This window comes from Neovison vison, chromosome 12 (assembly GCF_020171115.1).
Source record: "Neovison vison isolate M4711 chromosome 12, ASM_NN_V1, whole genome shotgun sequence".
In the NCBI taxonomy this organism is placed as follows: Eukaryota; Metazoa; Chordata; class Mammalia; order Carnivora; family Mustelidae; genus Neogale; species Neogale vison.
The window spans coordinates 10,790,481-10,856,507 of record NC_058102.1 but is presented as its reverse complement, the minus strand read 5'-3'; the positions used below and the strand labels follow the sequence as shown (position 1 = coordinate 10,856,507).

Here is a 66,027-nt window from a genome sequence, read left to right as displayed (position 1 = left end):
AACAGCCCTCGGGCGGACACAGTGGGGGGCGGCCCTGTGGGCCAGGCCCTGCGCCGCCGCAGGTGCTTTGCAGGCCCTTCCATTTACTTCTTCTGTTTTTTTTTTTTTTTTTTCCTTTCCTTAAGATTTTATTCATTTATTCCACAGAGAGAGAGAGAAGAGGAGGAGGAGGAGGAACAGAAGGAGAGGGACAAGCAGTCTCCATGTTGAGCGTGGAGCCCCACGTGGGGCTCAATCCCGGAACCCTGAAAGCACAACCTGAGCCGAAACCAAGAGTCGGTCGCTCAATCAACAGGGCGCCCCTGTTCCATTTACTTCTCACAACAACATTTTTAGCCCCAATTCGCAGAGACCACAGCCCTGGTGAAAGGTACCTCCCAGCTCCTGTGCTAGACGCTGGGGACAGCGACGGTGAAGGAGACACATCTGACTTCTGCCCGACAGAGCTAGATGTTCTACGGAAGTCCTCGGCTTGAAAAGAAAATGGCTGGACAATAAACATCCCAGGCTAAATGCCCCTCCAAGTTCATAGGCGGCCATCCTGACCTCCAGCGTCTCTGGATGGGACCTTGTTTGGAATTAGGGTTGTGATGGGTTCAGATGAGTTCACAGTGGAGTAGCAGAGAGAGGGGCCACCTGATGTCCTTCTAAATAAGGGAAATGTGGAGACAGACACACACACGGTGAGTTCCGTGTACGGTGAAGGCAGAGACCAGGTGATGTGTCCCCCGGCCAGAGAGAGCCAAAGATGGCCAGCTCACCCCCAGAGAGTAGTAGGAAAGAAACATGGAACAGGGTCTTTCCCCTGGACCTCTGAAAGAACCAACAACTCGGACTTGGACTTCTGGCCTTCAGACCTGGGAGACAACGAATTTCTACCGCGGGAGTCTCTTGGTTGGTGATATTTGCCGCACAGCACCCGCCAGTGAACACGGTGCTTCATGATGTGGGGTTGGGTCAATGCCTGCTTGGGTGTGTCTCTCCCTCCCATGGTCCTGCACACAGCAGGTGCTCATGCCTGCCCACCAGTCAGGGCCATCAGGCCGTGGCACATCTTAAGCCACAGAGTGGAAATGCGGGGGCAGCGCAGGCACAGAGGTCTGTCACTGCCCCCTCTCCCACCCCTAGACCAGGAGCTCCGTGAAGACAAAGGCTTTGTCTGTCTTGACTCTGTCAGTTGCCAGCCTGGCACACGGGGCATGAGTGAACAAATGAGAGCTTCTGTCAATTCTCCCAATGACGTTACGGTCCGTCTTTCGAGCTCTGAGCGCGGAGCTGGGAACTTCACAGTGACATCTCAAGTGCAGGTGTGGGAGTGGGGATTACACGTCTCTGCTCTGCAGAGGAGGAGACCGGGGCTCTGGGAGGAGAGGTTGACTCGGCCCGAGTCCTGGCTTTCGGATAATGTTAGCAACCCTTGGCGCATCTTGCCTGGTAGAAGCATCGCACCAGTCTCTGCCACCCTCCTCACGCTGCCTCTTCCCTGTGCGTCTGGGTCTCTGTGCCCAATAGCCCTCTACTTACAAAGGACACCCTATTGGATATAGGGCCACCCTAACCCAGAATGATCTCATCTTGACCTGCTACAAATGTGCAAAGGGCTTGTGTCCAAATAAAGTCACGTTCACAAGTTCCAGGTGGACATGAATGTGGGGGGTGGGGGGGACACTATTCAGTCTGGTTCAGGAAGGAAGCGATGGTTCCACAATACTGTTCCAGTGGGGATCAGGCTTGCCTTGACCAAGCCTTCAGAAGCTGCCCAGGCGGGTCCCCAGAGGCCACCAGGGTCACCTCCCTCCAGCACTGCAACTCACAGGCTCATTTATTAAAACGCGTTGGCACCCCCATGATGCCGGCCTGGGCTGGGCTTCAAGGCCACAGACACTAACAAGACCCAGATCCTGTTCTTGAGGGACGCAGCCCAGCCCAGGGAAGACAGACAGCGGGACAGACCACAGACTATGCTCTCAGCAGCAGGCAGAGGACCAGGCCTTCAGCAGGACAGAGGGGCCTTCCTTAGTGTTTCAGAATGAGACTCAGTCAGGATGGCCTGTCACCGATTCAAGGGTGTCAACCCCCTTGTGGCCCTCCAGGGGAATCCGCAGTCCCAATGGGCTTCTGGGACCGTTATGGAGGCCCTGAGACTCTATGGCGTTATGATAAAGCTAACCAGACACAGGGCTGGCCTCACCCCCCTAATAAGAAAAATGGCCATTTGACCCCATTTTTCAGGAGAGGAAGTGGAGATTCAGAAGGCAGGTATCACTTGTGCTGATCACACGGAGCAGGGAAGTGCTGGGGTTCAAACCCAGGACCCCCCGATGTCGGAGACCTCGGATGCTCTCCCACTCAGTCTGTGTCCCTCCCTTCTTGCCGTGCCACCACGCCTGGGCCCCTCACCCCTTCTGTCCTAACCCCGGCTCCTGGCCTCTGTGGCAGGCATGGCCTTGGCTGGGCCCCTTGAGGCTTTCCCAGCCAGAGGTCAGGGGAGTGGCTTCTGATCAGGGGCTTGTGGTTTGAGCGGTGCCACCTCAAGCCACAGTCGGTTGGGGACACAGAATGGAAACTCCTCGTGCGTCACCCAGCCCGGGCTCCTCCACTGTCCCAGCAGCAGGGGTGCCCAGAACAGTGGGCGCCAGAGACGCCTGTGGGAGGAGGTCAGGCAGCAAGGCTTAACAAGGCCAGGACCTGAACCCAAACGACCTGTTCCCTGTTCTGTGCTCCTCCTCCCCAGACTCTGCCCACCCCCCAAATTTTAAGAATAAAATAAGAGGACAGCAGTGTCACTTTACAGGCAAGCCATCAGGCAAATAGACAATAAAAATTTCCAAGGCACACAGAATCCCAAGTTTCAACATGTAGGTTTGTGTTTTTTTTTCCCTTTAGTCTCAAAATGTTGTTACAGCCAAGGCTCCCCCACTCCAGACAATTCCATCTGAGGGTCCAAACCCAAGGGCGCACCATCCAAGGCTGGAGACATAGAAGGTTCTCCAAGGAGCCGCTTTTTCTGCCCTTCAGAAGAAGCATCCAGTGCTGGCTCAGGCCCCCCTAGGGCCTCTCCCCTCTGGATAACTTATGTCAACAGGGCTGCTGTGGAGGGGAGAGGTCCCAACGCCTGGGGGCTCTGTCCAGGTTCCTGAACCCTCCCTGTAGCTCTCCTGCCCTCCCTCTCTTCCTTTTTTCTTTCTTTCCTTCCTCCCTCCCTCCACCTGTTCACCAATATGCACATTCACTCAGCGAACATCCTATGGCAGGTTGCTTGGGGTGTTGGGGGGCACTGCTGTGGGGACAAGGATCTGCGAGGGTCACCATGGAACATTCTAGGCGTTTCAGGTCTTCCAGAGCTGCATTTATGGAGCCCTTCGCATGCATCAGGCTCTGTTCTAAGTACACTGTTATTAACTCACTTAATCCTTACAACAACACCACGAGGGCAAAAGGAGGTACTATTCTTACCCCCATTTTACAGATGAGAAGACTAAGGCAGAGTGGTTCAAGCCCAGGCCACACAGCTAGAACACCAGCAAGCAAGGATTTGAATCAGGAGGACTTTGGCTCCCACAAGGTCAGTCTTCTTGCTGATTTTAAAGCGTGAGCACGCCTAGTATCACACAAACTCTCAGCGATCCTGGAAAACAGGAACGACCGAGATTCTGAGTTCTGTGTCCCATGGGAGGACAGAGCTGAGCAGGGAGTTCGGGTGGGGGCACTGGAACCCTGGGCGCTCACCTCTGCCTCCTGCTGTCTCAGGACCACTGTTGCACTGGGGGGTGCGGTTTAGGGAGGCGGTTGGGTTGTTGACTAAACTTAGCTCAGTCCCAGCGCCCTAGGGCTGGGCCACTGTGACAGCCCCGGGACATCCCCTTGGCGGCCTTGCTCAGAGACATTTTCCACCACTACGGTATGACACGCTTGACGACGCTCCCATCACAGGGCTGGGGGGGCGGGGGGTGGGTGGTGAAGGGCTGTGGGAAAGCAAGGCCGGAAGTGCTGAGTGGGGAGAGAGATGGAGGTTCGGGGGAGGGGTACCCAGTCTACAATTCCAGGAAGCCAGGACGCAGAGGGAGGGGGGAGCTGGTGGGAGACCCATCACCTTCCTCTGAGCACCCGGCCTCGTGCCACGCACTGGCCACAGAATCCTCAGCTTGGAAGACACCGATAGGTCAAGGCACAACCACACCCTTCTCTGAGGAGCGCAGAGCTTTACCAGAAATACCCTGCCTGGGAGGGTTCTGAAGGGATCTCCTGAACGGGGCAGGGAGAGGGGCGTGTTACACGGGGCTTTAGCCAGAGAGGCTTGTGACCCTTATTTGGGATATATTTGCCCCAAGAGGTGGAAGGATTAGAGAGGTAGGGGGCAAGGGACAGGTGGACCCAGGAGGAGACTGAGCAGGGCTCCAAGCTCAAGGCCATGCTGCTGGGTCACAAGGGTGGGGAAGGTTTCAACTACAGTTGCGATCATGGCAAGTGAGCTGCTATGTTCATCTTTGAACTGGTTGCCAGGAAGCTTAGGATGGAATTTTGCTTATTTTTTCTCCATTCATGTAACTGTCTCCCGTGCAGCCCTGGTGTATGCAACGGGCCAAAAACTCTGTGGCCAGAGGTACGGGAGTTTGAATCCCAGTTCTAGCAACCACCAGCTGCATTTTTAAACTTCCCTGTGCCTCAGTTTCCTAATCTGCAAAATGGGGAAACATAACAGCTGCCAGGCTGGGTCTTTTCAGGTGATAAGGATAATGCTGGGGAAGTAGCTGTCCCAGTGTCTAAATTCATTTCTTGATCTTTTTTGAAGTCATCTAGGATGCTACCAGTTAAGAGATGGAAAAGGCTATTCACCCAAGGAAGGACGGTTTCCACCATAAATTGCTCGGTGACTGTGGACCTGGAAGGTGGGGGGGAAGAGGGCAGGTATACCAGATGACTGGGGAGATGATGAAACTAATAGAGTCTGAACAAATAACCCAGTCAAGAAGAAAATATAATTTTTAAAAATGAAAAGAAAAGAAAAGTGTGTCTGGGTGGCTCAGTCGGTTAAGCAGCTGCCTTCAGCTGGAGTCATGATCCCAGGGTCCTGGGGTCAAGGCCACAGCCGGCTCCCTGCTTGGCGAGAAGTCTGCATCTCCCTCTCCCACTCCCCCTGTTTGTGTTCCCTCTCTCGCTATGTCTTTCTCTATATAAATAAATAAATAAAATCTTCTTTTTTTTAAAGTGGGCAGAAGACATGAACAGACATTTCTCCAAAGAAGACACACAAATGGCCAACAAACACATGAAAAAATGTTCAACATCACTAAGCGTTAGGGAAACATCAATCAAAACCGCAATGAGATCCCACCTCACGCTGGTCAGAATGGCTGAAATTAATAATAGACATTTGCAAAATAATAGATGTTGTCGAGGATGGGGAGAAAGGGGAACCCTCTTACACTGCTGGTGGGAAAGCCTGCTGGTGCAGCCACTCTGGAAAACAGTGTGGAGGTTCCTCAGAAAGTTAAAAATAGAGCTACCCTATGACCCAGCAATCACACTACTGGGTATTTACCCAAAGGATCACAAACACGGTGATCCGAAAGGGCACGTGCACCCCAATGTTTATAGCAGCAGTGTCTACAATAGCCAAACTATGGAAGGAGCCCGGATGTCCATCAAAAGATGAACGGATAAGGAAGATGTGGTATATGTGTTATATGGTGGACTATTACTCAGCCATTAGAAAAAAAATGAAATCTTGCCATTTGCAACAATGTGGATGGAACTGGAGGGCATTATTCTAAGCGAAATAAGTCAGTCAGAGAAAGAAAAACACCCTATGATTTCACTCTTATGTAGAATTTAAGAAACAAAACAGGTGAACGTAGGGGAAAGGAAGGAAAAATAAAATGAGACAAGAACACGGAGACAAACCATAAGAGACTCTTAACTAGGGGAAACCAACTGAGGGTTGCTGGAGGGGAGGGGGCAGAGGGATGTGGTAATGGGTGACGGGCATTAAGGAGGGCACGTGATGTCATAAGCACTGGGTGTTCTGTGCAACTGATGAATCACTAAAGGCTATCCTGAAACTACTAAAACACTATATATTAATTAAAATTAACTTAAATAAAAAATTAAAAAAAAAAAAAGAAATTGGAGACCTGAGAGGTTGGAAAGCCTGGCCACCTCTTCCTCCTCCTCTCTTATCTCTCCTAAGTCTGCCCCAGCTGCCTCCTGCTTCCCACTCTGCATCTGACAGATCTTCCCTGCCCTCGGCTGCCTGGTCCCCAGCTGGTGCTGCTCCCCTCCCTGCAATCTGACCCAGGCAGGACTGTCTCCGCTTCACCCTTGCTGCCCCTCCCACCTGCTCCCTCTTTGCCCCATCTCCCAAGGCACAAACTCCATCCCACCCTGGCCATGTCACACTGTGGCTTCTGGCCCATCAGTCCGCCTGGTGTAAGGCGGCCCCTCATTCTGCTCACCACCAGCTCAAGTCTCTCGTCACACCTGGTGGGGACAGCTGGGTTCCCTGGGCGCAGCTACTCATAGGACCCCTCTCAGCTTTCCAGCCTCTAACACCTCAGCTTCAGTTTTCCCTGCCTGGAAAATCAGTCTGGGAAGATAAGACCTTCCGTTGTGGAAGGAACCCGAGGGATGATCCGGTCCAGATAGGTCACCAGGTGCCAGGTAGGATCAATTGGGACCTGCCTGCAGAATCTCAAGCTGTCCTCAAACTTTGCAGGAAGGACAGCCATGATCAATTAGCAATGTCTGCCATAAGTGGGTGAAATTGATTAGTGATGTCTGCTACAGATGCATCTTTATGAATGCCCAATATTGCCATCCATAATCTGGTCCAACTATTCAGAGTCAAAGACAAAGAAGAAAAAAATGTTATATATATATATATATATATATATATATATGCACACACATATGTATTTATACATATTTATATGCATGTAAATATATTTACATGCACACATATATAATTTGTATGATATATATTTATATATTATTTACATATATTTATATATTATTTACATATACTAAAAATTCTATATATTCTATTTGATTTATATTTATTGTGTATTCTGTTTATAGCATGTTGATTTATATTATATTAAATATATCTATCAACTATATTTTTATGATATTTTATTTTTATTTTCCCATGAGACCATATCAGATGGTGCCCAGACACAGAATAAGATAAACCTGACTCCTATTAATGAGTCAGGTTTATCAATCTTTTTGCTTTCTCACCATTTGTGGCTGGCTGGCATGTCTTCAACAGTTTCCCAACACTTGTTAACCTCCCCTTTAACCTAAGAGAGCAGACTTACAGCAGGCGAAGAATTGAGGCATTTTATTTTATTGTATTTACTTTTTACAGTCACCTTTTATTTATAGTGAATATCAGCTTTTCCATTTACAGAAGCAATACAAAGATTTTTCTTTTTAAATAAAAGTGAAAAAAAAAGTGAAGGATTTGAAGAAAAATAATGAGGTAAACAATAACAGAGTTGGCACACATAGGTCATTGAACATCCGTATGGCACAAATGCCCAAGACTTAAGAACCGGAACTGTCCCATGAACTCTTCCAAGTGGAAACTGAGTCACAGAGGGGTTTCATGGTTTGCGCTGGGACACAGAGCAAGGGTCTCCTCACCGAGCTTGGGTTTGATGCTCAGGCCGGGACTGAGGAGCCTCGTGGCCCAGAACACGTGGCATCGTATGGCAGGAGTGACCAAGTGCTCAAGCTCTTCCGTGGGAAGGATCCAAGACTCAGACAACCTCAGGAAAAGGGAGTTTATTTCGGACTTAAGGAAAATGAGAATCTTAAGTGAACCGTCGGTAGCCCCCTATCAGCAGGAGTCTCTATAGCAGAACCCAGTGCCCTCTGCTAACCAGGTTGAACTCCTCCTTCCCAGGCTTCTCCAAGAGCCTTCTGCACAGGCACCTGCTCCCAGGGACCTCCCTTCTTAAGACCCTGAGTTGAAATGCTTAAGACTGACAGAAATCTGATTGGCCAGTTCAGGCCGGGCCACCCTGACTGGGCGGAGCTTCTGTTCTAAGCCAGCTCATAGGCAGAAGCTTGTCGGCCTATGGGTGGGCTTGTGTCAGGCACCCAATCAGCTAGGAGCAGGGCCTATAAGTGCTGGCTCAGCGCGCTCGCATATCAGGGACCTGAGAAGGAATCCTTTGCTCGCCGGGGTTGCTACTGTGAGAGGAAGGTTGTGGCAGGCATCACAGGTGTGATCTGTGCCAGGGACAGAAGGAAGAGAAGTGGAGAGGTGATGGGGAGAACCGAGGAGGAAGGGGTCAGCTGTGTGAGTTTGTGTTTGTGCTGCGGGGCGTGAGTCTTGTGTTTGTGCTGCGGGGAGGACTGCGGTGAAAGGGGACGAGGCTCTTGCTGGAATGGGCATGCTGGAGCCTAGTGAGCCTGGGGCTTCGCCTCTCTGAGTCTTGACCTCAGAAGAGGACGATGGCCCCTGTGTAAAGGCAGCCGGGCACAGGGAGTCCAAGCAAGGTGGTCCCAGATAGTTCACTACAGGGAATAGGATAGGGGTGCCAAGCGAGTTGCCCTTCTGGACGCAGCATGCCAGCCCCCTGAGTTGTGGAAGAGATCTCTCCAAGAGAGGTCTAGACGCCCTGTGACAGCCTCAGAAGCAGCCACTAGGAGAGGTTTACTTCCCAGCAGCATGCCTTACCAATCCATGAAACCACAATGGAAAGATCCAGCCAGTGTCTGCTTTCCCCAGGGGATTCGCATCACAAATTGGGCCACAGTGGAAAGGACGCAGTAGCTAAGGATTCTGAGGTCACAAGAGATCCCAAGGGCGAAGTGACAGGGCCACTTTGTCTAGCCATCCCGTAATATTGAAGCTTGAAGTTCGGGTGCATTAATGGATGCAGAGTTTCTCTCCAAAGGAAGCAGAAAGGACCCTTGAGGCATAGGGGATTGGTCACCTGGATGAGGGAGGAGAGAGCACCACAGGTACAGGGAACAGCATGGGCAAATGTGTGGGGGCGTGAGGGAGCTGCTGGTGGCTCAGTAGGACCACTGGGAGGGTTCTAGAAGGGAATGTCCCAACATGATGCCGGGGGAGCAAGAGCCAGGCCAAGAAGTGGTGCGGAGGGCAGCAGGGAGCCATGGTGGGCTTTAAACAAGGGGCAGCAGAGCCATATGGTTTGTGGTTCGGAGAGAGCGCTCTGGCTGCCCTGTGGAGGATGGGCAGGAGGGGGTGGGACTGGGGCAGGAAGCCCAGTGAGGGGAACACGGTGAAGATCCCTGGAGAACCCCGAGAACTCTCCCTGAAGAGTCCTTGCAGGGCTCCAGAGGAGGGATGCTTTAGAGGCAAAAGCCATGGGACTCCGTGACAGCTAAGGGGAGTCACAGTGTCCCCACCCACTGCAATTCCTGGCTTGGGCCACAGGACCAGGGAGCAGCAGTTGCCATTTGGAAATGAATGCCTGAATGGGCAAGGCTGGGTGGGGGCCCTCAGGGCAGGGATGTCCAGGGGGCAGCGAGGCACTGGGTGACTTGGCAGCAGACAAGCCTTGAGGACAAAGAGTCCTCACCCGGGGCTGGCACAACAGTGGGCAGTGGCCTGCCTTGTCTGTCTACACCAAGTGAGCCGGGTCCTGCTCCTGCAGCTCTTGGAGAGACACATAGGCATCGGTGTTCAGGGTCAGGCAGGAGGCAGGGTTTCCGACCTGGCCTCGCCCGGGCCGTCTAGCCCAGGGGAAGCCGATCCCCTCCCTGGGGCCAGGGGCCGGGACCTCCTCTCTTGCTTCTCCCAGGGCACGCTCCAGCGGTGGCTGGCTATCCCCCGGGTCAGATGTTCCTGGGTTGGGAGGCACCAAGGCCTGGGGGGCCCAGTCTTGGGGAGCTCCCTCCTGCAGAGAGGGGGGCAGCTTCTCTTCACAGGCTCCAGTGCCCCTGGCCATGGTGTTGGGGGGGCCGGGGCCACCCAGGAGCCCGGGAGAGAAGAGAAGTAGGTCATCCCCAGGGGGGAAGGTGCAGTAGGCATCGTCTTCTGCTGGCAGGGGTGGCAGGGGTGGAAGGAGAGACCCGTCAGGTGCCCCAGCCCCGCCCTCCTCGGACTCTTCTGTGCAGGGGTCATAGCTGAAGTACACCTGGCAGGCCTCGATCTCCAGAGCGTCCGGGAGGTGGAAGAAGAAGTAACCTTGGTTGGTGAAGCAGCTGGTCAGCGAGTGGCCACTGGTCTCGGCCAAGGGTGAGGGCCCCTTCTGCTGCAGCAGGAGCAACTGTGTGGCCTTGGTGTCCTGGTCCAGCACCTCCAGCGGGGAGATCTCGGGTGCCTGGGTATTGGGACTGAAGGATGACGAGGGGAAGGGCGAGGAGAGCCACTTCTGCCAGGAGAGAGAACAGATGGAAGGTGAGTAGGATGCCTCCTCCTCCAGAATCTCAGCAACAACTCCTCATTACGGTCTCCTCAGGGCTTCTACCTCTAGGAAGGCTTCCCTGACTACACTCCCCCCCCCGCCCCCCACACCGGCTTGCAGAGTGCTCTCGGTCAGCCTGGAGAGGGTGATTCCTGTAGGTGCCCAGGGGATGTGTTGTTTTGATGAGGATTGTTTATGGTGCTGTGAGCCTGGCACCACACGAGGCACCGGGCAAAGGGGGAAAGCCTCAGTGCATCAGGTAGGGGCTAGCCCCAGTGTGTGAGTCCACAAACCAGGGTCAAAGCTGAAAGGGCCCCGAATGGAGCCCATCTTGTCTACCTTACAGATCCCAGACGGGGGCCGTCTCCTAGCCCTGAACACACAGCCGGCTCTCTGACAAAATCTCTGGAGGGCGCAGATGGTCCTGACATTTTCTGCCCCGCCCCCCCGTGATGTGAAGCCCCCTCCTGCCACACCGTCCCTCCACAGAGAGGAGAAAGTACCGGCCAGAGCCCTTCCCAGTAGCTCCAGAGTCCGGAGAGCCCTGGTCCTCACTGACTGTGTGACCCTGGGCAGGTCACTGCCCCTCTCTGAGCCTCAATCCCACAACACTTAGCCCCCTCTTTCCTAACTTCCTTATTGTGAGCAGGAGAATGTCAGAATAAGAAACTGAAGGCAGAACTCCCTGGCCCTGTCTCCCTGTGGCAGACCACCCACAGAAGCGAAAGGGACAGTAGGCCCTCAGGGGGTATGATGGGGACCCAATGGCCCTCTGTCCTGGGAGCCCTCAACAGCTGGACTGGCGTCCCCTGAGCACACAGACCAGGCCCATTGGGCTCCTCCTACACTCCTGCGCCCGTAGGTTGGGAAGAGAGGGAGAGAGCAGGCTCCGGGTGGGGGGTGGGGAGGAGGATCCAGCTCTGGAGGAGGCAAGGGAGGAAGGGAAGGGCTGTGCAACCAGAAGGAGAGGCCGGGGTTGTGACCAGCCCTGCCTGGTGTGCCAGGGCCTTGCTGGCCCCTCTCAGAGGGTCAGCTACTTCCTGGGCCTGGGCTTCCGTCCTCAGTGCCCTGAAGTTGGGGGGATGGGGCCCAGAGGCAGGTGCAAGGAGGAACACATCCCCCTTCACACACACACACTTACACACTGGCACACATATCCCCGGGTCTCCTGGACAGAGCAGTGGGCCTTGTGGCCTGGTAGCTAGAGGTCCTGGGATAGGGAGAGAGGAGCAGACCTCCCACCCAGATGCAGAGGAGAGGGTAGGGTCCCCTTGCCCCCTCTGGGGCAAGCATCTAGACCTGGGGATGACCACATGGGAAGACAGAGTGGTTGGTACCTCTCTAGAATGGAGCCCACTCCCAGCTCAAAAGGTTCTAGTCCCATAGAATCAGAAAGTTTTCACCCGGGAAGAGGACTAAGGATGTATCCAGTCCAGCTTCCAACCAGGAGTCCCTTCTGCTGTATTTCTGACATACAGTCAGCCAAGACTTGCTAGAATGCCTCTGTTGACAGGGAGCTCACTATCTTTAGGGCTTTAGGAAGAATTTTAAGGAGGTCCATTCCCCCACATCGAGAGAACTGTAGGCAAGCTATCCCCAAATCTTGGGAGTTTTCCAAAGAATTCCAGAATGGGCCCTGATCAGCCGTAATAGGGAACTCCAAAGCCAACTCTTGACATCTCTGGCCCCGTATGGCTTTCCAGCCCTTCCGCACTCCTGCTGATCGCCCTCCACCCCGACCTCATCCTCCATCAAATCTAGAGAGCCGGGGGAGGGGAGGGGTAAGAGAAGCAGCCCACCACAGCCCCTTTCCGCCACAACACTTCCTTCCTGAAGCAAGCGTGGGCTCCGGGAGGGGAGGTGACTGAGGTTTAAATGGGGTTCAGGGTTACTACTCTCTGGGCCAGCACCTTCCCAGTGACTCTGCTTCGATTGATGAGAAGCACCTCAAAGGATTGTTACCATCAAGGATAAGGTGTTGGAGTCTGCCCAGCGCTTTCTGCAGGGGGCAAGGAACCGCTGCCCATTAAGAGAGTCAGCACAAGTTGTGGGGGGGGGGCGGTGCGGAGAAGGGGCAGGTCCTGCTCAGTCAACAGACCAGTGACCGAAATTCTAGCTAGGACCCCTTGAGCACTTACTACATGCCCGCCAGTGATCTTGGGCCCATCCATGTAAGTAACACGTAGGTTTCCCTCCCTGTTGCACAAGTGGGAAGCTGAGCACAAGAGACATTCCATGACGCGCCCGAGGTCACACAGCCAGGAAGGGCTGGAGCCGGGATTAGAACCAGACTGTCTGGGGGCGCCTGGGTGGCTCAGTGGGTTAAAGCCTCTGCCTTCAGCTCAGGTCATGATCCCAGAGTCCTGGGATCGAGTCCCTCACTGGGCTCTCTGCTTTGCAGGGAGCCTGCTTCCTCCTCTCTCTCTCTCTCTCTCTCTGCCTGCCTCTCTGCCTACTTGTGATTTCTCTCTGCCAAATAAATAAAATTAAAAAAAAAAAAAAAGAACCAGGCTGTCTGGCTCAGACAGGAGGTACCATTCAGCCTCAGAATAGTGGTGCCCAAGCTGGGGAAAGGGACCCACACCCAGCCCAGAGGCTGCTCACTTTAGTATTTGTCTCCTTTCGCAAAGTGCAAACCCACCACCTCCCCACCCGCTCACACCTCTGGCCGCCCCCCTGCCAGCCTGAGCCAGATGCCTGCTTCTCTCCACCAGCTCCAGACTCCTACCTGGAAATCTCCTCCATGCTCTGACTTCAGCTGGGAAAAGAACTCTGACGGGTCTGGGATGTGGCACTTCAGAACCTTCTTCAGCCTGAACAGGAGAGGAGGAGGGAGGGAATGAGGATGAGAAGGGAAAGGGGCCATGGTGTCCCGCTGGCACCCCACTGCCCTAAAGGGAGGGTACAGAGCCATTCTGCATTCATCTGTTGGATCAGTACGAAGTGAATGTCCAGTAAGGGAGGGTGGGGGCCTGGGGACACAAGAATGGCAGACAGAGAAGGTCTCTTTCTGCCATTCTAATGGGGAGAAGACACGAACCAAGTGTGCAACATGACCATTCATTCTGTGGACACAAAGCAGAGGTCCGTGCAAAAGAAGGATATGGGGGTGGGCAGTAGCCCGACTGGTCAGGGACCGCACAGAGCCAAATGTTTGGAGTAGAGTGAACAAGGAGGCAGGAGGTAGGAAAGAGACCAGATTGTGTATCTCCATGTCCAGACTGTCATGGATGGTCATTCAGGTTGTGCACTGCCCAAGGGCACCCGGCTTTAGGGGGGTAGTGAGTGGGTGCTGAATTCGAGCCCAAGCTCTTCTTGCCACACTGAGTGCCCCAGTATCTGTATGCATCAGCCTCAAAAATGTGGTCTTAGCCTCAAGGATCCAGAAAGCCTGGCTGCCCCCCAGTTAGATGTTCAGGCTCAGGTCAGCCCTCTCCTCCACCCCTTCTGGTCTCCAACCACACTTGCCTCCCTGAACTCTCAGTTGCTGTAATGCTGCTTTGCATTACACATGTAGGGCCTTTGCACACCCTGTTTCCTCTGTTTGCCTATGCACTCCCCATCCCCTCCCCATGCCTGGTTAGCTCCTCCTTTCAAGGGAATCATCACTTCCTTAGGCATGTTTCTGCTGGCCATCCCCCAGCCAAGGTTCCTCTCCCTGTGGCCTACTTCCAATCCATCAAGTACCTTCCTTTACCCTTTTATCATGGTGTGTCATTGTACTTGCATATGATTTATAAACATCTGCCTTCTTCCACGTGACCATGAGCTCCATGAAGATGCGACCGCATGTATGTAGCCTGCCCTTGTATTCCCAGCACTCAGTACCAGGCCTGCCACTGAGCTGGGGCTCGACAAAGAGACCTAGAGAGATCCCCGAGGACACATACACATAGAGACAGCAGGCGTTTGCACACACGCATACACACATATGTGCACACACATACTCAAGAGTCATGCTCTGGGTGGGGTCTCCATGGGGCTCTCCCTCCTCGGCTCCCCTCAGGCTGGTTCCCTGGGGTTCCGTCTCTGGGGGTTGGTGCCAGGGAAAAGCTAGGTATCAGGCAGGGAGGGCTGTGGGGAGGGCAGAGGGAGCACGGGTGTGTCTGAGCAGGGGTCTGAGCCGAGGGCCTGAGCAGTCAGGGGGTGTGTGTCAGATGAGAGCACGAAGGAGCAGTAAAGGAGGGCTCTTACCACGGTCCGATGTACGGACAGTTGGCCAACAAGTAGACCAAGACGAGAAAGATGAAGACGCTGCAGATGCCCACGATGACAAACCCAGGAAAGGACAGAGTCTGCTTTTCTGAGGCCACCCAGGGGCGGGAGGAGAAGCGGGGAGAGAGGTTAGAGAAGTGCCCCTGCTCGCCCAGATCCCTCTAGTATCCCCCACCCCCTGCAGCCACCCTGGTGCCTAGGGACAGGCTGATCTCTGACTCAAGGCCTTGGCAGCTCCCGGCTGGCCCAGGACACCTGCCGTGGGAGCTGACAAGGGGCATCACGTGCCTCATCACAGCAGGTCTGCCGGGTAGCACAGTACCCACTTTACAGATGCAGAAACTGAGGCTTCCAGATGCGAGCAGCCCACTCCGACCACACTGCTCACTCTGCAGGGTCACAGTGAGTGGGCTAACCATAGCAGGTGAGCCCGACTCGGGCTGAGCCCTGTACCCCAGTCCCAGGCCTCCCCCACCAGCCGCCCTCCAGGCCACACCCCAGCCATCCCCTCCGGTCTGAGCTCCGTCCCACCCCTTCTGTCTCCTGGTACCTGCAGGCCTCGTCCTGAAGGCCAGGGGCTGACTCCAGGGACTCCAAGCCTTGTGACTGCCTAGGTGGGCCCTGACCCGCACTTGAAATTCATACAAGGTGCCTGGAGTAAGTGTCTCAAGGCAAATCCATTGCTGGTTTTGCCTGAGGATCAGCACGGAGGCCTCCTGGGGCAGAGAGAGGCGGGGGGCTGTCAGGGTGGAGGGGGCCCCACAGCCCACCTCACCTCCCATGGCAGGGGCTGGCTGGGAGACTGAGTGGGTGACGCCTGCATTCCTCCCTGCCAGCTCCTCCCCTGCCCCTCTCCCCCCGCATCCCTGACTACTCAGCCCCAAACCCCAAGGGCATCCTGAACCCCTCCCTCTCAGTCATCATCCATGCACAGAGCTGCACGGACAGGTGACTTCCCAGGGCCTCTGAAATCTCAGAGGATAGTCACCTGCCTCTTGGCTATGTAAACTCTAGCCCTGGCATCTGCCACCAGCTGAACCCCAGGGCTGTCGGGGGGCACATACGGGGTGGGGAGGCCAGAGCAGGCAGGACAGGGGAGCAGCAGGGGCCGCCTGGGGACTACCGTGGCTTTGCTGACATGAAGCCTGGACAGGGTGACCAGGACTGGAGGGAGGAGTCGGGGCAGGTGGGGACCAGGCCATGCACTCACCTCCCAGCTGTGGCCTGGGGACCTTGTCCGGGCCTCAAACTCCAGGTAACTTTCAATGTAGTGGGAGGACTGCGGGACTTTCCAGGTTATGTTGCATTTGTGGGTCCCGACGTGGGTGATTTGGAGTAAGTCGGGGGCCATCAGGCGAACTGGAGGTGAGAGAGAGGAAGAGACAGTGACCTTGGGGGATGCTGGGTCACGATGCCATGCCAAGGGGATAAAGTTCAGACACGCCCCCATCTCTACCTTTGCACCTGCTCCTTCTCCCTCCTGGGCACCCTCCCCACCCCCAGAGATCCTCACTTCCTTGGAGAAGTCTTCTTGTACCTCCCTAACCTGTTTTATTTTCCTGCCCAGCACTTAGCCCCACCTGACACATCAAATATTTATTTGGGGTTCTTTGTTCATTTTCCATCTCCCCCAGCAGACCGTGTGCTCACTGAGGGCAGGGAATGTGTTCTCCGACATATTCTTGGCGCCTGGAGCCATTACCTGATTAAGGCGCTTGATAATCTGCCGCATGAAAACAAACGAAGGCCTCTGTTCTCTGCCTCCAGAATGGATCTGAGAGCTTTACAGGAATCGTCTCATGTCATTTAATTGAATTTCAGGATCCTTATAGGATTATAAGATTTAATAATTCTGAAATTAAACTGACCTAAGTTTTTCTAAGTCTGGGACTCTTGAACTACACGAATAACACTAAGTGAATGTCTGTTGAGCATGTGTTAAGCAGTCAGAGACTCACAGACTCCTTATGGCAACCCAGGGTCCAGCCGATAACAGATTCTCCCCATTCTTGATGGGCAAACTGAGGCTCAGACGTGCGAAATGATATTCTGGGCAAACCCCATTCAGTTAAGTCAAGGCTGCATTGAGCACCTTGTCTAGATCTTGCCCTTTCTCCCTTATATGGTCTGACGATGGGGCCAGGCATGCAGTCATTCAAAAACCTTCCCAGAGCACTGCCCAGATAAGGTTTGGTGCTGGGTACTTGGAGTAGAGACTTAGGGAAGATAGATGTCCTGCCCTCAGGGAGCTCACAGCCCAGTGAGGGAGACAGTCCCCAAACCAGGCAGTAAGGACCCTGAAAAAACATAAACACCCTGAAAGAGGAGGTACGAAGGGCTGGGAGAGTCTGGGAAGGCTTCCTGGTTGAGGTGACTCTTCACTGCGCCTTGAATGGTGAGGGGGAACTTTTCTGATAGGAAGAACCTTCTGGGCTGTGGCACCCACAAATGCAAGGGCTCAGAGGCATGAATGGGCAAGTTGAATTCAGAGAGCTGGCCTTTGGTTGTGACAGGAATATAGGCCAGGAGAGGAGCAGCGCTCGACTGGGAAGCCCGGGCCAGATGCTGAGTATCAGGGGAAGGAGCCAGAACTGCAGCCTGAGGGCAGTGGGCAGTGAGACATCACACGTGGGTATGGAAAGAGACTAGATCAGGGAGGGTCCCAGAGGGAAAGACAGGACGGAGGGTTCCCAGCCCGCCCCAGTCCCCCTACCCTTCCCAGTTCCTCACTCACGATTCTCAAAGGGCTTGAAGTCATGGGTCATCAGTGTCCTCCACCTCCCCCCTTCGTGGCATATCACGCTCATTTTGACAATGTCAGCCGCGGTCAGACTCTGAGCCTGCAAGAGAAGGACATGGTAGGGATGGGGCGTGGGTGGTGGGGACGATAGGAGAGAGGAAGACCAAGACCACAACAAAAGTGGGACCCCTCCATGAGCCCCTCCGGCTAAGGCTGGGGTCAGCAGGCTTTTTCCATGAGGGGGCAGAAAGTAAATATTTCTAGCTTTGCACGTCAAACGGTCTCAGTCGCAACTACTCAATTCTGTTGCTGGCCTGTGAAAACCAACCAGAGACACCGTAGGAGAATGGCATGGCCGTGTGCCCATAAAGCTTTATTTACAAAAACAGGCAGCAAGCAGAGTTTGATCCGTGATCTAAAGTGAAGTGAGCCCCCTTGAAAGGGAGGGAGTTCCCCATCCCAAGAGGCATGCAAACAGGATGAGCCCCCAAGAGAAGGCAGGTCTGGAACTGTACCTGTGTAACAGTTTGGAGTGTGAAAGCCTACCTCTCCCCACTCCCACACCCTGGCTTTTGGGGAAGGAAATGGGCACGCGGCAAGCCTCTCCCGCGGGCAGGCACTATTCGGGCGCCTTAGGCATTTCTCTGGCTGCTGGTCAGAGCAAACCATCCTCATAATGCAGATGAGTGGCCCAAAGTCACGCACTGGTCAGCAGGGGGGGTCTGGATTCAAAGCCAGGCCTCTGTAACCACTGTCCCCACAGAGACACAGCCTGAGGCTGTAACACCTGACGAAGGGCTGTGGAATGAGCATCTTATGGCAGCCTCCTCCCTGTGCAGAAGAGCGCCCTGTGGGAGGAAAGTCTGATGCATGTCCCCTCCAGATCTGTGCTCTAGGTTCTGAGGTGGTGTTTTCAGGTCCAGGACCCAGGACATAGTCCCTCTGACCTACCTGCCACAGGACCCACCATGAGTGAAACTTGAACTTGACCGTATGAGTCCCCAGAGCTGGGAACAATTCCTCCCTCTCCAACCCAAGGACGCTGCCCCTTGCTGTGTCTGGCTGTTGTAGGAGCCTGATGTTTCCAGATAATGATAGTAGTATCGTCATTATTACTATGATCGTAGTCCTTATAAAGATGCCAGGAATATATTGTGTTGGGTTCACCCTCTGTCCACACACTCTTCTGCGTGCTGGACACACATTCTCTCATTTAACTCAACACCCTGTGAGACAAGCCCTATGTCTCTTCTTGTCCTGCAGCCGAGAAGGCTGAAGCTCAGAGAGGCTAGGGCTTTGCCTGAGGTCACACAGCGAGGAAAAGGTGGGGCCAGGGTCCGAAGGCAGACCCTCCGCAGAGCTCACAGGGACGGGCATGGCCATCTGACTCCAGACATGTGAGCCTATCTCCACATTCTCTTGCCCCTTAAGAATGGGTATGCCCTGATGACGGCTGGAAAAGGTGGTCTGGGCAACCCTAGTGCCCACTGCTGCCAAGGACGGCATGACCAACAGTAATTTGATGCCCATGCATGGACGTGGCCATATGCCCATCTAGACGGTTCAGTCCCAGCTCTGCCCCTCACTGGAAGGGCCTCTCTGAGCCTCAGTTTCCTCTCTGGTAAGAAAGGGACAGTGCTGGAGCCCACCCACGAAGTCCCCAGGATCCACAGACCTCAAAGTCAAGTGCATGCTCTGCTCTGGGCACGGTGTTTAGTGCTTTAACACAAAGAACAGCTCTACGAGGCAGGTGCCGTCATTCTTGCCACTTTGAGAAGGGAAGCCTAGGACCAGCAGTTGCCTGATGTCACCCAGTGGGTGTTACAGTGGAGCCGGGACCAGGCACCCTAACCTTCAGCTCCAGGATCCACACTTCTAAGCCCATGCTGCCTTGCACTTACCAAGACCTTGGAAGACTCAGAGGGGGTGTTGTTACGGGTGGGCACCCCTCCCCACACCTGATAAAGAGTAGAGAAGTGTCGCGGGATCCACAAAGCATGGGGAGAAGAGTGGAGCAGAGGCAGAATGACCGAGCGCCTCGGACCACAGATCTCTCAAGCCTCAGTCAGCCCTGAGTTCTGGCCTTTGGATGCCGCCCTGCTTCCTTCTGTCTCTCTTGCCCCGGGGCAGCCCGCTGTGCCGCTGGCTATAGCCAAAGCCACTGGGCTCTCTGGGCCCCGTTCTGCACTGGAAGCTCCCCGCCCCGCACCTGCCCACCCCTGGGCTCTCTTCTCGGCTCTCAGTACTCACATCTGGGGATCCAAGAATCAGGTGACAGACCCAGAGCGCCGGGCTCAGTGGGAGCAGCTCGCAGGATCTGTTCCAAGGCCTTTCAAGGCAAAAGAACCTCCTTAGGACAAAAAGAGGGACCCCCAGAGCCAGCCCTCGGGATGGCCCCACCCCTGCAGCAAGGCCAGTCTGTGCAGGCTCTATGCCAACCCTCGCAGAGACCCCCATCCCCCCACCTGCTCCCCCTCCCATCACGAGCACCTCTTCCTGTCCTCCCCAGCCTGGCCTCACAGTAGCCACAGTGATCTTCTAGAAGCAAACAGTGCAGGACATGTCAGCCTCCCCACCTGAAGCCCTCCAGAGTCTTCCCTTGGGGCTGGAAGGGGGCCTTGCAACCCTGTGGAATTACCACCCACCCAAGACCACGGCCAAACCCAAAGCCACCTTTGCTGTTGCCATCAAGATGCACGGATCACAGCATCCCCTTCTCTGACTCCCTCCCAGCCCCCAGAATCCCAACCATGCCCAGGCCCCTGTTTCCACAGCTGCCCTAGTTGTCTCTCAGAGAGCTTAGGGAACCCCCTTTCTTCCCCTGCCTCTTGCTTCTGAAGTCGACTAGTCTTGACCCATCAGTCTCACAGCCCAGTGTCCCCAAACTACCCTGTGTAGCTCATCTCCAGCCCCTCCCCTGCAGCCTGGACCCCCACTCCTCACTCCCACCCTGGTTCCAGGAGTCTAAATATCCAGCCCCTTTGTTTTCCAGACTTCAGGGACACCAAAAGTCTGTGGAACATCTTAGAGTCTGCCAGGAAGGAGTCCCAAGAGTCTAAGATTATAGGAACACCCCCCACCACCACCACCACCCTGCACACCAATCCCGAGATGCTGCCTTCTTGCTGGTCAACCCCACACTCACCGTCTATCTGGCCGAGCATGGATCTTGCAGGACGAGGCCTGTGGGTCCCCGTCCCAGCTCCAGGCACAGGAGATGTTGGCTTTTGAGTTGTAGAAGCATGTGAGCTTGGGGGTGTCTGCTAACAAGATGAGGCATGAGTGGCTGGCCGCAGAGGGGCCAACGGAGAAGGTGGACGCCTGATCTCTGGTCCCGTTGCCCTCGCCTCCCTCCTGCCCCTGCTGAAGGACCTCTGCCCAGAAGCAGGGGTCCTGAAAGGGGTTCTACAAGGGTTGGCCACCTTCCCAAGAGAAAGAACAGCTATCCAGACGCCGGGGTCCTCACCATCTGTCGCTGTGAATTCCTGAGGGATGGCCAGGGCCAGGAGGAAGACAAGGAGGGACAGATAGCAGGACAGAGCCAGCGCTGCCATCACATCCACAGGTGGGAGCTGGGGAAGAGAGCCCTGGGGGAAAGAAAGAGGGAGAAAACACAAGTGAACACCTGCTCCAGGTCCCTGGTCGCTGCGAGAGGAGGGCCGAGAACTGCCCATCTCAGGGTGGCCTGTTCTGCTCTGCCAATACCATCCAGCCTCAGGGCCTTTGCACCTGCTGGTCCCTCAGCCCCACACATGCTCCCTTCCTTTGGGGATTTGGGGAGCCATACATTGTCAGGGCTCAGAGGGCTCTCTGAGAGAGCCCATGCCCTTGTTCAAAAGCTGGGGAAACTGAGGCCCAGAAAAAGGAAAGATTCGCTCAGGTCCATACAGGGAGACCAGCACAGAGCTGGGATTACAGCTCACCTCTTCCCTTCCCTGCTACCCCCTTAGTCACACCTAAAACCATCATCAGGAGGCTCCTAAGCCAGGCTGTGCTCCGCTCTTTAAATAAAGCAGCAAAAACTCTACTGGAGAGCCTCTCACTATCTGCATTTTCAGATGGGGAAACGGAGACACAGGGACGTAAAATAAACTGCCCAAGATCACAGAGCTGATCAGAGGCAGGTGTGGAATCCAAGTCAGGGCGGACCCAGAGCCCAGACAGTGGCTCCTGTAACTTCTCTGACTCTGTCTCCCCCCGCCACTGAGATGGGCGACACGCTCGATGCTCACGGACTATGTCACAGCAGTACTCGGGGGTGTACTGAGCATTCCCACTGGGCCCAGCAATTTACGTACATTAGATCCTCTTCTCTCCCCGGAGGCTAGGGGCTGGGTGCTTGTATTATCCCCTTACACAGATGAAGAAACTAAGGCTCCGAGTCCTTCACCCGCCAAGGTCACGTGTGCAGAAGAGGCAGAGCTGGGATTTCATCCCCCGCTCGCTCGCCCACGGGGCCTGTTCCCTCACATCCTTCGGCCCTGCCCAGACCCTGTCCCAGGCACTGGTCCCAGAGCTAAGGTCACCAGCCCTCCGCCCCTGGAGTTGAGGAGTCAGGGCCCAGCAAGGGCACAGGCCAACTGTCATGTGTCTGGCTTGAGTTTGAAAAGGAATCCCCGGCCCAGCATCCGCATAGGAGGAGAAGCTCCCCAGTGGGGATAGGGGATGGGGGCTGGTTGCCTCTTTCCTTGGAGACCCCCCCACAGCACAGGGCACAGCGTTGAAACCCTCAAGGGGTCCAGTAAGCCCCCCTGTGCCCCCCTACTCACTCAGTCATGGCCTGGGAGCATGGGTACTATCTGCCCCCTAGAGGGTGCCGCCCCTGGCCAACACCAGTCGGCAAGGCAAGCCCATGCCCAGGACAGGACCTGGTATAGAGCTTCAGGATGACAGGAGGAGAGTCGGGGCAAAGGCATACAAGATCACAGGAAGGTCAAGGCCAAACCACAGCCCCAGCCGCGGCGAGCCAGCTGGAGCAGAAACACCGTCTACAACGAGTTCCCCACCACTCATAGCAGAAAGGGCGCAGCGATGTACATCACGATTGCAAAGGGCACAGAGAGGGGAGTGTGGGCTGTTCCTGAGCCGGTCGGGGCAGGGAGGGCTCCAGGCCGGCACCGAGGCTGCACCCTCCGGCCGGGCAGGGAACTGAGGCTCAGGGAGGTTAAGGGACCTGCTCAAGGCCACAGGCCCAGCCTCAGGGAGAGCACGGAGGACCTCTGAGTCCCAAGCCCCGTGAGCCCTGGGTTCGCACGCACACCCACACTCCCTGCCCTTTATGGGGGCACCCTGAAGGGTTCCAGGAACTGGACCCGCATCACCCCCACGACAGATGCCAAGACTGAACTCAGCGCTGCCCCGGGAAGCTGGACTCAAAGCCAGTCATCTGATTTCAAGTGAGGAGATGACAACGGTGATGACAGTGACAGGGATGAGGACGGGAATGGTGACAGGGCTGGTGACTAATACTCGACTCTCATTCTGTGCCCAGGTCTTTAGCACTCGGCAGATATCACCCCACTTTGTCCCTGCAGCAACCCGGGGAGTAGGTACCGTTATGACTCTTTTCCTCAGATGAGGAGGCTGAGGCCAGTAAGCCTCTCGCCCAGGCCAGAGTGGGGCCGAGCCGGGGGGTGAACTGGGTCAGTACTGCCTGATTTCCCGCCACTGCTGGGGCTGAAACTGTGGGCCATAGGGCGCTGGGGGCAGGAGGCGCGGTCGGGGGGTGCAGGGGGCGGTGGGGCGAGGACCAGAGGCAGGAGCTCCACAGCCAGACCACCAGCTATGATGGGCAGCATCTCGCCCCATCCTCCTGGCCACCGACCCCCAACACACAAGGTGGTGGGCGGAGGGGCGGGGAGCTGGCCTCTTGCTGTTTAACTCCAGAAGCATCTCCCCAGCTGGGTTCGGAATCCAGGCTGTAGGGCTAGGAGAGAGCACCTTCAGAAATGGCTCTGCCCCCCAGCCACCCCCCGCTGAGGTCTCCAAACACAGTTCAGGACAGGAGGCCTTGTCCCCCAGGAGAAAGGCCAGCCCCAGAGATGGAATCCTATCCACTCTAGTGGTGCCTGGAGACACTACAGACCTGTCTGCTCACACGGCCAAGGGAGGCACCATCCGGACTCAAACCCGACAGTCTGTGCCTCCCGCCCCCGCTGCCACCCAGGGCTCCCAGAGAGGAGACGACCCCTCTTCATCGCCAGGTCTCAGAGGGGCCCCCTCCCTCCCCTTCCACCCCAGAGCCTCTTAAGGAGCACTTTACATGGGGATGCCTCCCCAACATGGGTCCCATTCCACAGCCGCCCGGCGGGAGCTTGCGTGTCCCCCTACCCCACAACCCAGTGTCCTCCATCCGGGGCTCAGCTGGCCTCCCTCTCCCAGTCCTCCTGCCTCTTTCCTCACCCCTTCTGGGCTAGGACGCCCCTTATCCCAGAGCAGACCCCAGCTTCCCCAGGGATGGGCTGGGAAGGAGGGGGTAGCCCAGAACTAGGGACCAGCTTTTTCTTCAAAGCCAAAACCCTGATCAGGACCTGCCTCATCCTGGAGGGATTTCGAGATAAGGTTGGGGGCCAGGAGGGCTGGGAGATGGAAGTTCCAGCGGAACCTCCTGGGGCATCTAGGAGATGAGAGCTGGAAGCTGTCCCTTGACCTTCGCTTCCAGCCCCAAGCTGCTGGCAGGGCCGGGAGGGACACCCCAGGTCGCTGGGAACCAGGCAGTGGCAGGGTGAGGGCAAAGTCACCTGGCTGAGACATGGGGCCGCAGTGCGCTCTCTCGGGATCTCTCCGCTGCCATCTCCCCCGGAGCCCAGCTCTGACTCCCTCCAACTCTGGCAGCCCAGGTAGCAGCTGGCTGAGGAGGCCGGCACAGACGAAAACCCCAGGGCCAGCCCACTTCCTGTGCAGAGGATGGAGGGGGCAAGGCCTGGGGTGGGGACAGGAGAGATCAGGCTGGTGAGAAACTCTGAAACTCCTGAAGCACCTAGGGGCCCGATAAAGATCTCCCTCCTCCGCTGGGGGGAGGTGGGACCGTGTGGGTGTCTTGGCAGCCGACACACTCACACATGCTCTGGCGCGCTCACACACGGACACGCGCACACGCCTGGTCCCTCTCATATGGATACCTTGTGGCACGTAGGAGCCCGAGGGGTACAGCCCCTTCTTTTCCCCCCTCCACCACCCCAGCCCATCACCTAGGGGGCCACTTCAAGCCTCTGACACCTTCATCCAGTCACACACAGACACACACACACACACACAGCCACTAACAAGTTCTTTGAGGTGTCCCCAGCGCTATTCACACCTATCCCACCACCTCTCAGAGACCTCCCTTTTCACCCAGCCTTCCAGGGAGCCCGCTACTTCATTTAGCTTTCAGAGAAGACCCTGTTCCAGGGCTTTGCAAACACTTTGCTGGCGTCTTACTAAGCATTCTAGAACCTTCCTTTTCAAGTGATGGCTCCTAAGCCTTTCCTCCCCATCCACCCAGTGCTCAGGACTTTTTTTCAAATGATGAGAAACTGGGGGCCCCTTTTTAGACAGGTGCACACCTGGTCAGGCGCAGCGTCCCAGGCCCAGGGGCCCGTGAAGTCCCATCCAGCATCCAGAAGCAGGAGCTCTGTGTTTTCTCTTTCTCCTGATTTTAATGACCCTGCTTCAGGGGCGCTTTCTGATAAGCAGTTCCACGGAACCTGCCATCTGCATGGAAGGAAGAGCAGCATTGACAGCCTGAGAAGAGAGTCAGTGGACTCCCTTCTGAGTAGAAACAGAAGCAGGAGGCCATTGCTTCTCGGCCTTTTGGCTAAGATCAAGTGTAGAAGCAGGAGGCCAGCGTCGCTGAGAAGAGAGGGACCTTCTTCAGAGCCGCAGAGTGACCCTCCCTTCCTGGGCATCAGTGTCCACCCGGCCGAAGGAGGCACAATGGTTCTGACCGTCCACCGCACAGAGAGGGCTCCCCAGCCCCTCCTCTCTCCCAGAGCAAGGCTTTCGTAGCAGGAGAGCTCCTCAGCACAACCACCACGAAGATGAAAAGAATAGCCAAGATGCATTAAGCCTAGAATATTTCTGGAAGCTTCTCAAGAAACTGGGAGCATTGATTCTCCCAGGAAGGAAAGCCAGGTCAGGAAGGCGGAGGTAGAAAGGATGTTTGTTACTGTAGACCCGTGTGTACCACCCGAACATATTTCCTGCCCCCAAATCAATGCATTCAGTTGAAACTTTTTTAAAAAAACACATAAAGTCAGGACTCCTGGGTGACTTAGTCATTAAGCGTCTGCCTTCGGCTCGGATCATGATCCCAGGGTCCTGGGATGGAGTCCCGCATCGGGCTCCCTGCTCAGCAAGGAGCCTGCTTCTCCTTCTGCCTGCTGTCCTCCGTGCTTGCGCTTGCTCTCTTGTCCTGTCTCTCTGACAAATAAATAAAGGAAATCTTAAAAAAAATACACACACACACACACACATAAAGAAAAAATACATCTCCAGGCAAAGCCAGAAGTCAGAAGGCAGAAGTCGCGGACCCAGCTTGCCCGCAGCTTTGCCGGAGGAGATGGTATGAGCCTGTCCTCCACGCCGGCTCCAACCAGTTCCCCTCCTCCAACCTTCTTTCCTTAGTCCCTTCTTTTGTTCACTCAACAGCCATTTACTGAGCATCCAAGATGCCCCGAAGGCAGGGGAGAGGAGGCTGAGCAGACTTTCTGAGCAGGCCCAGGGGAGGGGGCTCCTGCCAGCCACAGCCCCAGGTGGGGGGACACAGCCACAGGCCGCCGCCCCCCACCCTGCTGGAGGGGCTTGAAACAGGAAGCTTCCCCCACCCAGGCCCAGAGGATGGAGCTTTTGCTTAGGGGCTCAGGCCAGGCCCCCTGAGGTGGAAAGACAAGTGTGGCTCTGAGGGGCCAGGAAAGCTTCAGCCCCACATGGTCTGCACCCTCCACCTAAAATCTAACGGGTATAGGAGGACAAGCAAGGGGACACACCGTGATGGAGAGAGAAGGTGGGCATATGTCCCTCTCGCCCATTGTCCCCGTCCTCCTGGGCCTCTGGGGAGTCCACAGCTCATCCTCTCTCATAGTCCACCGAAGCGGGGGGACTGCGGGGCCAGGGGGATGTGGTGGAAGTGATTTTGTCCTGCTTCTGGGCCTAAAACCCTCACCTTGTTCCTCCTCTGTATGTGTCTGTCTCCTTCCCGCCCCCTCCTCCCCCTGCCCTCTCCCTGCCCTCTCTCTTCCCACCCTCTCCTCTCTCTCTGTCTCCCCCTCTCCCTCTCGCCCCCCTTCTTCTCCTGTCTCTTCATCTCCTCCCTCCCTCTCTCCCCCCTTTCCCTCTCTTCCCTCCTCTGTCTCCCCCTCCCCCACAAGAATCCCCTAGAAGATGTGAACCCCTTGTGGGTACCTGAAGGCCCTCCGCAGACAAACCACACTGAACTATAACAGGAGCCAGAAGGACGGGGCCCGGGAGGGGCCCAGGAGGTTCAGAGGCTGGGTTTCAGCGGGCAGTGGGCTTTACCCCAACTGACACACAGAGGGTCGGTGGGGGCCGAGCTCAGTGTTAAAGCCAGATGAGAGCTGGGCTTGCACACACACTCACACCACCACTTCCCCCCCCCCCCCCGCCCCCAGCATGCACAAAGCAGGCAGGGAGCAGGTTGCTCCATTCAGCCCCCATGCCTGTCCCAGCGGCCATCACCTGCCCCTGAGCTGGGTCCCCAGGAGCCCTCTTCCTGGACCCCTGTTTCCACTCCTGACACACCCCCCAAGTCTGCTCTCCACTCAGCAGCCAGAACCATCTTTCCCAAAGCCAAATCAGATCATTCCTCTGCAGCACGCCCCTTTTGAACCTTCCGGTAGTTCCCAGCACGTTCAGAATCAAATCTGGACCCTTGGTCTTGGCCACGAAGCCCCTCGCAGAGGAAACCCAGCCGCTGTCTCTGACCTTCTCCTCCAGGTCAGGCACTGGCCACTCCCCACGGCTCCTCCTGCTCTCCCTTCCCATTCTCAGGCAAGGAAACTGAGGCTCGGGGGTCATCTGGCAGAACATGGCAGAGCCAGGATTCGAACCAGCGTGTAGAGGATATCAGAGTGAGGTATCCTGAAGCTTCTCTGATGGCAGAGGCCTGACAGAGCCCATTGAGACCTGCCCCGACCTTCATCTCAGGACTTCTGGGGGTCAGACCTAGCCTCCTCCTCCAGCGGCCTCCTCCCCACCCAGCCCCCACAGGACCAGGGGCCTGAAACTCTAGTCCCTGTGATTGTCGGTGCTCAGCACACCCCCACTGTCGCTGTCGCTGCTGCTGGCCTCCTAGGCTCCAGGTCTGATATCCATATTCTCCCACATTCACCAGCCTTTCCTTCTCCAGCACCTTGAGCAGCTCAGGTCTCATGCAAACTGTGCCTTTCACATAGGAAGTCATTCCTGGGATGCCTGGGTGGCTCAGTGGGTTAAGCTTCAGCTGAGGTCATGATCCCAGGGTCCTGGGATTTAGCCCTGCGTTGGGCTCCCTGCTCAGTGGGAAGTCTGTTGCTCTTCCTCTGCTTCTCCCCACTGCTTATGTTCCTTCTCTCTCTGTCTCAAAGAAATAGATAAAATCTGGAAAGAGAGAAAGCGAGAAAGCAAGCAAGAAAGAAAGGGAGAAAGAGAGGGAGGGAGGGAGGGAGGAAGGAAAGAAAGAAAGGCCACCTCCCTGCTTCCTCGCCAGGACTACTCCAGGGGAACTAGCTGTCCCACTTTGCCTGGGCCGGAAGGGGTTCCAGGACATGGCACGTTTGTTGCCAAGGCTGGGAGACAGCGGGGTCACTCCATCCCCACCCTACTCGTCCCTCACGAACTCCGCTCCCCAGCTGAAAGCCAGTCCTGCCCTGCTTTCCCACCCAGCCAGGGCGGATTCTATGCACACAGCGGTCACTTCTCGTGTCATGGCGGGAACCAGGAACTATGTGGGACTCATCCCGGCAGTTCCAGAGTCTAGAAATCACCTGACACACAGAGTGTGTCAATCTGCAGGGATGGAAGGAAAAAGAAGCTTCAATGTTTTCAAATCTAATACAATGGTGATTCCAGAAGATACAAATTAAAAATGAAAAAGAACGCAGGGAGTGATGTATTTGGCGTTTCAAAAGGTTTGCCATCAGCGTGCTTTTAAAGCGTGGGTCTCTCCTCTGGTGCGTGCTCCAAGGGGCACAGTCTCTCTGGGGGGCGATCTGCCAACCACCATCAACAGCTCTGGCCCGCGACCTAGCTGTGGCTTATCTCAAGCCCATGCTGCAGAGGGAGGCGTGTGCACGTGCTCCAAGCCTGGAAGTAGCCAGAACGCGCACCAGCAGAGGATGACTGGTGAGTAAATCAAGGGCCACCCGCATAGCAGAAGGTGATTCAGCCGAAGGCAAACGAAGTGGCCAGCTCTCTGTCCCTGACCCAGAACAGTCCCCAAGGGGGCACGGTGGAGGGACCCAAAGCCAAGTTCAAAACAAAGTGTGTGTTTTCCCTTAGCTATGTAGATGTGAGTGGTGAGTGTTGCGTGTGTGAATGTGAGACAGGGTGTGCAAGTGTGTGTGGGTGTGGATGTACATGAGGGCGAGCCCGTCCGTATGAGTGTGTGTGCACGGGTGGGCGTGTGGACATTTGTAAGAGTGCGTGCGAGGATGTGATGGTGAGTAGGTGTGAGCACACACGTTGTGAGTATATGCTGGGTGTGAAGGCACGTCTGCGGGGGGGAAGCATGCGGGCATGTGAGTGTCTGCGGGGGGGAAGCATGCGGGCATGTGAGTGTGTGCATTTATGCAGATGCTGTGTATGCGTGTGTAACGCTGTGAGTGTGTGCAAATGTGTGTGTGTAAGCGTGTCTGTGAACTAGCATGTACGTGCACTAAGTTGCTCAGGAAGGAATTTCTAGAGACGGGTGGCAGTATTTTCCTTCCAGGAGGGGAGCTGGGACACCTGGGAGGGCAGGGAAGGGGAGGAACTTTCCTGAATAACTTTTTGTGCAATTTGAATTCTGTTTCCTGGGAACCTCATATCTACTTAAGAAAATAAATAAAATTTGGAACCAAATACAAAATTAAAAGTAGGGGACCCTTTGTGGGGGACAGAGCTCCTCGGAGGGCTCCCCGAATACCAGTCCTCCTACTCCCCCTGATCATTCCTTACCTCTCCCAAGGAACCTGAAAATGTCCTTGAAGTCTCCAGGCCTGTGGGACCACCTCCCTAGGCCGAAGGAGACCGGGGAGAGACGCATTCTGTCCACAGCCCTCTCTACTCCTAATCCCGGGCTCTGGATAGCCAGGCCAGAGTCCCATTGTGGGGACGGTCAGGAGAACACCGACACCCTCTACCAGCACCTGCCCTGGTCTCCCCCTTTCCCGTGGGAAACAGGTAGAAAAGAATCCTTTCACTTTTTTTTTAGCAGGTTTCACCAAGATCTGTGATCTTTCTCAGAAGACAACCTAGGTGCTACACAGAGGAAAGAGAACGTGTGATGTTTGCAATGTGTCTGTGAGAAGTTCCTCTCAATCGAGACGTTATGCTTGCTTGCTTTTTTTTTTTCTTGGTATTTTTCTTAAGGAATCGGAAAAAATTCTTCTCTCTGGAGGCCGTGCCTGCCCGCCCCCCCTACCCCCCGGCCACCGCCTACAATATCTGCTGGGAGGAGAGAGCAGCCAGATGGGGTCCGAAATTGGCCCCAGCTCTGGAATGACGCCCCCACTCAAGCCGGGCTCCAGGGCCGGGAACCCAGGATCCTCAGACAACAGGGGACCCCCAGGCAGTGAGGAGGGCAGCTTCCAGCAGTGGGCAGGTCCCAGGTGCGCTGGGCCCGGCCCTGCATCACATAGAGAGACTGCAAAACCTTCCCTTGGTCCCCGACCCTCGGCATCCTGGCATGTCAGTCCCATTGCCACTTTAAGAAGCCCAGCGAGGCGGCCCTGAGAGAAAAGGAGCAATTCTACTTTGGCAGATCCCGAAACAGGACACAGGGAGGATACAGAACACATGGGTCTCCTTCTGGGAAGAAAGGGGCCGAACTGAGCCTGCAGAAGGAACATTCAGGACAGGTGACAAGTTTCCAGAAGTGCTGGGCCTGCGACAAGGACTCCTGGAGAAGGTTCCTGCGGATGGGACTCAGGGGAGGACGGTGGGGTTACGGCCCCTGTCCTTCTTCCCGGGGCACCCGAACCCTAACCGTTCCCCACCTGTGTCCTCACACAAGTGGGCCCCCAAGTTGAAAGCAGGATCCCCGGGCAGCGTTTCTAAGTATACAGGCCTTGTGGGCACACACCAGGGCCCCCCCCAATCCCATGGTGAGGACATCACGGACCATCAGCAATCGACTGACACACACCCCACTGTCTTGGCCTCAGCCTAGAGGACGGTCACGCGAGGGGGGCATCTCCCTCACGGGGCCGCGGGCAGGAGTCCGCTGCTGACATGCCTGTGGGGCCAGGCGGGAGCGCAGGGGTGAGCCCCCAGACTCCAACTGTCTCACAGAAGGCCGGTGGGCACGCAGGCTCCATCCCGCCCCAAAATGCCCCTTTTCAAGAGAGGCTCAACAGAGGGGTATAAAAACACAACATCGTCTGGTTTCAAATACTGGCCATCGGTGCTAAGAAATACACAACACATACCCCCGACTCCCGCCCCCGCTCAGGTCTGCCTCAGAAAACAACACAGGAAGGGGCATTTGTGGGTGGGGAGGCTGAGGTCCGGGGCTGCTGCAGGACCCTCTGTCGGGGGCCGTTTCATCTCAGGTGCTGGCCGGATATTTATCTTCCACCGTGGTCACGGAGCGGCTCTGCAAACCTTTCCTGTGTTGCAGGTGTTTGCTTCTCTAGGAGCCCTTGTGTCCCAAGCAACCAGCCAAAACGTTACTTTCCCAGCATCCTTTGCAGCAGGGGTGAGCAGCGGACCAGGCTCCTGGGGGCAGGGGGGGAGGCGGGAGTCTCCACTGGAGACCTCAGTCTCAGAGCCCTCGAGGCCAGCAAGGACGCAGAGGACTCCCAGAGGCCGGGGGTGGGGGTGGGGGGCAGCCACTTGGCCCATCCTACACGCCTCCAAGCCCTACTGGTTGGTCCTGCCAGAGACTTCCAAGCTTTAGAAGGTCCTAAATCAATCACTTTTATAATGAAACAAGGCCAGGTCGGGCTCTGTGACTTGGAACAGGTGTTTTGGCCGCTCGTGGAGGGACTGACCGTCACTTCGCAGATCGATTTAAAGATTTGAGGTTGCCTGTAATTGTCACCCAACCCCACCACCCGCTTTGGCAATGGCTGACCAGCCTGGGGGACAGCAAGGTGAGAATATGGTGAGCGGACAAGAGAAATAGGGCTGCCGCACAGTTCTGTCCGCCGGGGCATTGGCTGGGGATCTGAGGTGTGATGTCCGCCCTGCCCCCAGGTGTGAGCGCTGGGTCTCAGCAGACAAGTCAGGAGGGCCTAAGACAAAAACCTCTTGCTGCCTAGGGAAGTCAAGGGGGTGGGTGACCCTAGGGGGTCACCCCTAAGGGGACCCTAAGGGCTTTGCTGCGGGATGTCTTCCTGGCTGGCTGCATGGTTAAGGCCTGACTTTCAAGGTCTAGGGAGGCCCAGGCGCGTGCACGCACACACACACACACACACACACACACACACACCATTGGCTGGCTGACCTTGAATCTGTCCCACTGACTGGTTTCCACTTTGGGTGCTGGTTAATAAAGAGACAGGCTGCGGAGCTTTCAGAACTCGCAGGGGGCCCCCCGTATTTGGTGGGTGGCTGGTTTCGCTTTCACAGTGAGTTAGACATGGCCCGGTTGTGGGTCCTCCCACCACACAGAGTCACAAACCCACCCCGGCTTGTCTGAACCAGGTCAGCACATGCTCTGTTTACCAAAAGCTTGTTCCCCAGGAGGCCCTGCAGCCCGCATCCCCAGCCCGGAGCCTAGTTCCTACCTTCCGCCACGGGTGCTGGGCAGGGCCACGATACGTGTCCATGGTACCAGGAGCCCTGCCGGCTCGCTGCTCCCTGCAGGGAGCACCCCCCGTCCGGTTTCCATGCACCTCCCCAAGCCTTGCTCAGTGGTCAACCCCCCAGCCTCCCCAACCCAACCGTACAGACAAGAATATTCATTTCTTCTCTTCGGTTCCCCTTCATTTCGGTCCTGCCACTCCCCTTGGCCAGAGGCTCCTCCCAGGGGACATGAGCGCGGGCTGGGAATCTAGACACCTGGGTTCAAGTCCCAGGGGGCTCACGGGTCATGTGTCCCTCCCTTCGGTAATCGCTGTTCAAGGGCTACAGGCCGCAGGAACAGGCCCTGGCTGACTTGAGCCGAACAGAACCAGCCAGAAGAATCTAGAATGGTTACAGGTTCTGGAAACAGCCAAAGACCCAGACCTCAGGGCTGGGCTGGGGGGCAGACTCCAAACCAGCAGCAAGACCCCTTCAGGGTATCAACTTCCAGGCTTTTCCCAAGTTCATTCCACTAGAATTCCAAGAGTCCCATTGGCTAAATGGGGTCCAACACCCACCCCCCTCGCTGGTGAGGATGAGGTACTTTGATTGACAGCTTGACCAGGACCTCATCTAATGTAGGAAAATAGATTTCCAAAGAGAAATGGGGTGCCGCTCCCAGGAACGGGGGTCAGACAGACGCTGAGCCAGGAAGAGCCTTGAAGGCCAGCCCCACAGGGATGTGATTGGGTCCGATTATCCCGAAAGCTCTTCCAGAAAAGGCATCCTCTACCTGGGGCACTCCGACCTGGGCGCCTTGCCTCCCTCGGGGATGTGGGGTTCTGTTCAGTTCTCAGGAGCAGCCGCAGGCTTGAGGGTGCTTTGCATGTCCCCCACCCCGCTCCGAGTCCCCCCACCCCCACCCCACACCCCATCTAGGAGAGACCACAGCAGGGCCAGGGCTGCCCGAGTGGAAAGGAGGGAAGCTCACCTCCATCCCCCATGTGAGGCTTGAACCAGTGACCTTGATCTCAGGGGCCTCCGGGGGCTCATGAACCAACCTGAAAGCAGCAGAGGGTAAAGGGCCCCAGGCCGTGCCGCTCTCTCTCAGGGTGAGGCCTGGGAGGGCTGTAACTAGCTCAGTTCCTCGGGTCTAGCCCTGAGGCCCCTAGCTGCCCCACCTGGGGGGCCCTTGCTCACCCCTAAGTGATGAATTATTTGTGTTCCCAGAACCCTATTTCAGCGGTCATCCAGAAGGAGCCCCTGACACCGGCTGGGAGATGGAAAACAGAGATCATGAACAAGAGTGTGTCCGGAGAGGCAGCTCCTGCCGGACCCTTGGCTGCTGTACAGGACTCTCCCTCTACACCCCTGCCCACCAGTCCTGCTTTCCCCACCCCTAGACTCCACCACCAGTCCAGAAGTACCTGGGATTGGTACCCAGCTTTACCCCTTCCTGAGCCAGGGCTCAGGGATCGCAGTGGGCCTGGGGGGCAGATGCCAACGGGGTGAGGAGGGGATTGGGGTCAGGGTGAGGAAAGAGCCTTGGGGCCCTGCCATCAGTAGGATGTGGCCGATGGCTTCAGGCCTGTGGTTCCGGCCCAGAAGAGTTGCTGACGACCTGGCGGAGGTCCCCCATGCCTTTCCCTCAGGAAGCAGGGGTGGCGGGAGCGGAGGTGGCAGAGAGGTGGGGCAGGGCGGGGGAAGCTGTGAGGTGTGTGGTTTAGGCTGTGAAGTTCACATCAGAGAAAGCCCGGACACTCCAGTGAGTGGGCCAAGAGAGCCGCTGCTCTCCACTGGCCCCTTTTCCTGTTTCTGGTCTCTGGTCTCTCCTCAGATCCTCCTCTGTCTGCTCCCCATCCTCCAACATCTGTCCCTCTTCGGGCCCCAGAGCCCAGACCAGAACCCAGAGGAGGTTCAGAATAGCCGGCTCAAAGATATCAGAAGCTACAGCATCACCAAGTTTCCAGAGAACAGAGCAGCATCAAGGATGGAGAGGACAGAACCTTCTAGAAGCCATATGAGTCCCTGAGCAACACCAGTTAATAGCACCTGGAACACTTCTGCCAGTCTTTACTATGGGCTGGACCCTGTTCTCAGCATTTTAGACGTTACTCCTGAGTGGTTTGGCACCCCCAAGAGCTCGTTGGAAATGCAGAATGCCAGGCCCCACCCCAGACTTGCTGAGTCAGAATCTGCTTTTTAGTCAGATCCTGAGGTGATTCGGGTACACATGGAAGTTTGAGAAGCATCTTATTAATCATTCAATCCCGACAACAACCATTTCAGGTCGGTACTCTTAGGGATGCCATTTCATGGAAGGGGAAACCAAGGCACAAAGCTTGAGTATCTTACCCAAGGCCATACGGGGGGTCAGTGCCAGGCTACTCTGGCTTTCCAGCACCCAGTCTGGCGCTGCCACCATTTCTCTGACCCCAGGCTCTCTAGGGAACGTTGGAATTTTTTTTGTGCTTTTCCCAGGCGTACTAGGTAAGAACCTGTGTAGTCCGCCAGAGCATTCGTCTGGTTCCTGTATCCGCCTAGGTCTGGGCCGGGACTTACGGAGGCAGCTGAAGGTGCTCAGGGCAGCCTGGCCTCAAGGAGCCCAGGGTCTCATTAGGGATCCAGGAGGCGGGCACACGTGTGAATGCAGTGACAGTAATCCGAGTTTGCATGAGGCTTTCGGACACTCCCTGGGCAATGGCTTCTTCAGGGCAAGCCTCATAGAGGAGGCAACTTTGAACCAGGCCCCGAAGGCAGAAAAACGGCTAACACAGAGCAAAGGGCAGAGACCAAGCCTGAGCAAAGGAGCAGAGGTGGGAATGGACACAAGGTAAAGAGACCTGGATGGGCGAAGCAGACACTTGGAGCTTTACACACATCCCCAAGTCCAAGTCTCACCAAGGGCTCACAGCATCACACCCGGAGTGCCCAGGATCCCTTGAACTCCCCTGTGATGAAAAGATCACTCTTTCCCAGAGGAGGAGGCCCAGTCCAGCTCTGGTGTGCATGGGGAGGGGTAGGGTCGGGGGGTGGTTCAGGCGCGCCTGTGCATAGGCAGGCCTCCTTCAAACAAACCTGAGCTGGGCAGAGCCAGCCCAGACCAGCCCAGCTGCTAACTGGGGAGTGAGAGATGCCTCACAGGCCCAGGGTCTCCCCTCACTGGACGCCCCTCACCCCCAGCCCCAGCCTTAGGCCCTTGAAGTCCTGGCTCCTCAGAAATGGGCTGTCACTCGGTAGTGTGTCTGCTCGGGACCCGCACAGCCCGTCGCCCTACCTGGAGCACTGCAGGGCCGGCACGAGGAAGGGGACCCTCTGCACATGAGCTCCACCTTACCTGGAGAAACCCCAAGGCCGATGTGTCCACGCACAACAGGGCGCCCCTCTGGACGACTTCTCCTTTGAAGGAACTGAGCACACGTGTGTTGTAAGTGCATCCCAGGCCGGGAGCAAGAAGCTCACACGTAGCACGAGTCAGCTCAGTCCTAGAGCAAAACATACAGAATTCCTCCCCTCTTTAACCTTACTGCCATCCCTTTACGCTTGGCTCAGAACATTGCACACAAAAGGCACTCAGTAATTGCTTTAAGGACACTTGAGTTGACTCAGGACACAGTGACACGTGATCCCAGAAGTGGCCACCAGAGGGCGATACTTGCTTCTCTCCTGCTTCTACACAGGGTTTGGGCTTCAGGAGGAAGAAGAGGTAAATAAATGCCAGGAGTGGCCCACATCGCACAGTCCCTGATTCCTTCCTGGGAGTTCCGAGGACCCCCCCCCACCTTCCCCTGCGCAAGACAAGATGGGTAAACAGGCAGGGCCCCTGGATTCCAGGAAGACAGCTTGAGGGGAGCCCAAGGAAGGAGAAAGCCAAGATCAATGACTTACAAGGGAATCTGGAGGCTCTCAAGTCCGTCCCCTCTCTGTACTGATGATGAGTCTGAGCTCAGAGAGAGCAGCTATCAACCTTAGATCACACAGCAGAGGAGGCTTGAACTCTGGCCTGCAGCTTCCCAGACCCCACTCAATCCCACTCAACCCCCAGACAGAGCAGGGAACTTAATCCAGGAGGCCCTTTGTCTTCCTTTACTCGGAAACAGATTCACCTCCCTCTCTAGAGCCTGACTGTTAGGGTCCCTGAGACAGCCCTCCACTCCCCCTGCATCACTTTCCCTTAGCCCTGGTGATGGCATCCTCCCACACCTCCGGCCCTGACTGCCCCTGAGCGCCAAGGACTCACAGTCTGGCCTCTGCAGCCCAGACCCGCATCTCTAGTCCCCTTCTCCCTTCCTCCCTCACCCTCCCACTCTCCCTCCCAAGTACCACTGCCCTGCCCTCAGCCCCGGCCAGCAGCCTCTTAAGACAGAAATCAGATAATCATGTCCCTCCTGCTTAAAACCCCTCAAAGGCTTGCTGCCATACTCCCAGTACAACCTCTCCTCCTCGCCCTGGGAGACCCAGACCTGCAGCCTCTCTGGCTCCTTCTTATCCTGGCCGCCCCACTCCTGGTCGCCTGTCCGCTCCTAGAAGGCTCAGACCTCTTCCCTGTCTGGGGCTCCAGCCGTGGTCACTCTCTGAGGGGGACCTTCCCTGGCCAGCCCCACCCCATCTACAGTGAACACCAGCCTGTTCCATCCAGGCTCTTGCCCTTGGCTCCTGGGCATCTGCTCTCATTTGTAATTGGTCGGGCGTTGGTGGAGGATTTGCTTGGTGTCCGTCTTCCTGCCCGGACTGAGGCTCCTCAAGGTCCCATGGCTTCTCGTGGGGCACCTAAAGCCAGGTATGGCTCGGATAGACACTCACAATGTATTTGTTGACAGATGGATGGATGGACGGATGGATGGATGCTAGTACATTCTCAGTATCTGATCAAGAAGATGTCTGTTCGTACTTCCTTTATTCAGCAGAGATTTACTAGGTTTTCTGCTGATAGTCCCAGGCCAGGCACTAGGGGACTTGCCATCTGGATCATTCAAACCCCCTTCTCTCTGTATAGGGGGCACAATGACACACAAATAGTTGTAACTAAGGGACCACTGGGTTGAAATGTCAGGACAACCCCAGTATCGAGTGATAAGCAAAAGTTCATGTAATTTCATTCTAAACCTTTTAAGGCTTTATCTAAATGAATGAAAGGACAGAAAGAAGAATTGTTCAGTTTACAGAGGCAATTTTGGCTTTAGAGAAAGCGGTCAGGATGGGTGTAAAAGACAGAGAGTATGCCTAGTTCAAACAAAACACAGGCAGCAGACAGAGACCAGAGCCGTGCTTGGCTGGGGCAAACAGGGAGATCCTCTCCCCAGCACTGCCTTAAGCTCCCCAAGTTCTAAAACTCATATTCACCCAGTAAACAAGTATTTATTGGGAGCCCGCTATGTGCCAAGCTTGATTCTAGGCACTTGGAACCCAACAGTGAACAAAACAAAGATTTCTGCTCTTCTAGAGCTCACCATCCAGCGGTGGGGGTGAGGGAAACACAGACAATAAAGAAAATAACTAAGAAAATGCCACAGGAATTAGAAGAAGACAAACATTAGGAGAAAGGGAAGAGCAGGACTTGGGGGACCATGGGGGACTTACTTGAGCCCCATTTCAAGTAAGGCGTTTGGAACAGACCTCATGAGAAGGTGATGTGAAAATCTGAAAAAATAAAACAAAAACACAAGGGTGGAGGGAGCCAGGCAGAACTGGAGGGAGGAGGTGTGAAGAGTATGGACTGTCTCCTGAATGTGGACAGTTGCTGGGATCCCCAGAATGTGCCCCAGGACCTCTAGCCCAAGCCCTTGCCTATACCAGCCTGGGAGTTCCGCACGATAAAAGGTGACTTGACTTATTCCTGGAAAGTGTTTACGGGATTAATGTTGGATCAGACAGAATGGGATGCTACCAGCAACCTTCTTCTTTGCCTTCCTCCAAGCAAACTCCTACTCATCCTTCAAGACCCAAATACGTATGAACAGAGTTGATTGCTCTCTCCTTTGAGCTACTCACTCTTATTGAAGGCTTGTTCCTTAAAAAGATTTCTTTGATAGCCCCCAATAAACTGTATTTCCCTGATTTTCCTGAAGTCTGGTCCTTTCTCTGCACTGGGACCCCTCGAGGGGATCTGACCTCTGGATCCCTTGAACCTCCTGGAGATGCTTGGTTAACGGTGGCAGAATTGAATGACCTGTTTTCCCTTCACTGTTCCCTCTCAGGTAAGCAGTTTCCATTTCTGGGGACCTGGGGTACAAGAGTTGAGGTCCTTTGGGTTGTGAGCAAGATAATTCAACATTTATTCTTTTAAAAGCTGGGGGGGGGGAAACATGTTGAAGATGGGAGCTTGAGCCCCAACCAAAGCTCAGGGAGGGGAAAAACCAGGACCCCAGGACTTTGGCACCTGCCACTCCTGGGCTCCCTGACTGGAGCTTTTCCTGAATATGCCGGTCTCTGTTAGCGCTGGCTGTGGCTCTGTTTCCCTGATCCCAGGAGCAACAAACACTCGGGCTGTTGCGGCTGGGGTTGGGGTCCGCTCTTGGAGCCATCAACCACCCTGGCCACCAGGGGACGGGGTAAAAAACGACAGCCTGGGCCCCAGGGTGGGGTGGGAGCTGGTGAGGTGGTGAGGGGTCCTGGGTGAGGAGGTCACTGAGCCTAGGGAGCAAACATCTGGAGAGCCTCCTTCCTGGGGCCCCCCCACTCCAGTGTACCCATACCCTTCACGTGTGAGGGGCCTGGGGCTCCAGCCTTACTCGAAGGGTAAGTGTGCAGGAGGTCAATGCCCTGGGGAACATCCTTTCATCAAGAGGCAGCTGCATTTTTTTTTTTCAAAGATTTTATTCATTTATTTTAGAGAAAGAGAGGGAAAATCCCATGCAGACCCCGATCTCCCCCCGCCCTCACTGAGCATGGAGTCCAACCAGGGTTCCATTCCAGGACCCTGAAATCAGGACCTGAGCCAAAACCAAGAGTCTGACACTCAACCCACTAAGCCACCCAGGTGCCCCAAGGCAGCTGCATTTTTAATGAAAGCTTTATTTTGCAAAAATCAAAATTTCCAGCTAACATCACGATGTCCCTGACCCCAGAGCCAGGAAGAGATATGCACAGTTGGCCCTGGCCAGCAGATGCCAGCGGGCCCCAGCACCACCGGCTGTACCCGCTGTGGTCTGAGGGCATGAGCTCCTCCGGGACTCCTGCAAGAGGTCCTGCCCTATCACGGGACTGACCAAAAGGAGGATCTGTTCCACCTTGTAGCCATTCTCTGAGGCGTAACAGCCCAGGCCCCTGACAGCTGTCACAAAGGCCTGGGTTGGACTCCTTCAGGTGTTGCCCACCGGCTACGTCCCAAATCCCAGGTCCTGCAAAGCTAGCTCCTTCCCACCATTTTTTCTGTTCCCTGAAAGTGCTGAGCAGTTCCTACCTCCGGGCCTTTGCCTGACCCCCTGCCCCACCCTTTCCAATTATCTTCGCCCTGTGGTCCTGGAGACAACTTGCCCTCGTTTGCAGTCTGCGTGGTCCATGAGGCTCTGTGCAGGTCTGTCCGCCCTATGAGGGCAGAGACCGTGTGGCCTTCGTGTTCACTGCTTTGCCCCCTGTGCCCAGCTCAGCGCAGAGCCTGGGCTCAGGAGTCGCTCCTGAACCCCTGAATGAAGGGACACACGGTCCCGGCAGGCATTCATCCAGTCTCGGGCTGTCATGGCTTCTTCTCCCGTAAAGACTTCAGTACCGTGTCTACCTTAACATAATACTCAGCACCTCTAGCGAGCGTGCCGTGAGCCCGCCTTTCACACATACTTCCCGCCTTTCCTCCCCATGTGGCGCTCTGGGGTGGACGCTGTTTCCATCACCCTCGTTTCCTGGGTGAGGAAACTGAGGTGCAGTGTGGTCGGGGGAGTGCCCTCATTTCTGGGTTCCATCTGGGCCCGGACAGTGTCCCCAGCAGACCGGGATGTGCTCAGGGAAGCTCGATTCTGCCTCGAGGGCCGGAGAGGGTTCCAGGCCGGGGTGACCTCGGTGCCCCGCGAGCTCGGAGGCCAATCAATGGGCAGGGCTGTAACCAGGGGTGCTCAGGGCCAAGGCTGCCCCCCGAGTCTGGGAAGGCTCCCCAGAACCGAGACACCCTGGCTGAGTCAGATGCCCACATCTGGTGCGTCAGCTGTATTTTAAACCCCTTCTCCCCACCCCGCAACCCTGCCCCAATCCTGCTTGGGGGTTCAGCCCAGACCCTCAGGCTTCAGAGGTAAATCTTGCTTCCCACAATCCTGTTCTTCTGGGGCGGGGTTGGTGTCAGTGTGATCATGTGACCCTCTCTGGCCAATGAGAAGCAGGGAGAGGCTGCGGGAGGAAAGACTGTTCTTTCTCCCGCCCTGAGACGACACCTACCTGGGGCCGCCATCTTGGGGCCGCCATCTTGTGCCTGCCCTCCTGTGGCCCCAAGGGAGGCCGGCCTGAGAACAAAGCTCTGGCGCAAAGGGTGCCAAGCGGACGTGGGGGACAAACCACGGTTTTTCGTGGTGCCGCTCAGCTTCTGGGTTAACCAGCCCTGGAGCTGCCTTATCCTGGGATCAAGGGTTATTTTTCCATTTTGATGCTTTCTGTTCAGTAAGCGTTCCTTGCACCCCAAAGCATCCTAGCAGATACAGAGGGGAATCTGTATCACAAAGCGGAGGGAGGAAAGGATTCTTTCTCTGTGTGTTAAAACCCAACGGAGAGAGCCTGTCTGCCCAGCCGAGAGCTCTGGGACAGGATGCACGGACCAGACACACGGTACCCACCACACCCCCCATCTCCCGGACCCAGCACAGCCCTGGGGGGAGACGACAGCGGGGAAGCAAGGGCTGCCTCAGTCTTGGGGTTCCTGGCTGAAGCGCATCCTGGCCCCTCCTCCCCAGCTGAGCCTGGGAGCTGCGCACAGAAGACCCCCCCGGCAGGTCTGAGACGCGGAGGGACCACCCCTCTCTCCGGGGCCAGACACTCGGGAGGCGGCTGAGAACCCAGGGAAGAAGCGGCCCCATGGCGTATTCGCGCAGAAGGGTCCGGGCTCCGACAGCGCTCTGAGGGACACAGAATTGGTGAGGTAAGCACTGCGGAGCAGACCTGGCCCTCCGGAGAGGGGTGAGGACCCAGGACGCTGCGGGAGCAAGAGTGATTCAGCAGGTGTGCGGACACCTGAGCAGAACCCAGAGCAGATGGCACGGTGACAGACTAAGCAGGGGTCATGTGGACGCGTGGGGACAGCTGACCTCTCACCGCCCACAGGATGGGGCACTTAGGAGCCGCTCCCCTTGGACATGAGGCCAGAGAGGAGCTCCAGCTGGCCCAAAGCACATTTCTTTGCCTTCAGCAGAATGGAAGTGCCTCATAGAAATTAAGTTCAGGGGCGCCTGGGAGGTTCAGTCGGTTAAGCATCTGCCAGGGACCCCAGGATCAAGCCCAGCGTGAGGCTCTCGGCTCAGCAGGGAGCCTGCGTCTCCCTCTTCTGCCTGCACACTGCCTACCTGTGATCCCTCTCTGTCACCCTCCGTGTCAAATGAGTAAATAAAATCTTAAAAAAAAAAAGAAAAGAAATTAAGTTTAGTGGGGAAGAAAGCAAGTTCCAGTTTTTGCACATCTGAGCTTGGGGCATCCATTCATTCCGCTCCCTGCCTGTCCCCCATGGTGCACAGCAGTCAGCCTAGCAGTCAGCCAGCTGCAGGACAAGGACGGCCACCTAGGCCCTCACCCTCACTCTCACTCTGCTCCGGTCCTGCACGGGGTCCCCTGCTTCCTCCCTGTGCCCAGACCTCAGTTACTACTTCCTCCCGCCCACACTACCACCTTCAGACCAAGACTTCACACCCCAGCCTGACCCTGTTCTGCACACTCTGCTCCCCCCACCCCCACCGCCCATGCCCCCTCCTCCGCCTGCCCTCCTGGTTTGCAGCCCAGCTGCTCCCAGGCACGGGGCTTGGGGCTTAGCCGTGCACTCTTGACTCCTGTCCTGGAAATCCCTCCTTCCTCTCTGGCTCCTGCAGCAGCCGCTGGCTGCAGCTGGCCCTGGCTCTCCCCCCAGGGGGCCCCACCCATAATGTTCTTGACATCTGTTTCTGGTTGTGTTGAGTTTCTGCCTGTTTTCCCCTCCTCCAGAGGTACACGTGGCAGTATGTGGCTCCTGGGTCCGGGCAGGGCAGTGGAGCTGGCTGGGGGAGGAGGAAGCTGCAGAGGGAGCTACAGAGCGCCCTCTCTGTGCCAGCCGCTGCTGATGTACAAAACAGAGACTCTGGAGGGACGGACGAGGAGACAAGCCCGGCTCACATGGATAGAGGACAAATAACTGGGCCTGCCCTGAGCCAAGAGTTCTTCTAAGAAGATTCGGACCCGGGAATCAGAACCCTCGCCCCACCAGGCTCCAGAGCCCACACTCTCTGACATTTGAGTACTTACCACTTCTCTGAAACTTCTCTGGCCCCTGTCACTTGGCACTTAATATTTTCTGGGACAATCAGCACTGTTTTCGCAGTCTCCCCCATTGTTAGTCCAGGGGTCCTGATCGGGGGTTCTGAAAATTGTCACCCCATAAAGCCTCAGAGACGCCCCCCCCCCAGGCCTCAGCGGGGCAAGAGAGGAGGGACTTTGAATCCAATGGGACAGAAAAGGATAGTGAGGGGTCCAAAGAAACCAAATGAGTTGCCCAGCCACTCAGGGGACTCCCCAGGGCAGAGCGGCCCAGGAGCCCGCCTCCTGATGCCTAGGCCTGCTCTCTTCTCGTTGGCATAGAAAAGTCTGATAGGAACAGCGGAGACTGGCAGGCCTTTTGCCCAAGGTGGACCCCTCACCCCAACCTGGGTGCCCTCCTCTTGTCCCTCTGCTATTAAACCTCTTACTTCCTTTGGAGTCGAGTGGGAATATGGCCCTCTCCTGTAGGATGACATCGTCGGTCCACCCCGTGTCCTCTCCTGGACCAGCTGCCTCCAGTCCCACTCCATAGAATCCATGCTCCACGGGGCCCCCACAGCAGTCTGCCTCTTAACTTAACTCTAACCAGTGACCACGCTGCTCAGAACCCTCCAGCAACTCTCCATCACCTACAAGGTCAAGTCCCAACTTAGCCAGATGTTCGAGGACCTTTTCGACGTGGCCCCTCCCTACCTGTCCATCCTCAGATCCCATCCTAGTCTGTCTCTACCACCTTTCCAAACATTTACATCACTTATGGGCCTCTCCTGTTGCCCAGAACGTAGGCCGCACTGTCCCACCTCCACCCCGTCATGCTGCTGTCTCTCTCCCCCACATCATATGTCTTTCAAACTCCTATTCATCCTCCAAGACCCTGCTCAAATGTCCCCTCCACTCCGACACTTTCCTAGATCATCCTCTCTAGAATTCTCTACTCTCTTCCCCATGCTCCAGTGCAACAGAGGAAGGACCTCCTGGGTATATCCTTTTTCTAGGAAGGCCGAGGGCTCCCAGATACACCCAAACCAAGCCCATAGAAGGATCCAGCCCACCCATCCAGGTACTGAGTCCCTAAGGACACAGCCCGGTTCAGCTGCCTGTACCAGCTCTGCCTGATCGAACTTCCCCCTTAATATTCCCTGCATTGTCCCCCTCCCACCCCCGACCAAGCGATGGCGGAGCAGAGCTGAAGTCCTGTGACTCCCAGCCTAGGCTGTTTTCCATTTCGTGGGCTGCGTCTCTTCGTGGCCCACTTCTCTCTCCCCTTCCTTGTTTAATACTTCAGAGGGACATACTATTTTCAAAATATGTAACTGAAGGGGATGGCAGGGGTGGAGAAGATAGCTGTATGGGCTCCCTGGGTCCCCAGGACTAAGCATTATAGATCTCCTGGGGGACCTGGTCCCCACAGACCTGGCCACAGGCTTGGGGGCCTCCAGAGTTCCAGGGCCCTTGCCCAGCCCCCACTGGCCTCAGCGGGGCAAGAGAGGAGGGACTTCTGGAAGGGTCCCCATCACAAAGATCCAGAGGCTCCTGCCACTCCTTGGAGATTTGCCACCAAGCCGGAAACCGGGCTCCTGTGGGAAAAACCAGCGCAGGCGGATGTCAGAAGGTGCTTGGAACCAGGATGGAAGCTTCTGCTGCAGATCAGCTGAGACCATGGAGGAGTTGGTTCTGAGAGCCCTGAGCTAATGTGGCCTGGAATTGCCTGCGACCTTTGGCCTCAGCTTGCAAAGGACAAATGAATTCTCCTGCAGGGGCTTGGTGAGAAGCTTCCAAAACTTTGCTGCCGAAAAACAAAACAAAACAAAAAAACTTGGCTGCCTTAGCGGATTGGCAAAACCGCTTGTCCTCATAGCATCCATGATTAGAGGCTCTGGCGCTGGGGGTAACCCTTACCTTTACTGCTGGGGGCAGAGGGATGATGCGTGAACAGAGTCTGAGCCAAAACTATGCCTTGGGGTCGCTCCCCTGCATAGCCTCTGACCCATGGGGAGCACTCAGGTGTAGTGGGAAGCCTCTTGCCGTGGCCGTGTAAGTTTCAGAGAAACAGAGACTCAGGGCTCCCTTGCCTGGACTGGGCCGAGTACCAGGGCAGTTCTAGAAGCTTCATTCCTTATAGCTGCATCTTGCACATGGTGCCCAGAACGCCACCAAGCACAGCCATAGGGACACGCACAGGTGCCTTGAGTGTGTCAGGCAAGCCCACAGGGGTCACTGCAAACATAGATTGATTGACATGAGCAGTCACCGCGCTAGCTTGGAAAGTCAGAACCCAGTCCTCTGTCTGATGAAGCTGTGTTTTCCTCCAGAGAAAAGCCAACAGTTCTCTCATAAATATTAAACATAAACCATGAGACAGAGTCCCCAAGTAGGGCCTGCGGGGCTCGGCACTTACAAGTGATTCACTGGAATGTAGGCTCCACAGCGTTCTTGAAGGCAAGAGGACGGCTTGGGCTCGCCCTGCACCTCCACGCCTAGCGGGGTACCCAGCACACAGCAGGCACTCAGTGAGTGTGGCTCAAACATCGCTCTTCTCATCCTCATGGCCACCCCCTGGGGTAGATTCTCTGCGTCCCCATTTTACAGACAAGGAAATGGAGGCTCAGGTATGTGGAGCCTGGCCTGAGGCCACAGACAAGGCACGGCCCAGCCGGCTCTGAGCCTGGCTCCACTCACTCCAAGGCCTACCAGCTGATGAGTGACTGAGGGGGCCGCGTGGGATGGGGAGCCCATGGAGGGGAGCCCTGCGGTCGGGCCCCCAGCAGAACCAGGACTGGCCACCTTCCTGAGGAGGGGCACAGGGAGCAGAGCAGAAAGAACCAGCCCAAACTGCCAAAAAGACAGACACACTTTAATCACTCCAGACAAGCAGGACAGGGGCGAAGTCAGGTGAGGAGTGAGGGTATAGCACCAGCGTTCACGGCACGGGGTCAGGTCCTGCTGCCAGCCCCCTGTCACTGAGCCATGAATCCGTCGGCTACAAGTGAGCACCAGAGACCACTGCTCGCGGTCAGCATCAGCACCAACGGGAAGCAGCCATTTCGCTCTGGAGAGAGTTTCAGGCTACCTGGGATAGGAGACAAGAAGGCCGGAGACGGCCAGACTGCCCCACCCCGGGAGAGGGAGAAAGGACAGGCCTGATGTCCCTTCCTTGGCCTTGGTCACTCCCAGTGCCTATCTTGGCCTCATGGCTCAGAGGAGATTCCCCTCGACTGACCTGGGATGTTGCCCGCTTCAGTTCCCTAGACCTGCTGAGGGCTCCAAAGCCTGGCCCATGGCCCAGTGGCACATGTCAAGGTGGCATCTGGCCACAGGAGGCTCCGTGCCGGGCACGAGCTGCCCACCGGGGCCTTAGCACTTTAACAAGGTCTGGAAAGCCAGGGACATTGGGCCGCCAAGGAGGGCCAAGGAGGGTCAGAGAGCACCTGGGGACGACATCAGTGTCTGGCGGTGGCTGGGAGCCTGGGAGAACCGAGGCCCAGGCGCGTTGGGGATGGGGAAGGGGATGTGTGAGGAGGAGAGGAGTCCTCGCAGGCTGCCGTACCTGACATGTGGAGATGTGGGTCTGGGCTTCCTTTCCCAAGGGCCCTCTTCACCCCCAAATGCCGCAGGCCCCTGGACCCTCCCCTCATAGCACCCTTGCCCTGACCAAGGCCCTTCTGGGGTTTGCTTTAATGAAGGGCAGTGGGCAGGAAGGAAAGAAATGGACAAGGATAAGGATCCCCCCTACCTTGGGGACTCTATCCACCTTGGGGACCTGCAGACAAGGACGGTCCCTGGTGGCTGAACACCCAGACACAGACTTCTATGATGAGAGCCCTGCTATTTTTCTGGGTCTGGTTTCCTGAGCCTGTGTCTCCCCACCCTGGCGGGGCTGGGCACTCACCAAGGGCAGGGCCTGTGTCTCACCTCAGCTTCCCCAGAGCCTGACACAGAGTGAGTGCTCAGAGAGCGTTTGATGAATGAATAAGGGAACGGCGGCTGCACAAGTGGGGTGCACAAGAGAGAGACAGAGAAGGTGGAAGGAGCAAGAGGATAGGGGTGGGGGTCCTGGAAAGATGAGAGAAGTGAAAGATTTGGCAAGAGTCTAGAATGTCTGGAGGATTCCAGAATGTTGGGAAAGGTCTAGAATCTGGGGACTCAAGGCGGGTCCCTGGACCAATAGCACCAACTACATCCAGGAACTTCTCAGACGTGCAGAACCCTGGACACCGCCCCCTTCAGAACCAGAGTCAGAATCTGCCGCGTTCGCAGGCTGGGAAAGTTCTAGAATATTCAGGTTAGCGTGCTTCTTAAAATATGTCCAAGAGAAGAGAGAGAGCGAGATGATGGAGGGAAGGAAAGAAGAGGAAGCCCATCCAGAACGCTTGGTCGGGGGGGGCCCACTTCATGGAGGACAACTTTGCCCACAGTTCCCCCCCACCCCAGGGCCGGGGCTGCCCCACCGGAGGCCACTAATCATCCTCAGGCTTGATGAGGTGGCCACTGAAGGTGATGTAGGTGTCCACGTCGTCGCTGTAGACGGCGTTCTCCCGCTCGCGCTTGAAGAGACGCACCCAGACGCGGTCCCCGGGCGCCAGCGCCAGCATCACGCTCTGGCTCTGCATGATGCTGCGGTCACTGGGCTGCGCGTACAGGATGACGGCCGCCTCCTCGTTGTGCACCACATGCACGTACGTCTCCTTGAAGTTCCAGCTGTGGACATTGAGGCTGAAGAAGTAGAGGCCACGCAGCGGGGCGACAAAGTGACCGGCAGCCAGGTCGAAGTGGCCGTCGGGGTTGACGAAGACGGTGTCAAAAAGCAGCGGCTGGAAGCCCTCGCTGCTGTGCAGGGCCGTCTTGCGGCCCACCGAGAAGGCCGAGAAGTGCGTCTGGCACGGGCCCCCGGGGCTGCCCGCCTGCCCCTTGGCGCCCTTGGTGCCCTGCGGGCCACGCTCCCCCCGGGGACCCTCCCGGCCCAGCTTCCCGGGCGTGCCCAGCAGGCCTCGGTCCCCTTTGTCACCTGTGGGGACAAGAAGGGGAAAGTCAGGGCCGGCACCCTTGTCTCTGCTTGCAGAAGGCTCCGCCCCTGCCTCGAGAAGGAAGGCCAGAGAATAGCCAGCATGTACTGAGCACCTACTGCATACTGGGCACCGCTCTGCTGAACGCCCTTCTAAAGAAGACACCGTGACCATCTCTACTCACAGCGAGGTTCATTGACTCACCCAGGGTCATACAGTTCAGGGGAAGCAGGAGGGGCAAGCCCCAAGACGCTCTCTGTCTTCCACCACCCGTTCCCCTCCCCACCCAGTGAAGGTGTGATCCCTGGGAAGCCAGGCCCAAACCCCAAGAGTCACTACTCCCAGCCTGACTCCAGCGGAGAGGAAGCGGCTGCGGGACCCCACTTGGCATTTCTTTTTCTTTCTTTTTTTTTTTTTAATTTAAATTGAATTTAAGTAAAAGACAGTGTATTATGCATTTCAGGGGTAGAATTTAGTGATTTGTCTGTTACACAGAACACCCAGGGCTCATGACATCCCGTGCCCTCCTGATGCCCATCCCCCAATGGCTCCGTTCCCCTCCCCCTCCCCTCCAGCCACCCTTAGTTTGTTCCCTAGAGCGAAGAGTCTCTTATGTTGTGTCTCCCTCTCTGTTTTTCTCTTTTTTTATTTTTTTCCTTCCCTTCCCCTATGTTCATCTGTTTTGTTCCTTAAATTCTGCATATGAGGGAAAGCGTACGGCCTTCGTCTTGCTCCGACTGACTTATTTCGCGCAGCTGCATATCCTCTGTTCCATCCATGCTGTTGCAAATGGCAAGAGCTCGTTCTCTTGGGCAGCTGAGTCGCACTTTGCGTTTCTGACCCAGAGAAGGAGCCAAGAAAATAGCCTCCGCCTACATGAAGGGAAAGGCCCTGGTTCGGAACCAGGCAGCCCTTGGTGTTATGTCCCACTGGGGCATTTCACAGTCACGGTCTCGGTTATTTTGTCTCTGTCTTGAAGAGGAGTCTGTCCACCTCACAGGGCTGATGTTGGGCCCTTGACAAAATGTCCTATGGGGGAGCGCCCTATAGACTTCCAATATGAGGCAGGAGGGTCCACCCAGCAACGCTCGGCCTGTCCCTGACTACCCGGGGCTCTGGCAACATCCAGACTTATCCTTAGGCACACACCCCTCTGCCCAGCCTCGGTTCCAGGCTGACCTTAAGCACAGAAGGAGCAGGGGACCCCCTGTGTCTTGAGGTACCTGATCCCAAGCATTTCCCTGCCGCCTGTCACACGCCAGAACTCCTACCATCAGCCACTCCTACCATCAGCCACTCCCGTTTGAGAGACTAGCACAGCCCTATGTCTTCCCAAGGTCTCCTGTGACCTTGGCAGTGTCGATGAAAAGAGCAAAACGGAAGGCATAGACCCTCTGGGGGGCGGGGGAAAGCCTGGAAAGAAGCGGGGAGAAGGGGGTCCCCGGCTCTGCAGCGGTTTGGCCCCACAGCCTCAATGGAGAAAGACCTCCTTGCATGCACCACACTTTATGGTTTGCACCTCCCTGCCCCAGACCCGAGGGAGGGGGGTGAACGCTGGTCCTCGGAAGGGGTTACCTTTACCTTTTTACAAAGGAGGCGGCAAGCCAGGGACAGAGAGACCAGCCTGACCCGCACAGTGAGGGAGCAAGCAGCTGGGATGGGGACCCAGGACTCCTGACGCCAGCCAGGGGCCTCCTGCCACGGCCGAGTGTCCACCCGCGCCGGCAGACAGTGAAGGCTGGCTCAAGGGTGTCCTCCTAATCCTGGGTTTTTAGGAAGACCGTGTGGAGGAAGTACCTCCAGTGCCCAGACAGCTCTTCAGCCTCAGGCAGAGGCTCTATGGGCCTTGGGGAAGATGGGGTGCTGGAGGAAGCGAGGTATCCTCCCCCATAAAACCCGAGGCCCGGAGTTCTCAGAAGCTAGCCGATCCCTGGCTGGAGGGTGGAGTGGCCCAAGTCCTCAGGGACAGATCTCGGCTTTGCCCCTTATAGCTGCGTGCTCCTGGGAAAGCTCCTCCCTGCTTGGAGGCTCCGTGTCCCCCTCTGCAAAATGGGAGCCATGACCAAGGACTGATGTCTTGGGGTGGTTGGCCACACAACCCCAGGTGAAGGGTGTCCAGGGCCTGGCCCCAGGCCCAGCTGTTCACAGTCCCCCACAGCAGAAGCCTCTTCCTGATTTTCGAGGACAGGGAGCCCACTCTCACCTGGATAGCCCTAGTGGCTGCCCATAGATCTCCCTGCTTCCACCCTTGTCCCCTGCCGGCCATTCTCCACGAAATATTAGAGAGATCCATTTGTAGCCCCAGTGGGGCCAGGTCTCTCTGCTCGAACCCTCCCCTGCTCCCCATTCCCACTCAAGGAAACCCACGTCTGACCCTGCCCCTATTTCATCTCTAACTTCAGCTCCTCCTCTTGCTCTCTGCTCCTTAGACACACCAGGCCCACTCCTACCACAGGACCTTTGCACCTGCTGTTCATGTTCCTTGGACTGCTCTTCCTCAGACAGCCACATGGCTTCTCCCTCACTTCTCAATGAACCGACACCCCATTTAATTTGCAACCTATTCCCTGCACCTACACTCCTGATGCCCCTTACCCTCCTCAACCTTGGTACCGCCATCCCCTTTATCACCATCAAACACTCTGTCTCATTAACTTCGGCAAAATATTTTTTGCTCACTTTTTGCCTCTCCCATGGGAACGTCAGTTGGCACTTCTGTCTGGTTTGCTCATGCTCCATCCTCAGAACTCAGAACAGTCCTGGCACCTAGTAGCTGCTCAATAAATATATGAATGACAGAAAGGGTCTGGGACAATTTTCTATCCGGGTTTTTCCTGTTCCCTCCCCCTCACCAACCCCAGCCCAAGGAGAGGGCTCCTCGCCCTCCCCATCCCCAGCCAGGCCAGTCTAGCCTGAGCCACTGGGAGGGAGGGGGCTACTCACCCTTCAGGATGGTGATGTTAATGTAGGGCCTGACCTCAGGCAGCAGGTATGGGAGGGCAGATGGAGAGGCGGATGACACTGCTTCATCGGCAGGGGTCAGGGGGTCCTCAGAGTCACAGCACCGTTGACAGTACCCAGGGGCACCCGAGGCCACCGCATCCCCAGAGGAGGGCTCCTCGGTGGGGACCGCAAACACCAAGAGAGGGAGCAGGAGCCCTGCACAGAGGAGGTCCAGGGCAGCTATCCCCATGGTGACCTGCAGCAAGTAAGAAGGGGCAGAGATTCTATTTAAGGGACCGTCCACACTGCGCACTGCGCAGCACGGATGCTTCCCCCATATTACCAGCACACCTGATGTAACTCGAGGGCAGAGGGTTAGTGTCCCCATTTAACAGATGAGAAGAAAGAGACTGACACAGAGAAGCAATTTCTCCCAGGTCATGAAGAGACCTGTGGCCCTGCAGGGCCTGCAGTCCGGGTCCCCTGGAACCTATTCGATGGGGATTTCTGGCACACATGGGCCTGGGAAGGAGCCCCGTCTAAAGACAGCCACAGCCGGGGAAACAGACGAAGTCCTGGGACGCCTTTGCTGGGGTGGGCGAGGAAGGTGCTCCAGCCACCCACATGTCCTACCCAGTAAGACCGTGAAATGCTCCCCACTCCAGCCCGCCCTGCCCACCTCCCTTTGGCTTGTTTTCTTGCACCCGACCCAGCCTTCTCCAGCAAGCACAGGCTACCAGCCCAGCATGAAGGATGTTAGTGCGCCCCTGCGACCAACGCAAATGATTCTGCAGGCTCGCTCTTCAGGAGAGGGGACGAGGTACAGATCTGGCACCTGAGCACCATGGTTCTGACCAAGATCTAGGAAAGTTCATTTATTATAGCAGTCAGGAAGCAACATCCAGAGAAAATGCACAGTGTTGTGCCCAGAGATGCTGTCACGGCATCTTTAAGAATTCAGGAATAGGTATGCAGAATTTCAGACTGTAGGCAAGTGCTGGCCTGCCTAGAGGGGCCTGTGCACAAGGCAGAAGCAGGTACCTCTCTGCGCCGACAAATTAGAAACAAAAATAGAAGTCATTTTTGGAAAAATGCAACACTGAGGGTTTGTAGGTTGTCAAGGGCTGTTGTCAACCCACCTCCCCCTCAGCACCTTTGTGCAGTCAACAACCCACACAGCTCAGCCTTACACAGAAGCCCTTAAGACTCTAGAGTTAATTCATTGGAAGGGAGTTGTGTCAGTCATCATAGACCTACCAATCCACTGCCAAGGGGGTAAATTGGAATTAAGGAGCAGGACCAGAAGGTCTGGAAAATTCAAAAAGGATGGGAGAAGTCCAGGGGTTTATGAAGATGTCTATGGCCCTGGCCAAGGGAGGTTCCAGAGTTCCAGGAGGGGGCCAGGAAGTGGCCAGGACAGCAGACACTGGGGACAGGTTGGGGCTGGGTGGGCAGGAAACCCGGCAAAGAGCCTTTGAGGTGGTAGCAGTGTTTGGGGGCTGGCATATTATCGCAGGATCAGAAACTCGGCTCTTGAAACCAGACTGGTTTTTACACTTCTGGCGTTTCTTTGTTTATTTCCTTTTTGTTCCTTTAACATTTGGTACAATTCAAAAATATTTTTTCTGCGGTTAATACATATAGAGAAGTTAAAATTATTATTTTTTTTTAAAATGCTATTCTATCTTCACTGAGTACTGAGGTAAGGGATGGGTTTTAAAGGGCAGGAGTCCCCCCTCTATACACACACACACACACACACACACACACACACACACACACACACGCTCCACGATGCTGGGGGCTGAGTAGTAGCTAGAAGGGCGGTGGCAGGCAGGTCGTCCCCAGAGATAACACCCTCTCTTAGAAGTGACCATTCCCCAGCTCTACCCTGGTCTGTTTTCCTGGTTCTGCTCAATAAGGCAGATAAACTTCTCAGAGATCAACATCCTCTCTGTTCAAGATTATAACCCCCACCCTGTGTTTGTACATGCCACATCTCGGTGATTTTTGAGAAGAACAAAAATCCCCTTTTTCCTGGCCATAGATGTGACTTTATGGGAAAGGGTGAGGCCTTAGGGTTGGACCTAAGATCCCATGATAGCTTACAAGCTGTGTGACCTCAGGCTAGTAGCTTAACCTCTCTAGTCTTCCATGCTGCTCCTTGACACTTACAAGGAGTTGAAACCATTGCCTACCTCCCAGGTTGTTCAGGAGGATCCAAATGCAGGGTAAATGCCTGACTTGTAAGACTCTTAATACAAAGGACTGCAGAGGGAATAGTCAATAACATTGTATAGTGAGGACCCTCATCAGTGGTGAGAGCTGAGTAATGCACAGGATTGCTGAATGACAATGTTGCAAGCCTGAAGCAAGATAATGTCAATTATACTTCAGTAATAAACAAGTAAGATTTGAAACATGTTCCTTCCTGTGACAGACAAGGCCTCTACCCAGTGCCCACATGGGATGGGAAGAGCAGAATTTCGCCCGGAGAACTGGCATGGTTGGGGATGTTTCTGTTGGCGGAGGCCAGATTGGAGTCAAAAGCTCTGAGACACAGAACTGTGCCCTGGGGAGAGCAGGAAGCAGGAAGCAAAGCAGTCTTTGAACAAGAGTAATAATAACCACAGCCATGATCAGGGACTGGCCCTGGGGGAAGGGGGGCCACGCAGGGATCCAGAGTGGGGGACTGTGCCATCTGGGGTGATTTGGGATGGGGGGTCTTCCTGCTGCCTTTACTTAGGAGCTGGGAGCTCTCTCGGATGGGAGGGAGCTGGGCCTGCTGAGCTGAGCTGGTGAGTGTCCTGGCAGGGACAGGATCCCGCTGGAGGAGCAGGACAGCCCTTCACCACGGGCTAGAGGGGCTGAGAGGATCAGAGGGAGAGAGCAGAACCCAGGACTATCTAGGAAGAGAGGAGGGAGGAAGGGAATTCCGGGCTCTGACCCCAGCCCCCGGGGCCCTGCTGGAAGAAGTTACAGGAACATTCATCACTCACCCCGTGTCCAGTGGCCTCCACGGCAGCTCACAGACCCCCGGCCTCTGGGCAGTCTCTGGCTCCTTGGCCCATGTCTGCTTATTGCTGGCCCAGACCCCCAGGCTGAGCCGAAGAGGGAGGGAGAGAAGGAGGGAGAGAGGCGGAGGGAAGGCGGAGGGAGCGGGCTGAGCTGGCTTCCCACTTCCCCTCCTCTCTGCTCCCTCCTCTCCAGCCTCTGGGATCTGTGAGAGATAAAAGGAGCCTAGGGAGCTGGGGTTTTCCTTTGTTTAACTCTTTGGTTGTCCATTGGGGTCTGGTTTGATTCAGAAGCCCAAGAGAGTCAGAGAGGGAAGGGGTCTGAAGCCCCTTGCAGTGCAGGCTGGAAAATAGAGGGAAAGGAAGGGGCAGGAGCCCCCCAGATTGCTCAAGAATGAGGAGGCAGCACTGGAATCCGGGCTGAGAGGTGGGCTTGGCCTATTTGCTCTGGGTCACAGGGGCAGGGTGCTGAGGGGAGAGGGCGCAGGCACCCACTAGCTCAGGACTTGGGCCAATCCATTGACCTCTCCGTCCCTAGGCATCTGCAGAGCTCCAGTCCCCAGTCTCCTTGTGCCAGGCACAGGGGAGGCTCAGCTCATGTCCAAGTCAATGAGCAGGTATGACCCCCTCAGGTACTAGGTAAGGGCAACAGCCAGGTCAACACCCCCCTCTCCGATGGACATGGAAGTCCCCCGCCTCAGCCTGGAAATCTCCCCTGAACGGTCCATCCCTCGCGTCTTATGGAGCCAACCCCTCTGTGGAAATGACCCCCCAGAAGGGTCCTGTTGGCAAAAGGGGCAGCCTATGTAGTATGCCCCTGGGCCTGGGCGGGGTCCTGCCCAGTTTCCTTCCAGTTGAGCTGCCAAGGTTGTTCATGCATCCCTGGGATTCTGGGTGCCCAGATGGTCTCCAGTGTCCCTCCCACTCCAGCCCCTTCTCATTCCGCACTGGTTGAGTGCTTACTGCCTGAGCTGGGCCTCATCTTTGCAGGGGTTTTTGGAACCTGAAGAGTGTTTCCCATCCATTATTTCAACTCAGCTGACCCCAGCCTTGTGCTTTCCCAGGGTCCCATGGCTGGGAGGAGTGAAGAGGAGCCACAACCCCAAAGAAAGGAAGGGGTCCCCAGCCCACTGGAGTCCTAGGAACATGCCTGGGCAGGGGGAATGGGTAGGGTTGGGGGGGACAAAGGCTCTAGTTCCTGGTCTGTCCCGTGGGAAGAGGAAGGCGGTGACATTACTGCCCTCAGTACAGAAATGTAGAGATCTGAGGGGGATGGAATTCAATCTGGGGCTTAGGGCATGAAAGCCTAGCCCCCACTCAACGGGCCAAGTGTGGAGGATAGAACGGCCCGTGGCCTGTGTATCTTTAACCACGTCTCATGTCCGGCCTTCAGTTTTTCTAGCAGTTTTGGGGATAATCAGACAGCAGAACTTCAGGCCTGGAAAGACCCTGAGAGATGGCCTGACCCAATTACTTAATGTGACCAGCAGAGACTCCGTGACCCAGGATAGACCCCAGTCTTTGGCTCAAGGTCACAGCTGACTGAAGCCGAAGCTGGAATGAAAGTCTGACTCTCCCAGCTTTCAGCTTTGTGCTGCTTTCCCCTTTCAAGCCCACTTAGAGTCCTCCCCACTACCCTGACCTACTTAGGAACCCCAGGGGGTCCCCCAAAAGCAGATTGAGGTTCTACAGCATTGAGAAAACACCAGGGCCACACTGGCCATGCCCTCTATGTGGCCCTGCCTCAGGCAGCATTCCCAGGGCGCTGAGCCAGGGCTGCAGAGGGTGGGAGCCACCCTTCCCACCCTCCCCCTGCTGCTGTCACCAGGGAAAGGGCTGAGTCAGCAGCACCAGAGTGGAAGACAGCTCCTGGCTGCCTCTGAGACCTTTGGCTTAGAAAGCCTAGCCTCAGAGGGAAGGGAGAAGGGAAGGGAAGACAGATGGGGGATGGGGAGCGCAGCTTGGGGACACAGGAAGTTTATCCCATGCTGTGCCAGCCCTCTGCTCCAGGCCACACTCAACAGCCACTCTGCCAAAGGCCACTCAGCCCATTTAACAGATGAGGAGACTGAGGCCAGGAAAGGGACTTGATTTGCCAGGTTCTAGGGCTGGCTCCTTTGGCTCCCAGCCAGGCCAAGAGCCCCAGAAAAGGGCTCCTTGTTCTCTTTGCCAGTTGGAGGCAGGGTGGACAAGAGAGCAAGACTCAGATATATTACACTTCAATATTTTCCCTCTCACTCTCACTCTGCCTAAAATACCTTCATTTCTGCAGCATCCGTGGTCTCCCAGCCATTCGGAGGATCTCCCCAGCTGGCCAGGTAGCTTGGAGACAGAGCCCCAGCCCAGGGGCAGACAAAACTGGGTTATGTCCCAGCTCCAGCTCCTTCTAGCTGTGTGACTTTGGGCACACTCCCTACTTCTGAGCCTTGGTGTTCCTGGGCCAGAGGGACATAAGGAAGCCAAGAGCACCTGAGAGGTCTGGTGGGATACCTGATAGGGGTCCCCTCTACTGGCCACCCACCAGTGCTTCTCCGTGGTCACACTCTGAATAGGGTAAGGGTATCAGCCCCTTCTCATGCACATCTGAGTCGGAAGCCCTGGGACCCAGGTATAAAAATAGTGAGTGAGTGCTTACAGAGTGCTAGGACCCCTCATGTATTTTAAAAAGATAAAATGTGTGCCTGTCAAAAGGTGAGACAGAAAACATGATTCCTGGAGTCAGCATTGCAAATTGTGAATGCCAAGTCGCAGATCTAACTGCTCAGGGTCACTAGCCAATTAAGAAACTAAACAAAGGCAACCGCGAGCGCCACCTGCTGGGGAGATCCAAGGACCCCCGCGGTGGGTGTGACCCAGCCCACTGGGCACCCACCTCATGGAACCGGCGACTTGGGATGCTCCCCACCCGTCTCATCCCCTTCATCGGGATCTAAGGGGGTAGCAGAGGACTAGGAGAAGGATGAAAGGCTACTGCGACGTGCTAGGGTCTGGCTGGGGCGCCCAAGCACTTTTCCCCAACCCCCTCCCCACAAAGCTGGGGAAAGGTTGGCCAGAGGTTCCAAGGGATCCTCCCTCTCCCAAGCAGTTCGTCCCGCTTCCTCCTGCGCGGAGAACCCCAGACTCGGTTCTACTACGGAGGCTTTCCACTGATTAGCCGGGGTGGGTGGGTGAACATCACCTCCAGACTCAGTTTCTCCACCCTGGGCTTTCAACACCCCATGTCTGATCCCGAGTTGGGCGAGTTTAAGTCCATTTTACAGAAGGGGACACTGAATCCCCAAGAGGCCCAGGGAAAGAAAGAGCCAGCAGGTCGCGGGGAGTCTGTCGGCCGCCTCCACCCCCACCCCGCCCCAGAAGGACCCGGGTAACTGTTGGGGGGAAACTGAGGCTAAGGAACAGGTGCAGCAAGTGGCTCCCTCCCCGACGGCCGACCAGTGGCAGAACCAGAACGATGAGGCAGCAGCCAACCTCCCCGCTCCGCTCGGCAGAAGTAAGGAGAGACTCCCGGACCCCCGGCCCACCGGCTTCGGCTTGGACCCCTGGGAAAAGGCAGTCGCCGGCCGCGGGCCCGCCCCTTTGGCTGCCAGCCGATGCCCTGGAAAAGCACGGCCCAGGGCTCAGGCAAACCGGACCCCGCCGCGCGGACACTCGCGATCGCGACCCTCAGGCCAGCTCTGCTCCGGCCTCTGGGCCTCCACCCGAGAAGCCCAACCCGAGGCGGCTCCTCGGCGCCAGGGAGGGGCCCCCGCGCGTCCAGCCCCGAGCGGAGCCGGCCAGGAGCCCACAAGGCCGGACTTGTCCTGCCAAGTGAGGCCGAGGACAACCGGGCAGAGCCGACTTTGGCCGAGCCTGGCAGTGGCGGCCGAACATGGCCGAGTCTGACCGAGTGGAGCCGAGCGTGGCCGAAGAGAGCCGAGTCCAGCCGAGCGGAGCGGCGACCAGGCGGAGGTCCCGCGGCGCCCCCTGCCGGACACAGAGCACAGCGCGGGCCTCGGCCGAGCCAGTCCTCGGCCTCCAGGTCTCGCGACAGTCCTGTGAGGTGAGGTTATGAATAAAGCCCATTTTATGGATGAGGAAACTGAGGCTCCAAGCGCTTCCGAGGCCAGCCCGGAGCTAAGCAGTGGGGCCGCTGGGGTTGGATCCTGATTGCGTGGCTGACAGCTCAGCGGACTGCCACCCACGTAAACAGGCATGTGAGTTTGCTTTGTTCTCCCTGTACTTGCTGCTGTTCTGTGGACCGGGAGCAGCAGAGACCTGTCTGATGAGCGGAGAGAAGCTGAACCTCAGAGTCAACCCCTCCTTACAGATGGAGAAACTAAGCAGGCTCTGGGTCGTGTTGAGCAAACGCAGGACTAGCCATTTGGTGTGCCAATATTGACATATTTCCAGGTAATTAAAGCAGATAACAGGACGAGGAGGGCCCCTGGCCTCCTTTTCCCCACCTGTAACAAGCCGGCCACAGGGGACGTGAGCTCCTGGCTGCCTCCGGACTGTGTTCCTGGGATGTGTGAACCAGGACCTGAGGTGTTTGGGACCCTGGAGATGCCTTCAAGTGTGGCCGAGACATTTTCTTTGAAAAAGAACCTTCTGCACACACACGTGCACAAGTGTTTGCCCTTCGTTCACACCTCTGGGCTGCAGGATGGCGGAGGGTGCAGGAGGCCATGGAGTCCCCACGGGGCCTGGGCTGCCCTCACACCTGTCTGGTCTTGCCCAAGGACATCATCTGCCAACACCCAGTGGCCACCAAGGAGCTGACATCAGTGGCATCAGGGCTCTCTCCACATGCCACATTGTCCCTGCCACCTTGCCCCACAGTTTCATAGTTTAAGACAAAACAAAACAAAACTGTAGACACTGGACTGGAGGCTTCTTAGTCCCGCTTCTGGTACCATGACCCTGAGCCAGGTGCTTGACCATCCCTGGTCTGACCATCCCTGGTCTGACCGTCCTGTGCTGTAAACGGGTATTGGAGCTGTCCTAGGTCCAATAGTGCTAGGTCCTCAGTACCTAGACCGTCTTGCATAATTCCTCCCTGGTGCATGCACTCCAGTGCCCTCTCTACACTCAGCTGGGCCATCGCGCCTCCTGAGGAGACTTCCACCCTCCTTACCCATGGAGAGATCTTTCCTTCCTTCTGAATGCATTTCTTGCATTCGTTGAACACAGCACCTAACACATCAGGCACAGTGCTTAACTGTGGAGAAATATTAACTCATTTAAACCTCCCAACAATAGAAACATCTGCTCTCAACCCCATCTCAGAGACAGGGCTTGCGGGAAGAAACACTGGAAGGTTGATTAACTGCTTCAAGGCCAAACAGCTAGTGAACAGATGAGCTGGGATTCAAGCCCAGGCAGTTCCAGGGGCCATGTGCTTCAGAACTGGCTAGTTTATCTATTCTCTTCCCTGTGACTTCCTTTGCTCCTAAGACTTCCAGACCTTGTAACTTCTCTGCCTTCAGCTTTTTTCAATTGGCAGTTGCTCCCCAAAATACTTGCTAAATGAAAGAGTGAGCGGGCCAGGAATTATGCAAGCCCCAGAGGTCTTGGGAGAGGAGGGACCATAAGTTCTGTTTTGCAGGCAGAGAACTGTGTTCGCTTCCTGGGCCTGCCATGACCAAGTACTATGAACTAGGTAGCTTGCAACAGAAATTCATTTGCTCCTGGTTCTGGAGGCTGGGCATCTGAGATCAAAGAGTCAGCACAGTTGCTTCCTTCTGGAGGGCTCTGAGGACCTCCCACTCAGCTTCTGGCACTTGGCTGACAACCTTTGGTGTCCTGGGACTTGTAGAAGCCTCGCCCTGCATCTTCTTGTGCTCCTGTCTGTCCAAATCTCCCCTTGGCTTAAGAACACCAGTCACACTGGATTGGTGGCTCACCCTACCCTAGTATGACCTCATCTTAGCTACTTATGCCTGAAAGGACCATACTTCCAAATAAGGTCCTCTCCAGAAGCACCCAAGGTTAGGACTTGAACATGAATTTGTCAAGGAGACGCTACACAACCTACAGCAGGAATTAACCCCCTACAAGGTCCTGTCTGACACAGCTTCTGCCCCTCAGCTGGGCCCAATCTCTGCTTTTCCTCTTTTTCTTGACAGCATTCCTGCAGGCTCAAGGCCTTAGCACACACAGGTCCCTCTTCCAGGCAGTCCGGTGTCCCCACCACATGCACCCCTCCCCTGCCCTGTCAGTCCGTCCCCTATCACACTTCTCTCCCAACTAGATTCTGTGGCTCTCCAGGAACAGCAAGGGCACAGAGACGGCATCTGTCTTCCCCCACCGCACCTTCAGTCCAGGGTCAGAGCCTTGCCTACTGTCTGTGCTCAGAAAAATCTTTGTTAACTTAATGAGCTATGCCCAGAGAGATGAAGTAAATGGCCTAGGGCTGCACAGTAGGTTTGTGACAGAGTGGGCCTCGGTGCCAGGCCTCCTGATTCGGGTCCCTTGGCTTTTTAGGGGATGCCTTTCCCCCACAGCCTTCCAGTGGTCTCACCGAGAAGGTCACCAGGGCCTGCCAGTGACAGGGGCAGTGCAAGGCCGTGGCGGGACTGTGACCTTACGTTATCCCAGGGAATGCCCCTCACATTCCTGCCTGGGGTTCTTCCCACCTGTAGAGTGTTTCCAGCTGTGTTTGGCATCCTGTGGAGCCCAGCAGTCACCTCCCCATGGGTCAGTAGCCTCTGTCTCCCCCACATCTTGTAGGTGAGGACAACCTGAAGCCTGGGCCCTCAGGCCCTGCGGTCTCCCAGCTCCTCCCCATGATGCGGATGCTGACGCATGAAGTCCTGGTCCAGAGCCTAGTGGCCATGGGCTGTTGCCTGGCAACCGCCTCTGAGAGACAAGTTCAAGGTAAGGCCTTGGGTGTGAGTAAGTTGAAGATCTGGAGAGGGGGAATCAGGCAGAGAGGGTCATCACCACCCTTCCTGCCTGCCCTGGCTCACAGCCCCAGGCCTCACCTCCCCCTGAGGCGCCTGCTTTTCCAATAACCCACAGATTCCAGGCCCAAACCCCTACACAGGTTCCTTCCATCCCCCTGGCCTTCCCCGCATTAGATTCAGGATTACAGCAGGCCACAGAGCCAGAGGAGGCTAGAGTCGCCGCGTGAAAACTGCCCCTGAAGTTTGTGAAATGGAATTGCCCTATTCACTCATTTATTGCAAATATTCATAGTTACCTGACTTGGGAACACAGTCCGTGCCTGCAGAGGCAAGGCTGGGGGTGGGGCACCCACACGCATGAATGTGAGCGGGCACAGGCAGTGACACATGGCATGGCGGGGAAGCTTGGGGGCTGTGGGATCCAGAGGGGAACCCAGGCCCAGAAACCCCTCCCGTGCGACCCCTCGCCCCTAGCAGTCCCTCTGCTCTCACCGCAGGCACACCTGCCTCGGGCCCAGTAGACCCCCGGTGTTCGCATTCCCGTGCGTGTTCACGCGTGGATGTGGCTGAGATGCCCGGGCCCCTCCTAGGCACCCCGTGCTCACAAACGCACACACAGTCTCCTGTTGCTGCCTGGGGCACACACCGGCTTTGGGGTCAGGCCAACCTGTCAGTCGCAGCGTCCCATTGTCTTCCAGGTGAGAAGGATGGGCACGTGACCCACACCTGACCAATCGTCGCACTCCATCACTTTGTCTTTGGTAATTGGCCCAAGGAGCGATCACGTGACCCAGTCGAGCCAATCAGCTTTCTGTCACGAGTCTTGCTATTCGGGCACAGGAAAAGACTCTTATCTACAGCTTTGGGACCAAGATCTGTAAGGATGTTGGCTGAGGCTTATCGGGGCCTCTTCCGTGCGCCCTGAAGACCCGGACTCTGGGAAGCCATACACAGAGACCTGTGCACGCAGAGCTGAGAGATGGAGAGAGGCAGAGGCGGCGTGTGCGCGCTCGCGCGTGCACACACACACACACACACACACACATGGGCCCACCAAGACAGACGAACTGGCCCAGCTCACAGCTGGTGTCATGTGTCACTGTCTTTATTGACAAGAGCAAGGGGCAGGAGCAGCGAAGGGTCCCCCTCAGCGGCTTTCCAGCCACCCGTGCTGGACAGGCTCACCTGTCCCAGGAGTCAGGAAGGCAGGGTTGGCCAGGAAATGCTGAGATGCCGGGTGCCCTTCTTCATCAGACCCCTACATCCTTCTCAGAGGAACCCCAGACTGAGGGCTGGGCCTCCAGCTCCAACATCCATACAAGGTCTTGTTTGGGGAACTTCTGAGCAGGCGAGCTCCCCAAGTCCCACCTTCTTATCTTTGGCCTCTGCCTCCTCCCCTTCCCCCAATCCTGGGTCCCGCACTGCTCTTACCCCCAAGAGCCAGAGACAGAGAGGCCGCCTGATGAAGGAGCAGGTGTGGACCACGCCTGGTTGGGGGCTTTATAATCTGATACTTTACTTTAAAATCGGATACACCCACCCCTACCCATTGTAGTATGGGGGGCAATTTGTCAAACATAATTCATTCCACCCCCAGTTCTGAGCAGGTGGGCAGACTGGGACAACCTACTATTTTATGATGGGAAAACTGAACCCCAGAGAGGTCAAGGCTAGCCAGGATCCTGAGTTGAGTTGAAAATTTAGATCTCCCAATCTGTGGTTCACGTGCTTTCCCTGAGGACCCCCTTGCCCTTAGCTGGGGTGGGGGACTGAGGGAGTTAGCCTGAGGTGCCACCCTGCTCCGGGGCCAATCTCACAATGGCCCCGAGGGCTTATCTCTGGGAAAGAATTCTCTTACAGTGGCCTCTCCTGTGGTTCCCCTCTAGCCCCCCTTGTCTTGTCTTCCTTGGGGTGCCCCACATTGTGGCTCTGGAGAATGGGGAGGACTGCTAGCTGACCCGTGGGGTCCTGAGTCTCAGCAATGGCCCTAGGCTGCCATCAAGGGGCAGCCCCTCTTACCAGCCCAAGCAGGCCCTCAAGGGAGCCAGCACCTTACCTTCCAGCGCGTTTGCTTTCCCACCCTGACCGCACGCTTTCCTCGAGATTGATCGGGGCCGGGCACCCACAGCATGCCTTCAGCAGTGCTGCTGCGGCGCTCCACCGAGAGGCCAAGGATGGCAGCATGTTCCTGGAGCAGATCTGTCCTCCTCCTCCTCCTCCCTCTCTTCTTCCTCCCTCTCCTCCTCTCCCTCCTTCTCCACACCATGCTGTTAGGACACTGCTTTTCCCCACCAGTCTGCCTGACCCAGGCCTGCCTTGGTCTCTGGGAGGGGAGGGATGCCAATGGGTGCTGCTATAAGGGGTGCTCCTGGAGCCCTCAGAGACCCAGAGACATCCCCCTTCTAGCCACAGCCTCACGACATGAGCTGCTATGGGAATTGGTCAGCTGCCCTCAACAGGGGCCAAGTAGGGCCTTGGGTGGCCTAAACTTAACACAGATCGGAGACCCTCTTTATGAAAAAGAATATAAAATTCCAAGTACAAAATGAGATATGGGGCCTTGGGTGGGCCCAAGCGGTAAGGGACCCTGAATCTGGCCTGAATGACTTTCCTAGAAAATCCACCGCCTCTCAGGGCCAGGAACACGGAGTCCCAGCACTAACATCTGGCCAAGAGGGCCTGGAGGTTATTGGGTTGTTCAGCAGGTGAGGTCTGAGGCCCAGAGAAGAAGAAGAGCTGGCCGAGGCCTTGCAGCATGTCGGGGGACCTGATGTGGGGCCTGAACAGGTTTGGACCCCTCCCTGCCCTGGGTAGAACTTTCTTCTACTTGGGGCCCCAGTCCCTCCCCTGTGATCCTAGGTCTGAGCCTAGGAAATCCAGACCTTGGTGTTGTTCTGAGGGCCAACCTTTAGGCTGGTCCCCCAGGATGCTCTGTCTTTGAAAGGGGAAGCCAGTCTGGCCTTGTCCCCTGAACCTGGACCCTGCTCCGGAAGGCCAGCTGGGGGTGATGCCCCTCCAGACTTCTTATCCAGCAGAGCTTGTCCTGGCTGATTACTTCCATCCCTGAGTCACAGAAAAGAATGCAAGGCCCAGAGAAAGAAAGAGACCTAAGCAAGGTCAAACAGCGAGTCTCAGCGGCTATAGGATCAGAGCCCAGGCCTCCAAACATCCCATCGTAGGCCTCTGGCACCATGGATAGCATGCCCTTGGCACACCCACAGCCTCTGTCCTGTCCTGGGGCCACGCTGGCCCTCCACAGGCCCCCTACAGATAGCTGATGTGCAGTGTGCCCGGCTTGTCTCCCGCTGAGGCCTCTTGGGGTAGGAACTGCTTGTCCTTGTTGACCTTGCCACTGGGCGGTCGCTCCTGCCTGCTGGTGCCAGGCTGCGCAATGAGGCTGACCCGGCCATTCATCTTCCTCTCCCCCTGCTTCCCTGCCCCCTCCTCCTCCTCCTCCTCCTCCTCTTCCTCTACCGTCTTCTCCGGAGGTCCTCCGGCTGGAGGCTCCTGGCTGCGCACACGGCGGGAGGGTCGCAGCAGGACCCTGCGGAAACCCTGCTTGAAGCGATAGGAGAGGAAGCCATAGAGGATGGGGTTGGCACAGCTGTTGGCATAGGGCAGCGCCACCACCAGGAAGTAGAGGCCAAAGAAGGCGGGCTCTTCGGGCAGCGGGCACAGCACGTTGACGATGTTGAGCACGTAGAAAGGCATCCAGCAAAGGACGAAGAGCGCCACCACGGCCACCACCATGCGCGTGACTCTGCGCTCCGAGCGCCGCCGCCGCTGGCACGAGGGTGCCCGCACCCGCCGCCCTGCCGAGCGCACCTTGACCACGATGAGCAAGTAGCAAAGACAGATGACCAGCAGCGGCCCGAAGAAGCCCAGTGCGGCCGTGTAGATGATGAAGCCGGCGCGCCAGGCCGCCGCCGGCTCGGGCCACTGCATGTGGCAGGTGCTCATGCCATGGGGTACCCCCGAGAAGACCACCACGGGCAGCACCACCACCGCTGAGGCCACCCACACGGCCACGCTCACCGTGCGGGCCACCGGAGCTGTGCGCCAGCGGGCAGAGCGGGTGGGGTGCACCACGGCCAGGTATCGGTCCACACTCATGACCGTGAGGCAGAAGATGCTGGTGAACTGGTTGATGCCGTCCACGGCCATGACCAGGCGGCACATGAGGGAGCCGAAGGGCCAGTAGGATAGGGCGTTCTGGGCCGCCAGGAAGGGCAGCCCCAGCATGAAGAGCTCATCGGCCAAGGCCAGGTTGAGGATGTAGACATTAGTGACCGACGGGCTGGCCGTGTGCCTCAGGACCACGTAGATGACCAGGGAGTTGCCCAGCAGGCCCACCACGCACACCGCCAGGTAGACCAGCGGGATTAGGACACCGCTGACGGCCAGCCCTGCTGCACTTGGGTCCACTGACCCATTTCCCAGGGTGGTGTCTGGGAGCCAGGCTGAGGAGGTGTTCCCAGGTTCCAAGGTTGTGGGCGCCGAGGCAGGGTAGCCAGGGGTGTCCATGGCCAAGGGGGGTGGGGGTGGTCAGCAGTCAGCTATGGGCCTGGAGGAGGAAGGACACAGCCACGTTACGGTGCATGACGTTACGGTGCTTTGTCGGTGCTGCCCTCCCGCTGCCATCACACGGACCTTGGAGGCCTATAGTGCACCCAGACAGACTTTGACACACACCTTTAACTCGGCGGAGGCCAGCAAGGTGGGCCCGCAAGCTGTCCCCGCTTCTCAGAGGAGGAGGCTGAGTCTCAGAGAGGCGAAGTGGATCTCGCCACCAGGGTGTGGTGCGCAGTGTGGGCTTGCCTGGCTCTGGAGGGCAGGGACCTTCGCTGGCCTGGGCACCACGGTGTCCCCTTCGCCTTTGCACCTGTGTGCCTGTGCATTCTCCTCATATGTTGAATAGAGGAGCGGATGGATCATTCAATCAGCCCATGGTGACAGAGGCCCTTCCTTCTGTAGTCAAGCATCTTTGACGCCAATGCGTTTTACGTACGATGTGACTCAACGAAATCATAAAGCAATACGTATCCTTTCTACAGAGGATGCTCTGACTGGCAGAACCCCAAGGGGATCACCCACTGCGTTAGACGGAATGTGCTCCCTCACGCTCCAAATTTGTATGTTAAAATCCTAACTCCCCACCCACCAGAGATGGCATTGGAGGGCGGGGGCTTCTGGAAGTGCATAGGTCTTCAAGATGGAGCCCCCCCCCCATGGGATCAGTGCCTTATAAATGGCCCCAGAGGGCTCCCTCACTCCTACCATATAAGAACACAGCAAGATGACTGACTATGAACGAGGAAACAGGTATCACCAGACACTGAATCTGTTGGCACCTTGATCTTGGACTTCCAGAGTCCAGAACTATGAGAAATAAATACTGTTTATAAGCCCCCCACCCCCCACCTGTTATAGCAGCCCCAGAATGGATTAAGCCACCAGCAGGTCTCAGTCCTCACATTTGAAAACCAGTGCTGCGTATCCCAGGTCTTTAACCTTGAA

The 66,027-nt window shown here is 56.4% G+C and overlaps 3 protein-coding genes across 4 annotated transcripts; all 3 read right to left on the bottom strand.

Annotated features, from left to right (window-relative positions):
- Window positions 1–8,223: 8,223 nt before the first annotated feature.
- Window positions 8,224–24,191, bottom strand: IL2RB (interleukin 2 receptor subunit beta). 2 transcript variants are annotated; one of them, XM_044226884.1, is made up of 10 exons: window positions 24,084–24,191; window positions 20,810–20,930; window positions 20,489–20,606; window positions 19,594–19,672; window positions 17,338–17,443; window positions 15,814–15,962; window positions 15,154–15,319; window positions 14,583–14,691; window positions 13,117–13,201; window positions 8,224–10,355 (listed from the first exon to the last, which is right to left on the bottom strand). In XM_044226884.1, the coding sequence occupies exons 2-10, from the start codon at window positions 20,895–20,897 to the stop codon at window positions 9,603–9,605; spliced, it is 1,653 nt and encodes a 550-aa protein (XP_044082819.1). In that variant the 5' UTR covers window positions 20,898–20,930; window positions 24,084–24,191; the 3' UTR covers window positions 8,224–9,602. The 2 variants fall into 2 exon arrangements, with proteins under 2 accessions (XP_044082819.1, XP_044082821.1); XM_044226886.1 differs by having other exon boundaries at window positions 20,489–20,603; window positions 24,084–24,190.
- A 21,308-nt stretch (window positions 24,192–45,499) lies between these two features.
- C1QTNF6 (C1q and TNF related 6) lies at window positions 45,500–53,792 on the bottom strand. Its single transcript, XM_044228079.1, has 3 exons — window positions 53,612–53,792; window positions 50,613–50,868; window positions 45,500–47,671 (listed from the first exon to the last, which is right to left on the bottom strand). The coding sequence occupies exons 2-3, from the start codon at window positions 50,860–50,862 to the stop codon at window positions 47,124–47,126; spliced, it is 798 nt and encodes a 265-aa protein (XP_044084014.1). The 5' UTR covers window positions 50,863–50,868; window positions 53,612–53,792; the 3' UTR covers window positions 45,500–47,123.
- Window positions 53,793–63,756: 9,964 nt separating this feature from the next.
- SSTR3 (somatostatin receptor 3) lies at window positions 63,757–65,052 on the bottom strand. Its single transcript, XM_044227246.1, has one exon. The coding sequence runs from the start codon at window positions 65,032–65,034 to the stop codon at window positions 63,775–63,777; it is 1,260 nt and encodes a 419-aa protein (XP_044083181.1). The 5' UTR covers window positions 65,035–65,052; the 3' UTR covers window positions 63,757–63,774.
- Between the last annotated feature and the right edge of the window lie 975 nt (window positions 65,053–66,027).

Excerpts from the sequence above, each read along its gene's own strand:
- IL2RB (XM_044226884.1), bottom strand. The coding sequence starts at position 20,897 with ATGGCAGCGCTGGCTCTGTCCTGCTATCTGTCCCTCCTTGTCTTCCTC. Across the intron at positions 20,607-20,809 it reads GGAATTCACAGCGACAGATG|CAGACACCCCCAAGCTCACA; the intron begins GTGAGGACCCCG and ends TCATCTTGTTAG. Across the intron at positions 10,356-13,116 it reads AGCATGGAGGAGATTTCCAG|AAGTGGCTCTCCTCGCCCTT; the intron begins GTAGGAGTCTGG and ends CTCTCCTGGCAG.
- C1QTNF6 (XM_044228079.1), bottom strand. The coding sequence starts at position 50,862 with ATGGGGATAGCTGCCCTGGACCTCCTCTGTGCAGGGCTCCTGCTCCCT. Across the intron at positions 47,672-50,612 it reads TAACATCACCATCCTGAAGG|GTGACAAAGGGGACCGAGGC; the intron begins GTGAGTAGCCCC and ends TTGTCCCCACAG.
- SSTR3 (XM_044227246.1), bottom strand. The coding sequence starts at position 65,034 with ATGGACACCCCTGGCTACCCTGCCTCGGCGCCCACAACCTTGGAACCT.